General features: G+C 45.4%; 1 protein-coding gene and 1 long non-coding RNA gene across 3 annotated transcripts; one reads left to right on the top strand and one right to left on the bottom strand.

Moving 5' to 3' along the window:
- Nucleotides 1-12,437: 12,437 nt before the first annotated feature.
- WT1 (WT1 transcription factor) lies at nt 12,438-46,378 on the bottom strand. 2 transcript variants are annotated; one of them, XM_069016513.1, is made up of 9 exons: nt 45,647-46,378; nt 41,251-41,373; nt 40,947-41,049; nt 34,798-34,875; nt 25,845-25,947; nt 24,333-24,483; nt 18,016-18,105; nt 17,157-17,249; nt 12,438-13,812 (listed from the first exon to the last, which is right to left on the bottom strand). In XM_069016513.1, exons 1-9 carry the CDS (start codon nt 46,035-46,037, stop codon nt 13,691-13,693), a joined length of 1,254 nt encoding a protein of 417 aa, XP_068872614.1. In that variant the 5' UTR covers nt 46,038-46,378; the 3' UTR covers nt 12,438-13,690. The 2 variants fall into 2 exon arrangements, with proteins under 2 accessions (XP_068872614.1, XP_068872616.1); XM_069016515.1 differs by having other exon boundaries at nt 17,166-17,249; nt 45,647-46,377.
- Nucleotides 46,379-46,576: 198 nt separating this feature from the next.
- LOC138111190 (uncharacterized) lies at nt 46,577-48,438 on the top strand. The gene is made up of 3 exons (XR_011151268.1): nt 46,577-46,707; nt 47,240-47,966; nt 48,229-48,438. It is a non-coding gene; the product is annotated as an uncharacterized lncRNA (long non-coding RNA).
- The last annotated feature ends 23,282 nt before the right edge of the window (nt 48,439-71,720 follow it).

A 71,720-nucleotide genomic window follows, 5' to 3' on the forward strand; every position in this document is an offset into this window, starting at 1 on the left:
AACTGGAAAATAACAAAACATTATTCACCTGATGAATATTTTGGCCAAAAAGGACATTTTTGGGCTCAGGTAAGTAAGCTCACCTGGCCTAAGGCTTTTATTGCTGAACACATTCACCTTCCTTCTCTGTTAATATTTAAGTTTGGCCTCCAGCTCCATCTCTGTTCCATACTCCATATTTTATTGTCATGTTAAGAAGTGAAAATTGCTCATTGCATAATAAAAATTAAGCATATTTCTGTGAAGGTGAGTTTTCCCATCTACCAGCTCACAAATTTCTAGTGAAATGCTTCAGGAAACAAGCCCCTCTAAACTTATGTGTCCCTCTAGACTGAGATAAGTTGAACAACACTAGATGCATCTATACCTTGGGAATAGAGATCACTAAGTTCAACTCACAGAGAAATAGCCCCAGGGGACCTTGGGCTTGTTCAGGCTAGCCAAAGGCCACAGCCAGCACTGCAAAAATTCCAAAATTTGTCATATTTAAGCCATTAATTTGAATTGCCAAATAGTCGTTAGGCATACTGTTACAGAGCCCTGAAGTGGAATTGCTCATCGGTTAATTTTACTCATCAGCTGCATCGACACATGTTCAAGGAAGGCAGCAATGTTGTGCTATTCCTGCAACATTTTATTATTTCTTCCCTCAGAAAAAGCAATTGGCTTTGTATTTATTTTTAACAAAAACATTGTTTTTGTCATAGGCTTTGAAAACAAACAGAGCTATTACAGCACTCTATTGATTCACATGTCAATGGCACATAAAAAAATTGAAGGGGCTTACCAAAATGTTATCATTACAAAACCCAAATGAGGGAAAGTAATTTATTTTAATTACATATTTAGTAGTAACTGTGCACAAGCCATCAAAACCAGAGAGGGAAACTCCTAACATTGCTTTCCTAATCTGTTTCTGAAATGTTATCTAAGTTTCAGCATTTGTTAGCTAAGCACAAATTTGATAGCATTGAGGGGAAGCAATACACTCAAGAGATTACACAGACAAGAATATGCTGATACTAAAGGCAGTGAAAAAATATTTTGTATGCCAAGAAAGAAAAAACTTGGGGTATGACCTGGAAATTTGAACACTTGAAGAACAAGGGTTCAGCGTTTTTTGTTTTTCATTTTTGGCACAATCCATTCACTCCAATTTACTGCTCTTGTGTTTGGACACAGATTCAACTGTCTCCTGTATCCAAGGATAATGACCTAGGACTCCAGTGATTTAGCAAATCTCAACTCTGTGCAGCCATTCAATCAGTGATGGGCTAATCCCTTAATGGCCATTTGTGTCTTTCCAGTGCATCCTAAGGAGTTCTGCAACACTCTGATTCTGCTGCACAGAATTATGTGCACTTCTTCCACCCTCGTTATCTTATCAGGTAGCTAATTCCCACAAATGATCATGCAGTTTCAAGTTTAAGATGAAATTGCAATTGAATCGTAAATTTGTCACTCTCCAGACAGCTGCTAAGTCAGTAAAATCTTGATCAAGTGGGGATTAGTCCCTGGACTGAACAATTAAGACCTGTGAGTGCATCTGGCCCTCTGTCAGAGACATGTTTATTGATAAAAAAAAATAGTTTATGTAGAGGTTTAAAATGTTATTAATTCTTAAGTGGGGTATAATCCTTTGTCTAGTATATTGTGACACACAGCTAACTATCCCACTAACATCTTCTTCTGCTCAATTGACTATTTAAACAGAATTAATCTTTTGAAATAATGATGACTGTGAGCCTTAAACTACAAGAGAAGAGTGCAATGAGAGATGTCATTTACAAAAAATTGTTTTCTTCCATGACTTTTTTTCAAAAAACTTGTAAAAGGAAGTACCCTTTCGGATCATTCCCTAGTTTCTATTAAAATGTTGGTATACACTAAGCAATATATTTCCTAAATAAGAAAATTCTCTTTGCTGCAGAGAACTGTTGTATATGTACATCTCTGAGCCTTATTTTGGAAAAAAAATTGAGGCACAACGGGATACAGGAGAGCTATTTTGCACTGCTCATTACATAATGGAAACAAATAAAGGAGATAAGCACTTCCCTCAGTTTAGTGACCCCTATCCAAAGCTTTCTTTAGTAGATACTTCTCCCATTGTACCACGTAGCCATGTTTTACCAGAATCTAATTTTGTTAGTTTATTGTAGGAAATAGTAGGTCTCTGAAACGTGAAACGTGACGGTTCCATGGCTGTAAATTTTGCACCTCTTAAATTTTGAACATCAAGGCAGTTTCTTAGCTACAGGTATCTGTGGACTAAGATTCTGGTGACTTCTGTAGTTCAGTTACAGAGTTTTGACTGTGTTGTCAATCTGAACTCAATTTGCAGAACAAAGCACAGACTTAAAGTCTCATTTCAGGCATACTACAAAGAGCAGCAGGTTTTGTTCATCTCTGTGCTGACTGAGACCTCAAATAGTAAATCAAAAGTAAATGATTTGAGGTATGATTCACTAATGATACCATGAGTGTCTGCAGTCTTGTTACCTGACAGATTCAGTGCCTGCTAGGTCTGTAGTAGGTGGCCATTGACCAAGCTCTTCCAGCACCAGCAGTATCAGTTCTTCTGATTTATCTGGTGTAATGAAAAAACCCCAGCATTCCTGTATCTGTAGATAAAAATGTGATTTTCTTGCCTGGTGGAAATCTCCATGCTGTACTTGTTTGTTATGAAAATGACTCACTGGAATTGCACCAGAGAAAGGAGAAAATTGAGCTTGCACTTTCTGCAGCCCAAGTGCTCTCATTCCATATTTCTGAACACAAGACTTCTTTGTTAAGCAGATCTGTACCCTTCAATCCCTTTGCTTTTTTCTCAAGATACTGAAACAAAACATTCAGTTTGGGGTTTGAGAGAAACATTTTGTTCAACTTGACATAATGTTTTTCAGCATTTTATTTCTAAAAAATAAAAAAGCTCCCAAAAGATTGAATGTAAATTTGGCCCAATTAATTTGAAATTTGGGATGGATACCAAGGATTTGCTTTCCATCTGAAAAATTAATTCATACCCCTAATTAAATTAGCAGTGTGCTTCATACTGCAATGTTTCAGAGTTCATAGCCATACCAATACCACAACAATGCATTTATTCCACACCAGAAGCCAAAAGGAATTAATGTTATGGAGGAAATTAGTATCTCCTTATAGAAACATAGTGGTGATATTTTTCCTTGCATTTACACTGAGCAGCACTAAATGCAGTATCACATGCAAAAACCAATCACCATAATGTTTAGCTATGTGAAGCATTCACAGAGCTGGAAATAAAGGTTAAATCATAAAACACATGATTTTGTCAGTGCACAGTTACATTCTGTGTCTTCAAAACACTCTTTATCCACCACTTGTTACTTCATGACTGGTGCAGACCCTAAGTAAGGTGTAGAAATGAAACCAAGCATGGTTCAAAAGTTCTCAAGGAAGAGCTTAGTCAGGCAGGTACTTATACCTGCAGTGTAAATATTAGGTGGATTTAGCAGTGGGATATGGTGGAAAACTTCTTGTCTAAATTAACTCAAGGGTCCCAGCCATCTCACAGACAACATTTCTGCAGCCCATCTCACACAAGGAGGCCTCCAAAAGTCAGAATTACCACCTCAAAAGTAGCTTTTGCAGAATCCCTGGAGAGCTTAATTCCCACCCAACTACAGCACCAGGTGGGGAGTTTTAGTCTCTGTGTGGGCAAAGGTAACAACTGCCCTGGGCAGCAGAGGTGGCCATGCCCCTGGGGACTCTCCTCGTGGGGCTTTGCTCGGTGCAGCACCAGCTCTGGTGGCTGCCATGGGATCTTTGGGACTGAGCCACCTACACCTGCTCAGACTGGAATGTTTAAATCTGTACCCACCATGGCAAATGTTCCCCCAGTATCACACCCGATGTTTTTTGTCAAATCACAGCTGAAGGGGCCCTTGCTCAAGGAACGCAGCCCAAATTCTTCTGACAACCAGGTTGGATTAGGGTGATTCACTTCATGAATCAGGCAGAACATGCCCTATACCAGCCACTGCTTCTCCATGCTGCTCAGGAGGAGAATTTTATAAATACTCTGAAATCCTACACTCATGGGTCACAGTCATTTTATTTTGCCCTTGACTGGAGCTAATTAATGCAAATTAAATTTTGTGCCAGTCAGCTCAAGCAATCTGTGCAGTGTACAGAAATTCTGAGTCTCCAATAGCAGGCAAAATTTCTTTCACCAGTTATTAACATTTTCAGAAATTCTAAATGCACTGATATAAAAGAGATTAAAAAATTGAATCACAATAATCTTTGATTTAAAAGTACAGTTGAAAAATACACTTGGGTTACCTAAGTTTTTGGGGTGTTTTTAGTTTTGTATATGTCTTAATAAAAACATTTAAAATATAAAACAACAACCCTGCATCTAAAGATGGATCTCCACAAAAAGAGCCAGGAATGCATTAAGCTATTTCCAGCAAATGGCCAAGTTAAACAGTACAAATTGACAAAGTTTCCTCTGACTAAAAGCAATGTAATATTTCTCATGATTATTCACTACATCGGTTCTAAAGTGACTTCATGGTTTGGGACAGTAGGGGTCTGAAGATTAGTTCACCCCCATCTTCTAAAATTTAATACTCCTTCCAGGCAGAGAGGGGAGGTTTAAAAAAAACCAACAGAACAACAACAAAAGCAACAAAGAACCCGCTGTAGCTTTCTCTGTCACTTGAAATGTTATTCTACTTATATATCATTTACAAATCTTACCATGTTAGAGGCAGAAACACATACCAGAGGTACTGGAATGCAGCTGAACTATAAAATACACAGAATATAATTCCAGTACATAGACCTTCCTATAGTCTTGCTGCCTGTGTGACAGAGCATCCACTAACTGTCCACTTATGTGGAGTAACTAGGACACCTAATTTGGAATGATCACTGAGTTTTAAACCTAACCCACCAATTTTTTTCCTTGGGTGAAATAAATTCATGAACATGGAGCACGTCTAAGTAGGAGTCTGAGGTTGCAATTTCAGCAGAGGCTCATACTATTAGAAGTGCATTACATTATATTGCATTTATTAACAAGGGAGATTAATTTTTTAACTGGCTGGTCTCAAAATTCATGGTTAATTCAGGGTCTTTAGCATGTTTTTGTTCCCTATAGGACCCAGTTTCAATAAGTACTCCAGTGCTATTAGTAATTACATTGCACAAGTGTCTATAAAGTAAAATGTTTCAAGATGTAAACCCTTAAAAAGAGCAGTATATGTTTACTGAGGCTATCCCTCAAAAATTTATTTCAGTCACACAATTTATTTATATGATTTTGGATATCTAGTCCATACAAAACTTTTTGTAATCTAATTAGATAGAACAAAACAGCATGCCAAAGGAAGAAATGTGAAGTCTAGAGGCTCTTCACTAAGAAAAATGCACTTCCTTTACTTCTTTGAGATTATTTAATGAAGAGTTTTAGTTCTTTCTGAAATGTACAAGGAAATATTTGTTCCCTAGGCAAAATTTACCTGTGTATCTGTGAGGTTTTAAATGTTATGGCTCGACAGCAATTATCACTGAATATCTCAATAACATTGTTAAGTATCAGCTGCTTCATGTTTGTCATTGTGGATCTGGAATCTTCTCCTTTTAGCTGACTGCCTTTAATTTAGACCAAGCTCATGATAAAATATTTGGCTGGAGGACCAGTGGTTGCTGTGAAGGGAGCCTGGGACTACGTTTCAGCTTCTAGTGACTGTGTTCTCCATGTGTGCAGCCATGAAGCACAAAATCCAAAAACTGGGAGGGCAGGAAAGGCAGTCTGTTACCTCCCCACAGGGTGCAAGTCTAGGACTCTCCAACGTGGATCTGAAGTATGGTGGTAAATGCCTGAAGAGAAAATTACCTGGCTATTGCCTGTTCTGTGTGTTGGATAGCTAAAAGCAAGGTTCTGTCACTTGGGGCAGGAGTATTTCTCCATCAGTGCACTCATTCGTTTTTTGCCCTTAATAGTTAATGATTTGTTGAGGAGACAATGGAAATTTCTTCAGTGTTTGATTAAGCTTTAGAAAAAAACAGGGAAGTCCTGAAAGACTTGAGTATTATACCTGTGTGTGGTAGATGAGAACTAAAGGGTTAAAAGACAGCCATCAAGCAGCAGAGAGTAGCAAACACACTGGACACAAACAGGTGATAAAAGGCGATAAGAGAGATGACAAAATTAAGAAAATAAAGAACACTGTTATAAAGATTTATAGATCAGCTAAAGCAGAGCAAAATAAATGATAACAAACACTGATAAAAAATAAATGGGGCATCAGCCATATAAACACACAGGGAACTTCAATGCTTCTGTATAGTACTATGACACTGCTTTGTTTACACCAGCATTGACCTTTTGCTCCCAAAGAAGTTTATTAACCATCTTGGTCTTTCTTTGTGTTGCTTTACTCATCAAGAGAAAGTTGTACGGGGTTGATTCTGATGAATGGCTTTTTCAGAAAGTCAAGTTATCCTTGACTAGATGCAGATGGCCTAGTAAAAAATGAATGCTGCCAGCAGACATTGTCTTTATCAGTAGTAAAAGTTCAGCAGGGACTAGACTTCCTCATCTCTGGCCAGAGAAACCCAGCCTTCTGTTTCAGCACCATATCACATATTGTCCTAATGAATTCTTGTAACACACTGCAGCCCAGATAAATATGCTTATATTAATGTTTTTTGGCAGTCTGGGGCATGGTACAGAATTGACACAAGTGTTTGGATTCTGCCTGCAGCAGACACTAGGAATTTATACAGCTCAGAAATATTGGACTGTTGTTAGGTTGCTTGTCCCATGCGATGACCTTCAGAGTTGCAAACTGCAGCTCACCCTTCCCAGAGTGGCTACACAGAAGGGGAGCCTGGAGCAAGGTAGGCTGAAGTCCTGCAGCTCAGAGCTGGGGAGGGAGCAGCTCACTCAGGGCTTCATCCTCTCCACAACAGTACCAATGCCACGTGACCTTTCTTTGATTCTCGATAATTTTTCCTTCTAATAACAGAAGCACTTATCTCCACCGTTCTGAGGTGACAAGCAGTGAGTGGTTTAGAGCACACCACCCTTCAGAGCATGAAGCATTACCCTAGGCAGCCTCAAGGACAGCAGAGGCTTTGGCCTTTGAAGAACACCCCAGGCAATCAGATTTTTGAAATTCTCTAATTGTCAACAGCTACCCAGATTCACAGGGATAGAACCTGTGACTATAACAGCAGCACAATTGCACGTGTGGGCTCTGAACTACATTTGGAGTTGCATCATATGAGAATCTCTAGCTCTGACTGCTGCTTTGTGAGGGCTGTAACTTTCTGTTGCAAGTTTGGAAACTCCTCCAGCGGCAGCGGGGGTTTGGCGGCCCTGCTTTCCTGGGAAGGCAGCTGTCCCAAGAGCGAGCAATCCAACTGGGCTGGGCCATCTTGTGGCTGGGAGCAAAACCACCCTCCTGCTCTAAACGGAGCTCTGCTGGGCTGTGGTGATGGCCATACAGCTGATAAAAACCCCTTTACTTGCCTTTACGATGCACCTTTGCTGGGCAGCCACACCATAACTTAACCTCAAAGCCTCAGTGATGGAGTTAAAAATGTCAGAGACTTTCCTGTGAGGAAACACTAGGGAATGAACAGAGCACATCACATGAATGAGGACATGACATTTCCCAAGAAATTCTGGAGCAGGACTTTTCCGAGCAGTGAGGATACTTTTTTTTTTTTTTTTTTTTTTTTTTTTTTTTTTTTTTTTTGTGGTTACGTTTTTCAACATTTCATTCAAATGAATGGGAGTTCTGGGGCGTGACTCAGATGAGAAGGAGCCATAAAAAGAAACAGCCTGAGAACAGATATAGTTGTATTTCTCCCCTGCACCTCCATACTAAGGTGTCTTAGTGCCCTGTGTTTTCTTACAACTCCTTTTCATTAAAAAGACTTTTTTGATGCTAGGGAAGAACAGATAGTTTTATATTAGATTTATCTAGCCATTCAAGCCAGGATGGTCAGTCAGGTCTTTCTGTTACTGCTCAGCCTATTTTTGCAGATCAGGATCTTGATTCTGGCAGAGTTCATCAGAACACAGCAAGCCTATTTATCATTAAAACAACAGTGATGCAATTAAATTATATTTATACCTATGGGATAGTTATTTAGTCATCAGGAACAGGAAAGTCCTTCCTGCAACTAGATTTTCTCATTCAAGATTTTCCATGCCTTTAACCATTTGTCTTTTAAAGCCTTATCTGTGGCTTGCAGCCTCTTTAAGACAGAGTCTTCCTGCTACTCCATTCCTACAGCACCTAGCAAAGCTCTGTCCATGTTACTTGTGTCTTCTAGGAGAATACCATCTTTCAGACCATCCTCACTACTCAGAGCCCTTTGGAGAATCAGAGCTAACTTTTTTTAGCAGCAGAAGCTGGCATTTGTGTTTGGATTGCAATCTATACAGAAAACTGCATTTTGTTTGTTTGATGCTCTGGCTTACTTCCACTGGCTATGCTGGTCTTGGTTGTCCCTCCACCCTTGTTTAACCACCTTGCTGTGCTGGTGGAACCACACATGCTTGTCAGTGCAGAGATGGCCAAGCCAAGCACTTCAAGCCAGGCTTCATCATGCTGCTATGTGAAGCCACGGAAGTTCTGCCAGTTTTTTTTATGGGAATTGATCCAAGCTGTGCTGACAACATGAAAGTATGCAAAACTTTGTACAAGCAGAGAACATAAGCACTGTATATTTTGTCTTTGCCTCATTTGAATCATATTCTACTCAACTCTTTTCTTTCCTATGTTATAAGTAGACTTTAATGAAAAACAAAAAGAAAAAAAAAGGGGAGTTTTCTTCCTGGGATTTTTTTTTTTTTTGGCATCTCTTTCTGTGCTTTTCATTGGCAGCTTGCAACAAAACAAGCTGCTTGGGTAGGATTTCTTCAAAAATCTGCTTTTCAGCAAGTTTTTCAGGGAATCTCATTAGTGAAACCAAGGGCAGCCCTTAGGATCAGTGCATTGAGAGCACACCTATTGAGAGCACACCCATTGCTGTCTGCCAGGCTCACCTTCCTCTCAAACTGCTCTGGCAGTTCCCATTTACCACTCACAGGATGCTGCCAGAGCGCTGGTAAGTCTCCCTAGAATGCCAAGAGCTGCTCTACATCTCTGCTGAGCAACTGGGGCTCCGAGCACTCTCTGAGGCTATTGGCCCACCACTGTCCTCTGGGTTTATCTCAACTTTACCCCCAGTTTTGTCACTGTATCCTTCAATCCCCTCTCTCCCCATAAAAGTGTCTAGCTGTCTCTTAAACTCACTTTACCATTTGCTTCTTTGACCTCGCTTGGCAACTTATCCTTGTGTTTATTATTTGAGGTGGAATAGTTCTGGCTGCATTCCTGGTTTTACTCTTAATTGTCTAATTTTTAGAATGGTGTCAGTGGGGTTGGGGTTTTTTTAACTCATCACTCTTGTGACCAGGTCTTCTGTTTCATTAGGCTCCTTTGTGTCATCAGGACTTCCAATAACTCAGAGAATCCTAGTGAATCTTTTATTGGATCTTCCCAAATATTGCAGCTGGACTTTCTTGTCCATTAGTGCCATTCTGAACTGCATGCACTGCCTTTAATTACTTTTTTGTTAATTAGAGGGCAGAGAGGGGAATGAGGATCTTCCCCAAGCAAGGAAAAACTCAGTGGTTCTCCCTTTCCCTACTTGTCCCAGGGGGAAGTTACAAACAGGGCTCAAGCAGGGCTGAGCAGTAGAACTCTTCCATGTCCTCTGGCAGCAGGAGCTACCTGTGTCTGCTGGTGGCCTTTGTGTGCCCACCTCATGCTAGGAGGAGGACCTAAGGCCTTCCTGGAGGCCCTCAACCTGCTCCAGAGCTTTTTCTTGGGCTTTTAGACAAAGTGCAGGGAGCAGCTTGCTTACCACACTGGATTTGCTGTCAGGTCCCACTGATGACAAAACCAGGCTGCCCGTGACAGGAGTTTTTCAGAGCCTGTCTGGAGAATGGAAAGGAGGAAGAAACACTGGTTTAAGGCACCCACCTGCATCTTCAGGAACTGTTCCCAGCTGCTGTAAGGTTCGTTGTTGGAGCAGTGAAATGAATCCTACTGACATCCTGAAACAGATAGGCCTGGTTGGAGTGGCTTCTGAAATGAACAATTTGCTTGACCCACCATGGACAGAGAAGGAAAGAGCTACCTCTTACATATCCCCCCACTTCCCTTACAGGAACCATCACCTGTCTGAAGGATGGACTGCCTTCAGGTGGGCTGCCTAACTGAAGCAACCTTCTGTTTGGTCAGTACAGTCCACAGCCATGAAGACCTGCACCAGAAGCTGATCATGTGGCAACAATCCAGACATGTTAACTCTCATGCTTTTCTAAAGCAGACAGACATTTTGCTGGATTCACCTACCTTAGAAACATTTGTCCAAGTCAACTCCTGAATTCCAGCTGATACCATCAGAGAGGGAAGAAATCACATTCCCTTTCCTACTCAACATATTGTACCTCATGAAGGGGCAAGAAAAAAGGGGAGTGTTATCTCTAAAATTAACATTGCCCATTCGGGGGGGGGGGGGGGGGGGGGGGCTATGGAAGCCACAGGACAGGAATTGTGTGCCAACCCCACTAAGACATTAACCACCAGCCAAAATCACATCAGTCACCATTTTCAGTTTAAGAATAGAGGGCAGAGGCATAAAAGATTTGCTCAATTAATTGTGGGATTGAAAATTTTCCAGAGAGCTGAGGATACTTGTAAGATATAATAGAGTGCAGCCCCCTCATCTTTCATACAGAGGTCAAGCTCACAGAAACTCAGCCTGCTGATCAGTCTCTGCATGTCCCAAAATGAGGAGCTGCATGCTGCAAGAGCCAGAGTCTGGGTGCTGCTTCTGAAAAATTCATTCAGTAAAGCACTTCCATAAAGGTGGTTACCTTGCTGATAGAGTCTCAAAAACAGGGAAATGAAAAGCAAAGACATAAAATGCCTTTCATAACAAACACTGTAAAATAACAGGGAATAAAAATTTTTAAAATCTTGTAAACATTTACCATTGTCCTCTCTGTGCTTGGCAGGTTGGGGGATGTAATGATCATCAAACAGCAGAGTAGCAGTAAGTCTTCCACTGAAAAAGTGGTGACAGCAAAAGCAAAAGGACATGCTCTGTCACTCATCAGCCCGCGCTTCATTTTTTGTAGCCATCTACCATTATTATTTGGCATGTGATTCCCCAAGCAGCAAACCATGGCTGCAGTTATTTACAGGTCACTGGAAGTCTGGCCTACGCTGCAGTGGAGTTTTGGTTGTATTTCACAAAAGATAGTTTTATTTATGTTTGACTGATGCAGACAAAACGGGAGGCTGATTTTTCTTTTTTTGGCTTTCAGTGTAAACACTCGTGGCAGCTCTCTATTTTGGGTGCAGACTGAAAAACAGATTGTTTTGTAGTTGCAGAAGTCTGCTGGGTAAGTCAGAGGATATTGTTATTGCAGCTGAACTTTTCTTTCAACAAAGCAGGAGGAGTTGCTTTATTTTTTAATTCTGTGCAGTTTTATGTACACCATTCGCTCCAAATATTTGATGTTTGCCACACTTGTTATGAGTTTCTCCAGAGAGATGCTGTCTTTTGGCAGCGAAAGATAAAGTTGACTGATACAAATGAGTCACAGTACCCCAACAGTAATTAACAGTGATGCAATACCCAGGCGAAAAAGAGGACTTGAAGAATTAACTGTTGAGTTTTCTTGACGATGCAGCTGCACTTTAAGAGAGAAAGCTCAACCCATCATAGAACTCCATTGTGTACATTAGAGAAAAAAGCTTGGCAAGATACATTAAAGATTTTTGCTAAAGAGATACAAATATTTTGCAAGGGCAAAGGGCTCTGAGGCAGGCTGTACTTACTTCCAAAGAAAAGCAGGCAGCATGACAAAGAAACAGTAATATTTCTTTATCTTCGTTTTCACACTTCATCATCTACGAAAGACTGTCTTTTTCAACCTGCTGAACTGATTTAAGCCACCCCAACTCTAAATTAACTTTTACTTAAAAGTCAGTCTATGACATCCTAATCTAAGAAGTTATCTGTGCTTATGGTTTCAGCCCAGTTCCACAGAAGGCCAGTTCTGCTATTTATAAACGGGATTTTACTGTTCTATAAAGTTCTTACACAAATCTCACGGGTCGAAAGAGAAGGAATGGTTGGGTAAGAAGACGAACGACTGAAGCAACTGCTTTATAGCACAATATGAAACTTGACACTGTTTTCTGCTGCCAGTATGATTCCCAAGTGAGATGGATAAATTGTGGTCAAGACCTGGACAGGTTAACTAGTGGTCATCAGTGCTGGTGGTACCTTTATATACAAAAAAAAAAAAGGGATACTATTGGACAGGGCATTTGAAATTTAATACCAGACATGAAACAAGACATCTGTTGGACTCTCATTTGTTTCTCTTTGAATGGGCTTTAATTGAAAGCTCAGTGAAAAATGCAGGTTACATTCTTAGTGTTATCAATAGTTTGTAACAGCAACAACATCAGAACAGTGATGCTTCTAATCTTTATACATTTTCTAATTGGAGATGTCTAAGAGCAATACATTATCAGATATATATATATACACACAATCTCAAGCAATTAAAAGTAAATAATAAACCCCTCCTCCCAAAACCCTGAAATAATATATTTCCTTACACTAATAATGTCTTTTCCACATATACTTGACAAAGAGTCTTTTTTAAGTTACTTATCTTAAGAGTAATCTGTTAATGGAGATCCTGGACCAGCCCCATTAAAAGTTCAGTTTTAAGTTTATACAGCTTGCTAGCCACATAACCAGTGTGGCTTTACATTGTAAACAAATCCCAAATGTCTACAATGATTGGAATTAGTTTTGTGTAAAGGAGATCTATGCATCTCATGACAGAATAAGTTTAAACCAATACATTAAAAAGAGAGAACAAAAAGGAGATAGCTAATTGACAAACAAAACAGTTTTGAGGGTTCAATTATGCAATTATTTAAAAACCAAGTTAACTTAATGGTAAGATTCTTATTTTCTCCACAGAGAGGCTCTGGTTCATCTGGTTTTAGCTGCTCTAGAAAGACAACCTTTTAAAAAAGGTTTGATTTGTGAAATTCACAAGCAGAGCTTCCAACTCTAAAAGCCTGCCCTCTGGCAGTACGAGTACAAAGTTTACCAGAAGCGCCTCAGGTGACTGTTCCTTCCTTTTGTGAGGAAAGCTGCACTAGCATTCAGGAACCTCAGCATATGCAGGGATGATGTAAGTGTAGAGCTAACCTTCAACAGGGAGGAATCATCCTACCCACTGCAGGAATTAAAAAGGTACAGCAATCTGTACCTAGAAAAGCTCAGGTGAAAATAACACAAAAAAGCTGGAGACAGACATGAAAGCTAAGCACAGTTTATAGTAATCTTGAAACTGTGGCAATCTTGCTTACTTTTGTACAAAACCACAAGTAAAAATCTCTTGAACTTATTGAATAGGAACTTGTGTAGCTCCAAATGGAAGGCAAGGCTGAACAGAATCCTACAGTTTAGTTAACTTGTGTCAAATAGGATGCGAAGACAGCTGCAGCTCTCTGACAGAGGCGATCGAAGATGGCTGAGAAAGTTTGCAGTAGCTTATAATGTCCCATCTGGTTTTTTCACTTGTTTGAACTGTCTAAAGGGCCAACTGCAGTTTAGTCATGTTCCTCTGGTGCATGTTGTGATGACGAACTAATTCATCAGACCTGGCAAATTTTTTTTGACAGCTGGGCCACCGGCAGCTGAAAGGCTTTTCACCTGTTAACAAAACACCCTGTTATTAGCTGAGCACACAGCTCATCTGAGACACTGCTGTTTGTTTTCTTTCTGCAGGGTTGTGAGGAGCTGGCAGAGCCCTTGTCAGGAGGAAAGGAACCCTGGGCTGTCCTGAGAGGGCGTGGGAGTGCCCCCAACTCCTGCTCACATCAGCGCTCAGTGCTTTCCTACATCTGCTTCAGCTGATGTTTAACAACAGCCTTTTCAGATGGCGTAGAACACTTTGCAGTGGTTCATTCCTGAGGACGGGCCCTTGCTGAACACCGTGTTGCCATGACTATGCTACTCTTGGCTCTCAGATGACCAAGTTTCAAAGTCACTCTGGCATTCACACAAACTTCAGTCACACCTCGGGCAGTGGTGCAGACATACTGTTAGTCACTGTGGAAACTGTCAGTGACTATTTAGAGCTTGATCTCCAGTCAAGGGGAGTTTTTTCCAGCTAATTCAACGAGTTTTGGCTGAAGTTCTTTGAAACTGGTGAGTATAAGTGAATATGGTAGAAGCAAGAGAGTTCAGCATGAAGTCTGCTGAGCCAGACTCCAAGTTTTCCACTACCATCTAAATAAAGTGGATTTGCATCTATGGGAGATGTCAAATGCTCAAAATAGCATTTTTCTAGTATTTTCATGAGCATAATATTCAAATAACTCCAAGCAAAGCACATTCAAATTTAACAAGAAATGCCACCACTTTTTAACGGTTTAATCTGGTCTCTTGATTTCCTACAATGTTTAAGTGGAATTTCAGGCTGTGTTTCTGATTCCGCAGGAATGCTGATGGAATGCTTTCATTAGCTCAGAGCAGTGACTCATGCTTCTTTTTTTCATTTTCTTTTTTTCCTCCCTCAAAATAAATGTAATATTTTAAAGTAGGTTCAGCTCTGGGGCTGGGCTCTTCAATGCTGTCTACACCTCTCATCCTCTCCAACACCCTCCAGACACACCGGGGTGGTAGAACCTCACCAAGGAATCTTCTCTTCTTATTTACCTCACACTTTGGGCATTTCACAAACCAAATGCAAATTCAGGCAAAACGGGATTTGCACAAATGTGTATTTCTGTTTGCAAACTGCCATGCGAGATATTTTGGGTGGGAGGGGGTTGCCTAAAATCTACTTTATCCGTTTAGCATAGATGCTGTCAAAAGCATCAATTATCTCCCAACAGGGCATAAAACAGTGTGGGAAAAAATTGATCTGGTCAAAACCCACAGATTGTGTAAACTGGTCTTCTTTCATCAGCATTAGCAAAACCATCCTGTGAACTGAAGTGAGGTATCTATGACTGACCAGCTTCTCACAGATCTGCCACAGTAACAGCAGCAGAGTTTCACTGTTTCACAAGCAGTCCTGATTGTCCTCTCACAACAAGGGGGAAGCAATCTCTATTGGTTCTGTGCTCAGCATAAATTACTTTGCACATCTTCATGGTGCAGGTACCAGAAATCACTTTTCCATTGCTAAACATATCTATGGATGGATTAAATTTCCTTTGATTATTTTTTTTGCTTTCAACAACAAAGATTGGTGTCACAGTGAAAATTTTTGTGAAGAAAAAAACCCCTGAATCTTAACAAATAGTTTGGCAGTTGACTTAAAATTAAGATAGAATTGCATGGAAGCCACCTGTGCTTTGCTTCCTCGAGACTTAACATGGAACAAGTTAACTTGATCTAGGTGTTTTGTCACAAAGTTTAGGGGCTACAAGAAAGAAACAGGAATGAAGCTACAGGGCAATGTGGAGATGAAAGATCCCCACCCACCAGTTGTGCTCATTCCCCTCAGGAGCTGACACATCCAAAAGTGCTGTCAGGAGCAGCTCTGTACCACCAGCCCAGATCCTGTGCCAGTGGCAGGCAGCAAACCCACAGGAAGGTCTGTGCTGCCAGGCTGGGCTGCCTGTGCTCAGGGGCTCAGATCACAGGGAGCCACGGGGAACTAGGACAGGGAGAGGAGCTTCACTAGCAAAAAAGAGAGCAAGTTCTTCTCTGTAGCTAATCTGGGCTAAAAACATTACTGAATTCATGCAAGTTCTGAATTGACAGATCAGTTAGCAGTGAAATATGATGGGGAATGCAGTTTATCCCAGCTTGCCAGAGTGTTACAACCACTTGCCATTTTGCCTCTCCCAGAACATTACCTCTTGCTGGTTAAGAAAACATCTTTCTTCATGCAAATGCACAGAGACCCAGGCCCTGCAGCTCAGCAGGACCATGGGGAGAACCCAGGAACACAGCCGTGCCCTTTGCCATTTGCGATTGCAAGTGTAGATATGGCCCTTGGGTGAAGCATTTATTTGGCCAGTGCCACAGAAAATGCCATTGTTCTCAGGTGAATCATTTCCTTTATTAAAATTTCTCTTTTATTTTTGGAAGTCTGAAATATGTGTTTTTATAGTCCAGAAGAGAAAAAAGAGTTCTTAGCAGGGAGAAAAAGATTTTCAGGCTCCTTGTCCATCTGTACAGAGACTGAATTTAAAAGGTTAACACCAGTATGGAAAACACCGTGACATCCAACAACATGCCAAAGTGCTCAGTAGACAATTACTTGGTAAAAACACTGCATACATAGCAGAAGGAACAGCAAATGTCAGTACACAGGAATAATTCTAAAACTTAAAACTAAAATACAGAGGTTGCTGCAGTTGCTCCTTAATGGTGTTTACATTTATGTGAGGGTAGAGTAGACTAAAATGGCCTCCTTTTTTCCCCGCTGTATTTACATGAAATACTACAGTTTCTACAGAAAAAAAAAGGTCCTTGAATATTTGAGTAAGCTTTTACTTTAGTGTCTGTCAGTGTGAGTTTGCAAAAGGCATTGCTTTTATCTTCTGGAGAGATTACAGTACAAGCAGCAACAGCAAGAGCTTTGCCGTGCTATCCTGCATTAGGCTCAGCTGACACTTGGGAGAAGCATGAGTAGGCACGAATACTTTAGATTACAGACCTTTGGCTAAAGCTAGAATTAAATTTTCTATCTTGTAGGGTTTTTTCAGTAAAGGCAGTAGATCAGCTTGACATTTGTGGGCTGAGACCATGAGTCTCGTTTCATAATAGCTGACAAAATTTATTTTGCCAAGCTGAAATTTCTTTAAACATTAAGGAAGAAAGCATAGTTTCTAAAATCACCTAAATCCCTTTGTGAAAAGTGACTATCATGCTTTGGGAATACAGCCACACTGAAAAATCAGCACACTCTGAAATTCTTTCTGCTGTTTTGAATATTTAACTCCTGGTTAAGACACTTTCTAATCACATAATTTACAACAACATTGATTTAAAATTTAAAAATAAAGAAATATAAATGTGAAGAAAAGTTTACGCACTTGTTTTACCTGTATGAGTCCTGGTATGAGTCTTCAGATGATCAGATCTGGAGAACTTTCTCTGACAGGTTTTACACTGAAAGGGCTTCACACCTAAGAGACAAAAGAAAAGAAATCTATTCTTATGTCCCAACACTTTTTGGAAGGGTAAATGAAATCAGATATTTCTGAAGTTTCAAAAGTCTGGATTTTTTTTTGTTCTAGTTACTGTAACTGCTCCTCCCAGCTCTGTGCCTACACATTACAGAAAGTTAGTCATTAATGAGGCCAGCATCCCCTTGTAACCTCCTCTTCCAGTGTCTGGGTCTGAAGCATCTGAACAGCCCCATCATAAACAAACTCCAACTTAAACCATTGCACCAAGGAGGATCTGCAAACATTGTTAATCCTGGTCCTCTGGCTTGGCCCTGTGGGTATCGTGAAGGAGCAAATAGGATAGAAGAAAAATCAAGGTGCAGAAATCTATTTTCATGTGCTCCCAATAGGTTTAACTTACTTCACACTACTACTTTAAACATGACACATAGTTCTTGGGAAAATCTTACACATTGGCAAATTTTTCTTGCAGAACTGTTTAGTTTTAAACAGAATATTCCCAATACTGGGCATACAGTATAGAGGAAACAGTTTCATTAAGAGAGTTGTTTCAAATGGTGGTGTCAGGATGTAAAAGTCACCTAAAAAATCACAGTAGGCCAATTAAAAAACCTAGTCACGGCCTTCTCCTAAAATTAACTTCAAGAATTCAGTGTTATGAGCAGACAACATCAGAAAAATGGAAGTTCAGGAGTATACTCCAGGCATCACAACTCATGTATAAAGATGAACTCAAATTAGTAGGCAAGTCTTGTCCACAAACCTGTGTGTCGTCTTTGGTGCCGTTTGAGTTGGTCTGAACGAGAAAATCTTCGTTCACAGTCTTTAAAATCACACTGATAAGGTTTTTCACCTGGAGAGGAAAAACAGTTTATCAGAAGATGTGCCTAAATGAGAGAACACCTCAACTAGAATCAGAAGAGGAAACATGTTGGTCTGAAAGACTCCTCTCAGTCTGAAGCAGTCTAGTGGCACACCAGGACAGATTTGACATAAAGCCATACAACTCTGCTGGAAAGGCTGGCATAATTCTACTGCATTGACACTGATACTAAATCTGCTCATTCTGAGAAAATAGTTTATTAGGTTAAAGCTGCAAAATAATTCAGGTTGAGTGAATTTTTATTTTTTCTGCCGGAAAAGAACAGGAATGTCTTGGTTCATATTGTTCTAAAAACCCCATTAAACCCTTTCCACCTGTTTCAGTAACACATGATTCATACAAAGGAACAACTTGCAGTTTGAGCTAAATTGGATTTAAGGCAAAAGCTAAATAAGTTCCATCCACATAGGTGGCAATTTTAACCACATTAAATTAATTAGAAAAAACTGAGCAAAATTCAACCTCAGAAAAAGACATATTCTTCCCCAAAGCACAAATTAAGTTTCTTCCACAAAGGGCCATTAAACAGAACTTCTCACATAGCTGCACAGCTCCCACTGGCAAGGCCATGAATTATTGCAAAGCCTCATCTAAATATAAACTCTTCCCCTCCTCCCATGCAGTTCTGCAGAGATCCTCAGGGTGGGATTTCTCTGGGATGAAAAGTGAGACTGAGGTTTTTGGAAAAAGAAATTCCTACAAGCAAGGTCTCAAAAGGATTTCAATGCAAAGGTCTTCACCAGCCATATAAACATGCAAAAAGAAATGCAGCAGTTGGGGACTCTCAGGAAAAAGGGGAATAGTGCCAGTGGGTAGCAGAGCACAGAAGTGGTGAAATTTGGCCAAGACAAGCCAAAACAATGCTTATGCTGTTACAGGAGGAACTCTATGATCTTCCAGATCTGACTTAATCTAAACTAAGGTCCCTTTGCACAACAGTGGAATCCTGCTGCAGCCTCAGATATAATGACATTTATACCCACATAAAGTCTGATTCCAGTGCCACAACACAGAGGCTTCAGCACGAGCAGGAATGAAACATTTCTCACTGCAAAGCTGGGAGGATCCTGGGCTTTATCTGGGACACACACACAGGAGCAGCTGGGACCTGCTCTGTCTGCTGTGGGAAGCTGAGATGTAAACCAAAGGTCCTGTGGGAAGGACCTACAGGAAAACATCAGCTGGAGGGGGCAGTGGGTTTGATTTCTCTCTGTTTGATTTTAAAAACATATCACTTTGATAAACCTTCATTGCATGTGTCTGCATTTCTGATTCTGCTATGATGAGGAAATGTATTCTGGTTGCACTGGTATTCTGAGACACCAAAGCAAACCAGTTTGGTTTAAAGCAGATGCCTTTTGATCCAGGTGACAGAGAATAAGCAGCACATTAAGGAGAGCATTCCAAATTCATCCTGGTGTAGCTAAAATAAAAATTTTACAGAAGCAACTAAATCGGCAAGAATAAGCTAACTTCCTGTGACAGTCACCCCAAGGAGTTTACTGATTCTCAAACCTAGGTGTGGACAATTTCTATGTCTGCTGTGCTTAATTTATTAGCATAAGAGATTAAAGTTGCCACAGGTGTTTGAAATAGTTCCATACACTTTGACCGCAAGGACTCCCTGGGGGGTGCCTGCTTTTCAGAAACCACTTACTTCCAAGGAATTCAACCCTTTGGCAGATTTAAGAGGGGGAATGTCAGCAGAGCAGAATGCAGTGACAGGATGATTGTCTGCTAATTGCAATATAAACTTAGAAGATGGTTAAGGAGGCATTGGAATAAAAGAGCATAGAGGGTCTGATGGCATGCACATGAAAGTATTTTTTTAAATACTTTGGAAAATAATCTTGATTAAATTAAAGACACGTTTAACTCATGCATATACTAAGGGAATCAATCTAAAATGTTTACATAGGGATCTGGTGACACTGGGAAGAAAACAAAAAGCAAATAAACAAAAAGAGGCACAACATTTGGACAGAAATCCTAATTCCGCTTTCCTTCTACATCTTCCACGTCAGCTGCCAAAGCTGCCTGTCACATGCCTGTGAGCTCCCATAAATTTCATCAGAACAGGACAACAGAAACATCCCAGATTAGAAAAAGTCTATTAGTACCCCATTAAATTCCCACAGTGAGAGTGTCTCATTTCCCCAGGCCTTGTCAAAGCCTCTCCAGTAAAAGACTAAAATCTCTTTATGTATGAAAATATCCAGGAATGCTGTCACCTCCTTATGTGAACATGTACAGTCTCAAAACAAAACAGGAGATGCAGATGGAGCTTCACCAGCCCTTCTACCTGAGACATGATTACCCACACTACTGAAAGAGGACACACAAAAGAAAGGCTGAACTTAGTGCATTATGAAATAGTAAAGATGAGAGGGAATGGCATATCTTTAATATTTAGGAAAATGATTTTTAAGGAAAAGCTCAACAGTTGTAAGACAAGCGTGAATCTGCCTTTGCACATATTGCAATAAATGCTTCTAATAAATAAACTTATTTTGTAAAAAATAGCTAACTTAAACTAAGGGAAGTGGGCACATTTTCTCAGGAGCAAATTCATTTGCTCAGATGCATGGGAAAATAGAATATTCTACTGCTGTAGCAGTTGCACAAAATATTCACAGTCATTGCTTTTAATGAAGGAGTTCTGCAAGAGTAAAAGCCTGTCTTTAACTAGAACAGATGAGAAAAGGAGGCTCATCTTGAAAGCAGAGACTGCAAGTGTGAATGGGAATCTGAAGGCTGATCTGCATTCCCCTCACCAATTTAGACCCCTTTTCTTAAATAAGTACCCACTTAATCAAACGAGTCCCATGGGCACAACTTTGCCTTGCCAATATTGCATTTTTTATTCAATATAATTTGCTTTAGCAAACTCACACAAAAAACATGTTTATTTATACTTAACATGTTTATTTATACTTAACATCTTCTGTCATCTTCACACCACAGTTCAGCTGTGACATGTCCTTACTATTCTGAAACTAATCTTGTATTTTAGATTCATAAGTATTTTTATTTTATGCTGTAGAAATATCAGCCTGAAGGGATACAGCTACCCTACCATAAAGGACAACCTTCCTGATCTACACATTCTCATCCTCCATTGCAGATCATACCTGCAGCTGAGCCTATTTAGACTAAAGACTATCCCTAGCAAACAGGCAGAGGATATTCTCTCTGCAAACCTGTTCAGGTTTCCCAATGAGTGGCACTGAACCCAAAGGTTCTCTGGCAAGAATACTGGTGCTTCCACCAGAAGTTAAATTTATGGAGATCTAGACAGCAATTTGTTTCTGCAAGGAAGTGCCTGAAATCTGCCACAGAATGACAACTCACATTATTCGCTGTAAAGTTGAACAGTTAGACATATTTCTGCATTTCCTTTCAGAGGCCTATCTGCTGCAGCAAAATACACCAAGATAAGAAAAAAGCTTTTTTGGCTGTACATGTTTCAATAAAGGCATTGTTAAGAACAGATAAGCAGCCTCAGGGGGTACAAAGTGTTAACATATTTTCAGCTAAGGCTATTTGAAACATTGGTAAAAACTGACTAAAGAATCCATCTTTGTGTTTCAGGGCCTTGCTTGGTTTTGCAATACTGCAGCTGGTGAAGAAGAATGGAAGATCTGATGAGCCAGTCCTTTGTATGTATCTATTATAGAAAAAAATATATAATCTAGAGGCAACAATATTCTGCAAAGACACAATCTGTTGGTTTAATATCAGATATATGTAACAGCTTGTTTTCAAATCATGTGTTCATCATTTTAAAAATTGACCTACCACTACACTAAGATAGTGTAAGGTGGAAGAGCTCCAAGCCATGAGTGAGTCCAGAACCTTACAGGAAGACTAATAAAAGTTTTGTTTGATGAGAAGAGGTGTACCAAACACAACCACACTATTTTTGGAGAAAATTGGTTTCCAAATTTTGCTTTTGACATGCAAGAGAAACAAATCAGGGTCAGACAAAGACATGAAGTTGCAAAGGAGACTGGAAATGGATCTGCATCACAACAGTGGGTTTGACTGCCCCGGGCTCCTGAAGAACATGGTAGTGGAAGACCTTTATGGCCACTAAGTCCAGACTGTCCACACATCCAGCAGCCAAGAAAATATGATAATTGGGAAGTTATCCCCTCCAGATGCTCCCACAGGTCACCAAGCAGTCCCAAAAACTAGGGCTGACAGACCACAGGAGGAGAGGAAATGAAGAGCATCATATTCTAAGCCTCCACAGCAGCTGGGAATTTGGTAAGTAGAATTCCCAGATGATGATAATAATAGGAAATGTCTAGTACCCATTCAAGAGGCTGAGGACAAAACCCTGTCAGCTGATAAAGGGGAAAGCTCCCTTCTGATCCTAAAGCTGAATGCATCAGCCAGGCAGGCTACCCAAGCAATTTTGATTCCAGCAGTGAATCATGCCTTGCTTTCTCTCTTCAGCTGCAAGAATCCTTGAAAGCTTACATGGCAATGTTGTTATCAGGCAACACAAGCTTTGGGAAACAAGCTGGCCTCTTATGAAAAGAAACTTGGAAAGATTTGAGAGATAAATAATTTTTGCTGTCAACATATCAAAATGTATGGGCAGAAAAATCTGCACCCACTTGTACAGAAAAGATGTTTAAGGGGAAAAAATAGTTTTTCCTCTACCCAGTTCCACTGCAGCATGAACCAGAGGAGGGGCATGTATGACCTCAAAGACAATGGGAGAAGCCTCTCTGGGGGTGTTAGACAGACACAGGCCTATCCCCTACTTCTTTTGGAGGTTTTCTGACTCTAAAAACCTACATTATATATGATATTAAAAATCTTCTACAGCTAAGGAAAAAAAATTAAATGTGTAAGTTGAAGTCCTTGTGATTCATTCAGAAATAACACTGGGAAAGCCAAGCAATGAAATGGAATAAAATACAGGACCAGAACAAACAAATAATGACTGCTAAAACACAGAGTAAATCAGTTTAGGAATGAAGGAAATAGTGATTATGAGAAAAAAATCAAATGTGTTTAGGCATCATGGAGAAAAAGAATGAATTTAATGGCCTTCAAAAGATTTCCAAATTTTCTTGTTTCCAATTTATTTACAGAAAATAGAAGAGCATTCCTGTAGACCTTCCTTTCTAAAGATGAACTTGCACTTACAGTCTAAAGTATCTTAACTTTTTAATTTCAGCAGCTCTGAAGATAGCTGTCTCAATATTTTCTGACTTGCCCATTCATTAAATAAAAGTGCTTTGTGTACGTTTCTCACAATTTCACACAATTAACTAACTGAATGGTCTCCAAAAGGAGAAGATTGCAACTATCTTTTATGAAATGTTAGACAATCTGCTAGGTCACCCAGCCTGGGCTGCCTTCCTGTTTCTCTTCCATCCCTTTGATCTTCTGTCTTATCAGTGGTTAACTGAATATCCATATCTACAGATTTCATCCACAGACTTCTAGGTAAGCACAGAAGGAACTGCCTAAATAAAAATATGGCTGGCAATCAAAAAAATTCCCCAAAAATCCTAAAAACCCATAAGAAACATATCTGAATATATATCATAATTTTACACGTCCAACACCATAAATCTCCCAATACAGGAAGTAATTCTGTTTACTCTTTGACAAGGTGCAGCAGAGCATTTGATTTCCACATTTTGAGATTTTATTTCCTGAACTCAGGCAGAATCCAGACATTAGCCTCCAACTGACTGGCTTCAGGCTCAATCCTTCATGGAAAGATCCCACAGCAGGGAACATATTTACCACCCCCTGCCTCCACCCCCAACCAGAAAAGGCTTACACAGGAGAACCAGAGGATGCTAAATGTCTAGGTTCCTCTTGCAGAGGAAACTTCTTAATAATTAACATTAGATGAGATTTGGAGTGAGATTCAGTGGTCCCAAATGAGGGGGGAAAGCAGAAAAAAAATTAAAAGAGAGAACAACTCACAGCCCTGTAACAGTAAGAGAGAGAGAGAGGTGATCTACTTGCTGTCAATGCTGCTGTGTGGTTTTCTTTGCTAGATCCAGAGAGCCTTCTGCTCCAAAAGAGGAGTTGTCCAGCTGACAGAGCACACACTCGCTCATCTGATGGATTCTCCCGCTCCCTGAGCTGGCAGAGCGCTTCTTGCCCCTTGTGCTATCCTAAACCCCCCCTGCCCACTCTGCTGTGCAGTGATTTATACCCACCAGTGTGCTTTCTGCTGTGCATCTGCAAGTGGGACAGCTTGAAGTATCTCTTGTTGCAGCCAGGGTAGGCACACATGAAGGGGCGCTTCTCGTTTGTCTCACTCGCCGACCGCACAATGGTGGGAGCCACTCCGGGCACGCGCCGGACGTCCTGCAACGACAGACACCTGCTAATGCCACATGTGTGCTCTCAGCTTTGACTTCACACATTCAGCCACTCAACACTTCCCCAGGACAAAGAGATACTTAAGTAGCTCGCACTGGGAACAGGCGATTTTATGTCATTCTACATCAACAACCTTCGTATGTCTTAATGTGCTCTCCGCAGAGTGTTAAAATTATTCAAAGGTGAAGCGCAGTGAACTCTGCTCAGTGAATTCTCTCACTGATGTTTGTATATGAGATTAAATGGCCCACACTCTGACCTCATGTATAACCACACAATCCTGGCAGAACTCTCATTGCCACATAAAATAGTTCTAAGTTTATACCAGTGCAAGAGGTAAGAGTATGAGCCAGAGGAGTATCGTCCTTTTTATTTCAAGTACTCATATGAAGTTAAAGGACAAGGAAATGGATGACTTGGATTAACACACACTGATTAACAACAAAACAAAAACAACTGTCTAGGTGGAGCTGGTGAATAGTTCAGCCTTAATGCATTTTGGCCACTGTCACAATGTTCCACCAAAGATGATCTCCTCCTTCTGGAATAATTAACTTCCTTGAACAATGTCAACCACTTACTTTTATTCACTCAACAAAAGCTGGCTCAGGAGCCTGTTTCTGAGAGTTTGCCACTGAAAAATGACCTGCTATACTACACACAAAAGGAAAAGGAGAAAAGATGCTATCTAAAAACACTGATGTATGTTGACAACACAGAGAAACACAGAAAAGACAGATACTCTGTAATGACTTTGCCATCAGTTTTAACATGGTATATCTTTTACAGGGGTATTTAATAATGATATGACTGTCTCAGAAAGGGAGGAAATTAACTCCCATGGATGGTAAGCTCCTCCCAAATATTCACTAATTACTTAGTTATGAGGAAACAATCCCATATTTTGTTCTAAGGAAATACATTTGAATTAGTAACGTTTCAGAAACACATAAAAGCAAAATGTCATCTAAAACTTTCATATATGTAGTTATTAGATATAGTCCATCATAACCACAGAAGCTTCACATGGCCAGAGTGATTGGAGCTAGAATTTGGAAACTGGATCACGTCTTTTAGATGATCCTGAGAAGCTGGTAAGGAATATTGCCTTGCAGACACATTTCAGAAGAAGAAATAAACCATTTCAAGTGACTGTGTCAGAAAGCAATGTTATGTTAGAGTTCAATGGCTTCAGTGAAGCCAGGACACTTACGTAAAGCATTTCTTGACAACGCAGGGAAGACACAAATCAAGGATGGATTTATAAACACCAGTGAAGTAGTGAATGAACACTGTAAACAGGCAGCAGTTTTACTTCCCCATGAAGAACGCCCCACAACACTTACCTGTATGCCTCTAAAGACTCCATGGGTGTGTATTCTGTACTGGGCCCCACAGCTGTATAACATGGGAGCGCTGTGGTTCTCATTTTCATATCCCGCTGTATGTCTGTAAGTGAAGATGGGAATAATGAAAAAATTAAATCTTTTTCAGTATTCAGCTCCATGTGAGGTTTCTTTTCTTAAGTCAGTGGTAACATATGCAGAGTTTGCTTTTACAGCCATGATATCCAAGTTCAAGCAAAATTCACCAGTGGAAACCTGCTCTGCCTTCACATGGATCTGCTCCTGCTGGCACAATGCACTGACTCCATACAAACATCTATTAGTATCCATTAAGGCATCCAGGGAAAAAAAAAAAAAAAGAAAAGAAATTGTCATGATTTGAACTCTGATGTATTTCCACAAAGATTTTAGGTAAGAGGAAGAAATTCACATAGCACAACGGTGTCATGTGCACATGTTCACGTTATTTATCAGTCAAACGTGGGGCTGGCTATTGCTAATATCTTCTGGAATGAGCAAAATGCCTCAAGTTTCACATTAAGTGCAGTGGATTTTTGTCAACACCTCATGACTCAGATATTACCCGATACTACCAAGCAAGTGATGACATTTATAAGAATAGCAGTCATGTACTCATAAACAGAGATTACAAATCAGTGTCTAAACTATTTATCCCACATATCAGCTTGCAGGATGTGCTACAAATTTATCCTTTATAATTTTTTTTTTTTTTTAAAAAAAACCAGCCTATCCCTACTAGGTATAAATTTCCAAGATTTCTCATGCAGCACATTAATTTTAAGAATATTTAACTTTTGGTGTGTTTTGGGGTTGCCACAGCCATATGTTTTGTCTAATTATGTTCTTCAGAATCCTGTGTTCTCATGTCCTGAATGTTGGAACATTGCTGTGTCTCCTGTTTGCAGCCTTTTTAATGTCAAAATCACGTAGATACGTCTTAGGTTTAATTTTTGAATGAGCATGTTACATTATCACTTGTAGAAGTATACATTGGCAATGGCAAGTGTGCATGTTTTACACAACACCAGAAATTAGAAAGCCCAGAACAAAACCCCAGGGCACACAGCTAGGGACAAAGATGGATATGTAGGATGTTATCCCAGTCTTTGCCAAATGCTTGCAACAGCAATTTGAAGGGGTCCCTGAGGTCCAGACTCTCATTTTACTGGTCCTTTCTCTTCACTCAAAGTTCATGTGCAGAGTAGAATTACAAGGAAGTTTTAAAGCTCTTAAGTGATTTGCAGAACAGGCAGTGGAACTGGAATGTGGGACATGTCTAAAGGGTTTGTGAACCTGGCTGTAGAGGAGGGGAGCAGTGTCTGTGAGCAGCTCTCCCTGCAGAGGGTGGGCTGCATTCCCCACCATTCGCCCCCATAGTGACTGGCAGGCTGCTACCTGGCAGATGTGCTCTCTGAGGTCAGTCCTTTCACTGCTCTACAGTGCTAATTTCAAATCCTGGCTCCACCTGATTATTCAAATCAAAGGCTACATGTTTTGAGAAGGTATGCTCTGCTTATTTCAATTTTAAGGTGATAGTAATGAAATAAGTTATGGAGGGGTGGTCAATAAGTATCTCTGTTCTGTAGTAATATCTGTAATAATAGACAAATACCATCAGCTGATTTAAATAGATTAAACTATTCTGTAGATATGTACAATGTCCAAATAAATAGGGTCTCCTCTCTGCCCAGGGCCCAGAAGTGGACTTTTGCAGCCTAATCCAAGTAACAAATTACCATTTGCTATCACCATTTGATCAGCACAGGTTCCTCACCAGCATCAAATTTTCCTCTCTGTTTAAAGGCAGCAAGTCTGTACATGCCAAAATAAAAAAAACAAAAGAAAAAGCTGGGGAGAGCTGAAATCCCCCAACCCATGGTGATACCCATGTTGGTCACAAATTACACAGTGCATTTTAAAACAGAAATGGAGCAAGAAGGACCACTGATAAGGAGGAAGCTCTGCAGTGGAAGCTGTTGCTGACCTGTAGCACAGCAGTAAATCAAGGGTAAATGTGAACTTCAGCACTGGTCACCCTGAGTGTAACCTCCCTTTCACGCCTGTCCTAACAACCTTAAACACTACAATAAACAACAGACACAAAGGCAGATAAAAATTCCCAGGACAGAAACTTTAGAAGGAGAAGCTGGAATATGTAGTAAAATCTTATACTACAAAACACAGCTGCACTTTCCCTCCAAATTCTCATGGTTTTCATCTTTCCATGATAACGTTTTTTGTAAAGACCAGTCAGTTCTGAAATAATTCCTCCAGGAATAAGAAGCAGAACAAAGACCCTGTCTGTGCCCTAAGGAATGGCTCTATGAATGAGAGGTATCCTCCAGATGATCTCCATCTCAATTTTTATTCCACTGTTGGGAAGCCTTCCTCAACATCCAGCCTTTTTCATATTTCTTCCCCTTATTTCTAGTTATACTTTGCTAAAACACACAACTGCAAAGCCATGAAGATTAAAACCTGTTTTCTGAGCCCCTTGACCCATAATATACTAAGTCCTTAACCAGCTCCCTAGGAGAGATGCTTTAATAATCAGGAGCCCTATTTCCCATTTTACACTGGGCACATTTCCATCAGCATTGGCTGGTACTCAGCATGGCCATATGGTGATGACAGCAAAATGGATCATGAGAGATTTCTTGGTTAAAACACTATTTATTCATTATGGAGCACTGTGGAATAATCTGACCTTTGGGGAGATAGAAATTAACAGGTGGATATTCCTTCCAGATCTTTTTCTTCCAGTCTCTTTGCTCCATGCACCCATGATTTATGCCACAAAGTGTACATCACAGTTGGCACAGTTGGCTTGTTTCATATGGCTGCAGTTTATATACTATAATAAAAGCAGGGGTAGAAGAACAGATACAAATCTAAATCCATTATTAAACTCAAACACCTGCTTTATTGCTTGCAAGAGATAATGAGCAGATGCAAGGCCACATACACAAGGAATGCAAGTAACTGATGAATTTATACCTGCAGTACATTAACTAAATGGAAATCTCCAGAGGGTAGGACAGTCCTTAACTTTCATCTTTTCTAGTCAGGCACTTTGTGTTTAACTAGGCAAAGAGACAACGCTTTATAAGCTCAGGGCACCAAATCTATACATATAATAATGAAAAATTATCCCGATGGACTCTCAGGACTAGATGACAGCCTAGGCCTCCACCAAAGCACATGTTCTCTCTCAGCAGGACAGGCTGCTCAGACAACACCACAGCAGCCTGGAGAAGTGCCAAGGGACCCACTCACTGCCCTGTTGCAAGTGCACTCTGAGTGGGCTGCAAGCCCATCCACAGCTCCTACACTGGGCCTTCCCCTGCTCCAAGGGCTCAGCAGCCCCAGCAGAAATCCAGCTAAAACCAGTGGGATAATCAGGGAGCAAACAGCTGAATTAACCAAAGAAGAAGAAAAATCCAGAAAAATCCCCAGTGAGGCCCAGAGTCACACTTAGGAGAGACACTAGACTGATCTCTCTATAGCTCCTAAAAGAACTCAAAACTAAGTGAGACCAGATGCAGCCAAACTGGCCTGCCAGGATCCAACACAAATTTTTGTTTCAGCAAGGACTGAAGGATTTGGCCTCACAGTCCAGCTCTGTTTTTATTTGTAAATATCCAACTCCCTTTAACTTCAATCGGAACTGCTCAAAGGCAGAAATGGACTACAAATATTTAGAGTTTGGGTTAGTTGGTGAAAAAAGGACTCAGTGTATTTTGTTCTCTGGATCTAGACAGCCAGACCTGGAAACACAGCCATAAAATGTAATTCTAGATAACTGGGAAACAAAGGCTGATACTTACAAAGGAAGAGCTCTGTGCTGTAGAGTATTTAGGAGCGCTTGCGTTTACCATTAGCCCAGCAAATCCTTAACACTCGCAGAGTAGCTCTTTTAAAATGATTAATCTCAGAGTTGTACAGATTGTACAGAGATTAATAAAAATGAAGGGTTTACAGATGAGAATGTGTGATGAAAAACAGAGCAGCCTTAGAGAGTTGTATCAATCTAAGTGGTTATAAAGAAAAAACTCATAAAAGATGACATTCTAATCTGAATATTTTTTAAAAATAATCAAGCTGCAATTTCTCTCTCACACCATTTTTACTTTGTAAAACTGAAATCGCCTGTCTAATGTATAAAGCAGTTACAACTTAATCTGAAGAGTTAAGCTTTTTATTATTATTTCATAAACCAAAAAAGGGAAGCTTTAGGGCACACTGAGGAGAGCTAGAAAATTTCAGATGAAACGTGAATACACATTGATTCATGTGATTCAGACTTGGAAGAATAAAAAAAGCCAGAAAGCAAGATTACATAAAACAGGCACCACATTAAGCTTCAATCTAATTGTGTTTCAATGCAGGAACAGGAATTTTAGGGTTTAGAAACAGAGCCAAAAATGAGGCAAAGTGAGGGTGTGGGCTAGTCCTGTTGATAACAGAACATAAAGGAAGAGAAGTAGAGTTAATTCCCTCTGCTAAAATATTTACCATCCTAGCACCCTGGGAAAAATATGTCTGGAGACAGCAAAAAGATCCTGATTAGTTATATAGAAGATCCTGTTTCTGCCTGTTTTTTGTCTAATACTATTATGGAGGGTGGAGTATGAAGCTGCATTTTTATCTGTCCTTTCCAAGGCAAAGGAATACTTAAAAATGTGATTTCACAGATTTGAGTCCTTCTGCCATCCTCAGTGAGAGAATCAGCTGGTTGATGAGAGGAAGGCTCTAGATCTTCATGGGACCTCTGTGTTTCTGACTTCAATAGTCCATCTTTGGTTTGGGATTTTTTTACCATTGACCTGAGTGGAATCAGGATTTCACCAAACCCTTCCCTTCAAAACGAGACCATCAGTTATCGGTGGGAAAGGATAAACTCCGTATCAGAGACAGTAGGTTATTGTTAATTTCCACCTCATCTTGATTGCAGAACTGAACCCAAGTAGGAAGTTTTGCACCCCCAAATTTTACTAAAAAAACACAAAAGCTAAACAGAAAAACCTTTACAAACCACTCCTAAACAAGAAAGGTTTTCACTGCCTTGTTTTAGATGTTTTAATAGTGTTCTACAGAGATCATACCTAATATTCCTTACAGTAAGCCTGACAAAACAGCAATAAATACCAATTTCCATGGAACATGCTGAATGTTTAACATCCAAGCAAAACCAAAAGAGGAAAACCAAAATGCTGTCTGGTTCTACGCCGGATTTCAGATGACTGCCAGAAATACGGATCAAAGCTTTTTACTCAAGGAGCTGAAGAGACAATTACATTGAGTCTTGCTGTGGGCAGTGTAGCCACACTTCTTGTCTACCATGCTGTATCATTTCCTGCTTGGTATCAGTTATTTCTGTGCCACTTTTACACTTAACTCATCAAAATATAAAGGAGGGTTTTATCGTCCTGAGAGCTACCTCTAGAACTGCTGTGAAAGGAGGCAGTGTTTTTCATACTGGACAGATGAAAAAGCAACACAAAAATATGAAGGACAGAAACCAATGGCAAAAGTGTCCACTAATGTAGAACATGCATTTTGAGATGCCTGGGACCCACTGAGTTTCCTGCAACAGAATAAATCTGATCCCAGCAGCTCCAAACAAAATACCACAAAATGAAGAGCAAATCATCCGCAAACAGTCTGAGGAGATAAAATCCAGTCCCACAGTGAGGTTCACTGCCTTAACAGTGAAGCTTTCCTTTCAGATTCTAGAAGCTGCCAGTTTGTGTGACAGCTCGTAGACAAGCCAGCCCTCCCTCTGGTCCACCCAAAGTTCAGAAGGTGACAGAGAGGGGCCCCTGGACAAACAAGCAACACAATTAACACACACGAGCTCACAAGGCACTGCTCTTCCCTCACGCGTGTTGCAAGAACAACTTGAGCTCAATCAGAGCTCAATCAATTTGGAATTGAACCCAAGTGAAAATCTAAAATGCAAATTCAGGCACTTGGACTGTATGGTAGCAGTAATGGGTTGTCTTCTCCAGGGACAACTCTTGGCAGAGGGAAGCACATCTTGGGCCATCAGACATCCTTTTGATTTGCCAGCAAGTAGAAACATCTAGAACTCATGGCTGCAGCTTTTTCTCTCTGCTTCCTTGTTAACACCTCTCTCCCCTTCCCCTACCAGTCCATCACAGTGCTGTACTCTGGCAGAAGACATTTCAGTTCGCTTCAGATGTCTCTCTTCACCATTTAGCAATGGCTGGCCAGGATCTCTGTTCCATACCTTTTACTGCCTGCCCACCTCTGCCTGTCTCTCAGGCCATGCCTTCCACAGATTCCTGAAGCTTACACCTACTGACAGCACTCAGAGACCAAACTCCACTGATATGCAGAAACTTCTTGCCCCCAGTTCCAATATCCAATATTGAACTATCCATTAAGGAAAAAGCATTCAGGAAAAACAGTCTTCCATGGCCTTAAAGCCATGGGCTGAAGAAGGCTCTGAGCAGATAAAATCATTGAAGAGTTTAGATGCCAGGCTCTTGCTGCTGATGACACACAAAGAGGGCTATTCATAAGCTTGCAACTCAACAGGAAAGATTTTCACAATGACTGAAAAGGACACAGCTTTGGCCACCTGACAGTATCCCTTGCCCAATTTCAAACTTTTAATCTGGTTTGAGGAGATTCTGGAGCAGATCACTCAAATATTGGCAAGACTGTAAAGAGCTAGAACCAGAATGCTCTCAGATAAACTGCCAGACAACTTCAGCACAGAAACTGCCAACTAACTCTACCTAAATTGCACTGCAAAAGCTTCATTTCAGCATGAACCCAGAAAAGCAAGCTACTGACCTGGTCTGCTGTCAAGTATAAAGTGTATGACCTGTAAGTTTTATGTAACTGTAGAGTTCTCTAACTATTTGCAGAACTTACTGGCAACGTTTTCTTCCTTCTTATAATGTGCAAAAGTCTCACTGAAGCCAAGAAGAAGTGCTGGGAAGAACTGAAGGCAAGGAGCTAAACAGGGACAGTCATCATTGGATAGAATCTAGAAGCTCCATATTTCAACAGGGAGATGGACTCCAAAATTCTTAAATTACAGCTACGAGATTGAGAAAAGCATCTGAAACACTAAATGCCTGGGAATCACTTATGAACAGTTCATATATTTTAAAGATGTAAATCTTGGGAAGAATACCTTATGTTCATGGCAACTGAGATTGGAGGTACTGTGTATTGTAACTCTCAGCCAGAAAAGACAGATAACTATTTTGGCTCATATTACTAGTGATGAGGCTATGTCTAGCACTGATTTTCCACAGATTCTACAATCTTGGCCTATACCAAAACTTTCAGCTTTGTTTTACCATAGATCATTCATCTTGATTTTTCCTCTTTTCATGCATCCTAGGTCACATACTTTACACTGCTAACAGTCTGACTCCTGGACAAGTAAGAAACCATTTATTTTGTTCAGTGCTCTTTTAATATTTCTATTGTGACTTTTTTTTTTTTTCACTGAGTTCCCCAAAGAATAACCTCTTCCTTGCTTTAATAACTTGGACTTCAGTCAAGGTTGATGTGTTTCTCCATTTTGCAGGATATTTTCTTCAGAAGAGACAAAACAGTGTCTAATATTGCAATGACTGATCTTTAAAGGGTACGGTTTAAAGAGGAAATCAAAAAGACTTATGAAAGAAAAGTAGGAAATAGCCTTTAAAAAGAGGAGATCGGGAGCAAAGACAGTGAACTGTATACAACTGTAGGATTTTGGGATCTTCTCTACCCAGAAGAAAGCTCCTTGACGGATTTCTTCAGGCTCAATTCTCTCATTCACTTCACTACAAATAGTTTACTATGCTACTATCTTCTCCCTCTAACCTTCAAACACCATTTGTGAATGAGCTACAAAGAGACCCATAATATTTTTTTTCCTTTATCGCAGTACAGCCCTGTACAAAAAGTCCACCTTCAACAAGATTTTCACATCTGTGGACAACTACATGAAAGCACAGATCTGTGCAGGCTTTTATCAGCCTCTCCTGCTGTTCCCTTGAGACTGCACACGCTTAGACACTGAGAACATCTCAAAGTTGGCAATACTTGCCTTCGGTGGGGGAGTTTTCAGAGCCAATTATCTCCTCAGAGCAGTGAATCATCTGCTCTGAGCAGAGCGGGCAATCTGTGGCTTTCCCTTGGCTGAGATCAAAAGGTGGCTCTGTCGCTCATGGCAGCGGCCGTGGATGAACCGAGGAGAGGATGCGGCAGCGCTGCATCCCCTCCGGCCTCCGGGCGCACGGGAGGATCCCCAGTCCTGGCAGAACCGATGGGGGCACAGAGGGTGTGGAGAGGGAGGCGGCGGCACGGGAGCGCTGCCCGCCCTGCAGCGGCCGCCACCCCGGCGGGGCCCCGCGGCGCCTCGGAGCCTTCCTGCCCGCCCGGCCGCAGGAAGCCCCGCGGGGGAGGCGGGCCGGAGCCTCTTCCCGGCAGGTGGGAGGGCGACAATGGCCGGGAGGAAGGAAGCCGGGAGGCGGCCCGGCCGGGACACAGGACGCAGGGCCTGGCGAAGGCAGGGAAAGGGAAGAGGGATGGTAGGAAGGGGAGACAGCTCAAGGAGGAGAGAACGAAGGGGCCGCGGCTGCCCCTCCAGGAGAGGCCCAGGCACCGGGACTGGGCACGGGCCAGCCCTGCCCTGCCCGGTGCCACCGGAGCCCCTGACACAGCCAGCGCTGGGCTCCGTAGGCACGGCCAGTCAGCACCCCGACCCTCAGCCCAGGCCGGGGCAAGGATCGTCAAAAACACGGCAAACTACAGCCAGGTGATGAGGCACTCTCGGGAGCGGACAGTATTTTTTTTTTTGTGCAAGTAACCGCATTCTAGTCATAAAATCCAAGATAAAGTTAGCTCAGTAATGCAGCTGCAGTAGGGCCACAATTTAGAAGAGAACAAAGCTCCTTACCCTTTCAGTGTGGATCCCAAGTTCATTTGGTTCCATGTCATGCATTCAAGCTGTGAGGTCATTTGGTATAAATTGTCACTGTTGTGAAAAGATGTAGAATTAGAACTCAAATTACAGCTATCACATAAAAACCAAAACATCAGAATATCAACAATTTCTTTGTCATTTGTTTTATATATATAACAGTAGAAAGTGAATTTATTTCATATAATCCATTTTATCGACACATTATGAATTTTTAAAAATAAAAGGAAATAAAAGAAAATAAAATCAGTGGATCGAAAAGTCACTTTGAATCTGCAAGCCTGACGATTTGTAAAGAGCTGGAAATGAAAACATAAGACTTTTTCCTTCCCGAAAAATAATATTCGATATTGACACATTGAAATGAATGAAACGAATATAAGCAGCCCGGCGGGGTAACGCAAAGGATTGCTTGTTTTAAAAAGTCAAATCTGTTAACTGTTTTAACCAGGAGTGTGAGAGACCACGTGGGTAATGGAGTGAAACAGCTATCGTGACTCGTGATGGATGTTGCTACATAGAGGGGCTTGACAAGCAGGAGAAAAATTGAGTGGCTGGGCGATAAAGGAAGCTCACCGCTGGAGCAGGCTCTTTCCCCGCCGGTGCACACCGAAGGCAGCCCGGCGGCGGCTGCAGCCGCGGCTTCCCCGGCTCCGCTCGGAGCGCCAAACCCGGGCAGCGCGGCCGCGGTGAGGGGCAGCGGGAGGCGGGCACGGAGCCCCACGGAGCCCCGGGAGCGCTCTCCCGGCAGGGCAGGTCCCCACGGGGCCCAGGAGGCTCCCCCGCCCCGGGGTCTCCCCGCAGCGCGGCTCCCGCCGCCCTGGCGAGCGCGGGAGGGGGGGCGAGGCGGGAGCCCCCGACTCTTCAGCAGGGCGCTGTGATTGATGCCGGGGAACCGCCGCTCACAATAAACGCAAATCTCCCCGCTGATTAATTACACCTAAACTCGCTGGATTTACGCGGTAAATTTATACCATTTTGTTATTAGAAGAGGGTATTTTTTTCTTCTTTTTTCTTTTTTTTTTTTTCCACTTCGTGGCAGGTAGAAGAGACCTAAAAAAGCCAGATTCCAGTGGGAAGCTTTTGCATATAAAAACAAATTAAGTGACTTCAATCTCGAAGTATGCGTAATATCATTTGTCAGTATCACTGGACACTATTATTCATTAGTGTGTCTGAAGTGCTATTATGCTACTACAATGTCCTGCATATCAGCTCAGGAATTGTTAAACTCTCCTGCAGTTTCCCCATTTGCAATAGCAGTCCGTGCTGGTCTGTGCCAACTACGTTTTGCAATTCCACGAATTCTTCCTGTAATGCTGCTGTAATTAATTCCTCCAGGACCCTGATTTTTATTAGAAGTGCCCGCCCGATGCATTTACAGCAGGAGATTTCCCTTTAACTTTCTTTCGCTTGACAGTTCATTTATAAGAGCCTCCCCCACAATATCCACTTTTTCCCCTCCTTTGCTTTTTCATAAAGCAATACACTTATTCATCTTGTCACAGCTCGCAGCCACTGTATTCCCTGCCGCCCTTGGGTGACAGTGTCCAAGACAAGGCGCCCCGGGAGCAGCGCGGTGCCCGCGCCCCGGCGCCGCCGCCGCTCTCCCGGTGCCCGCCCGGCCGCAGCTCCCGCTGCGCTCCCCGCGGTCCGGCCGCGCCCCGCTCCGGGCTCTGCAGCGCCGGCAGCGGCTCAACGCCGGAGCCCGAGCTGGCTTCAGCCTCCGAAGGGAGCCCCGAGCGGCTTTCGGGCAGGCTGGGCGTCGTGGAAAGTACTGGGAGAGGGCTGGGAGCGGAACTCCGCTACTTGCGCTAAACCCCGCTCTGCCCCGTTTGGTGTCTCCTGAGCGCGGCCCCCCAGGAGAGACCCTCAGCCCTCGCCTCCCCCCTTGTCCTCCTGCTGCGGGGGGCTGGAGCCGGGGAATGACTGTGGGGGGAGCAGGTGCGCGGCCTCGGACCCCACACCAGCCCGGCCTCGGGACCCCGCACCAGCCCGGCCTCGGACCCCGCACCAGCCCGGGCCGCCCTCCGGCGCCAAAGCCGAGCGGGGCCGCGTTTCGGACTCTCGGCACGCCCCGGGTGGGCCATACCCGGGCACCGGGATGCCCACGGAGCGGCACCCGCACCCCCTCCCACGGGCTGTTAGGTGGGGTGTGCGCGATCTCTGCGGCCGGCAGCGGCCAAGGGGAGACATTTCTTTTCTGTGCTGAGCCACGGAGCTGCGAGGTTTTCATCTCGAAAAAGCCACGATTGCCGGAGCTTTGGGTAAATCGGCCCTGGGCGGGAGGCGGGTGGGCACCGCCGGGCTTCGCGCCCCTTAAGCCCGAAGATAAGAACGGCCTGGCCGTCCCCCGCTTTCCCGGGGGCCACCGGGCACGGGCTCGGATTGAACATCTTGCATCTGACATGTGACAGAGAACAGGACGTCCCTAACGCCATTGACGCCTCGCCGTGGTTTATTATTGACAGTACAGTGAGATGATCTCATGGAATCAACAACTCCGCTCAAAATCTCGGCTTTGGATGGGGTTTGAAATGAGGAGGAGGAAAGCGAGGTCTCCAGGGATATGCCTGCGCTGATTCCAATCTGAATCCTTGGCCCTTCGAGCGGCCACAAAGAAGACACTAAAAATAACTTATTTTCATTACAAAGATGCTTTTTAAGAGAAACGAGAGGAAGGGGGGGAAACATTTCTACAACGGGGATTAATGTAAGTTGGAGTGGAATAAAAGGAAGTCAACGCTGAGCAAAAAGGGAACTTAAAAGGAAACCAGTAGTAGATCATATAGAGTTTGTTTTGGCCTGCACTGCAGTATTACCGAGTTCTTGACCTCTGCACAGAAAGAGCTATAATCTGAACCGAGACTCCTCCACTTTTAAAGTCTTTGTAAGTGTGACTCACAGTAAATTTTCAACATCGAGCATGTTTACTACGTTAAACAGCACGAGTTAGAAAAGTTCTCATCACCATTTTAATGGACCCACAAACGCACGCTTACGGTCTGCGCGGGTTTGCCATCCGTGTCCCGCTACCAGCCACAGGCGCGCGGCTCCTTGGCAGTGCAGCGGGCCACGCTCTAAACAGAGAGCAAGTAGCGGCCGAGGCGAGAGATTTCAGAGATAGTTTTGCTTTCGGCCTAAGAATTACGATCTTTCAACTATTTCTTTCTTCCCGACTTTGCCTCGGTACGGGAGAGAAGACTCTTGAGCCCTGAGTGCCTCCGCACTGTAGACGGGCTGGAAGCAGCCGGGCCGGGAGCTGTCCTGGCGGAGGGACCCTCCTGCCCATGCTCACTCGCGACCCGGCCCGGCTCCCCGCGGGCAGCGGGGGAGCCGGGAGGGTCCCTCGCACCCAGCTGAAGAGATGGAGGGGGAAGTGAGAGCATCAGGTGGAGGTGACTCCCTCTGCATCCTTTCCCTCTGCCCTCTCGCTCCACCTCCGCCCGCCGAAGCATCACCCCTCGGGTCCTGTTGGACGCGGCGGATCCGGGACGAAGGTGACGGCGGGATAGCCGTCCCTGTAAGGTGCTGCAAGGTGGAGCCTCGGCTGGGGTGAGGGACCACAAACGAGCGCTGCTCGGGCGTCCCGGGACACGCAGAGAGAAGGCGGTGCAGGGAAACACCGGCCACCGCATCCCGCCGGGGACAGAGGCGACAAACACCTCCCGTTCCCGAACTCGTCTCCTCCGCCACAACCCCCCCTCCACTGCTAAAGGCGAACGGGAGCGCCCGCTGTCCCCGGCCAGGGGGAAGAACGGCAAACCCCCCATTCCAGGGCTGAGCACCATCCCCGGAGCGCTTGTTGCGCACTCCGCGCAACGGGCGCCATGTGCGCAGGGAGGCGCGCCGCAGGCTTGGGCAGGGTCACCAGCCCCAGCACTCGGATGCGGCGACCGAGCAATCACTTGACAAAGCAGAGCTGTCGAACCTAGCCTGAACTGCGAAAACCAAAATAAATCTTCGAGAAGAAGGAGCGGAATAAAGACGGTCTTGGCGGGAAAAAAAATATCACGATTTTGCCAAATCAAGATAAATATGGATAAGGACAGTGAGGTCGTTTTCAGGGCGTTGGCGATGTGGCAAATGAGTCCCGCCCGTTTCTGTACTGCAACGACTCACCCACTTTTTTGACCACACTTTCCAGGCGGTTTTGAACGTGTTCGGTAGGATACAAGGCGAGGCCGCGCCGAGCTCAGCCACCTGTGCGGGCCTCGATGCGGGAGCAGGCTTTGTGCAGCTGGGGCTGCCCTCGGCGGGGAGCAAGCTCTGCCTCACTTACACCCCCACACATCAGCATTGGCTCCTGTGAGGTTTAAAGGCTTAAATCCTTATCTTACTGGAGTAAGCCGTAAACCTCCCAGGGAGCAGGGCAGGATCGGGAGGAAGGTCGGGAGGAAATCGGTCCCCGTGGCGCACGCAGCGCTGCCCACTCGCGGGTCCCGAAGCGCTGGGCGGGAGGTGGCCGCGTTAGGCCGGTGACCTCTGTGCTCACCCCCTGCCCGACGCTGCCTCGTGGAGGCACATGGAAGATAGAGCTCTCGACACTATCAGTATTCTCCTACCGGAATCACACCTCCAGGTGCTGCCGCTTCCAGGAGCGGGGCGAGGACGAGCCCCGGGGCGACTGGGGAAGGCGGCGGCTGCCCGCGGCCGCTCGGAGCTGCCCTCCCCAAGCCTCCTCCAAACCATATTTATAGATTTCCCTGCGCGGCGAGCAATCTCTGTCACTTCAGAGCAGGAGTTCGCCCCGCCAATTATTCTGCAAGCTAATCTCTCTGGATAGGCTTCTTTCCTTCCTTCATTACCTCATTCCCTCCTTCCCTTGACGTCAACTCACGTTCATTAGCGAAGTGGCTTCTGGAAGTGACAGAATTTTGTTGTCTCACGTCCAGTGTCGATTAATCTGAGATGATATAACCGGCCTACAAGAGGAGCCGCTCGCGGCTTCCTTTGCAGAGGCATATTGTTTTGTGTGCGAGAGTTACTTAGCAACTCCGAGATACGGGACTGGCTCCAAGTTCACAAAAAGTTGAAGAATAAATTTTGGGGAACTTTTTTTACTCACTAAACACGTTGTAAAACTCCAACGCCCAGCCCCCATGCCAGACTGAAAAAAAAAAAAAAAAACAAACCGTGAAGCTGCGCTTGCCACGGGCCGGTCTGTTGGCAAAAGGATTTCGTTGCTTGCAGCAAAGCTCCAGACGCACCTTTCTCCCAGCAAGGAAATCCGATAGGTTTATTGCCCCGATTTCAATAAATAACCTCCCTGCAGGCCAGTTCCCATCACTCCTGGGAGTCATCGGAACGGCTCTTGGCCTGCAAGACGAAGCCCTTGGACGGAGCTGAGTTTTAATTGCCTGTACCGCGCTCTGCCCATCGCCGCTGCTCACCAGCCAGCGCTCCCACACCTTCCCGGCCTCGAGGAAGAGCTCCGGGGCTGCGGGGACTCTCAGAGCCGGGACCGGAGTGGAGGCGCGGGGCCCTGCAGCCTGGAGCCCTGCAGCCTGGGGCTCAGCTGGGCTGCCCCGAGCACTTCCTCCCGCTGCAGTTAAGAGCAAACCCCAAATTCGGTGCACCGGTGGGCTACGGGACAGGCCCAAGGAGTGCGGGCAGCTCGGCTCCCTTTTCCCAGAGGCGGCCGGCACCTGCTGCCGGAGCACGGCTCCCCCGAGCCGGCCGCGCCGTGCCCGATCCTGCCGGGATGCTCTGCCGGAGCCGAGCGCTGCCGCCACCGCCGCCAACCCCGGCTCGGGAGGGCGAGCCGGCCCGGGAAACCTCCGAGACACAGCGGAACCCGAGACGGAAGGCGCGGCGTCTTTTTTTCGTTTTGTGGGGTTTGGGGATGTTGTTTTGTTTGGGTTGTTTTTTTGTTGTTGGTGGTTTCTTTGTTTTTTGGGGGGGTTTGTTTGTTTGTTTGGGAAAATTTGGGGGTTTCGCCTTGGTTTGGTTTTTACTAGTGATTTTTTTTTTTTTTTTTTTTTTTTTTTTTGAGAAGGGAAAGAATAAATCTGTTTCTTTGCAAAGAGGAGAAGCGGTTTGAACGGCATGCGGGGGAGAGACCGCGTCCCAGCAACAACCCGCGCACAAGGAGGGCAGGCGAAGCTCCCTGCCGGCGGAGGTACCTGTTGTAGGGCGTCCGGAGGAGCAGAGCCTGACTGCCCGTGCAGCTGTCGGTCGGGGTGTGACAGCCGTACACCGGGGGAGGCACCGAGTACTGCTGGTCCCCTGCGGAGAGAGCAGCACAGAGTTAACCCTTGGGGCGAGCGGCCACCCCTCCACTTGCCCTGAGCTGAACGGGAGCTCCAGGGCCCCGTCCGGGCAGCCCCAGCTCTGTGCCAGGCCTGCGGGGGCTCGGGGCGGGTCCCTGCGGATTGCCAGCCGCCCGAAAGAGCCCTTCGATGCGGGCCCCGCCGGGGCAGAAATTACCTAGGGAGGGCTGCTGGCTGATGGGGTCCTCGTGTTTGAAGGAGTGGTTGGTGAACTGAGTGGCGGGGTGGGACGGCGTGTGGCCGTAGCTGGGGGTCCCGTCAAAGGCCACGGTGCTGTAACCTGCCGGAGAGAGCACAGCGGGATCAGCAGGAGCCTCCTCTACGCCCCTCAGAGCGGACAGCGAGCGAGGGGGACCCACGGCCACGCACCGCCCAGGGCTCGAAACGCTTGGTGTTTGTCGCACCTCGCTGATCCCCCGCGGGGCGGCTGCCCACGCTGAGGAAAAGAACAGGGCCAGACTCCCTGAGCCCCTCCGTCCCCTCTGCCACCGCCCCCCTTGGCACTCGCACATCGCAAGGCTGCGGGAGCAGCGCTCTGCGGGGAGAGCCGAGCCCAGCCCGGGCCGAGGGGCGGAAAGTCGGAAGTCTTGTTCGTGTTTAAGGAGAGCAGATCGGCTTCGGTAATAAAAAGAATGTTTTCATTAATTGTTGCTCATATTAAAAGAGGAAGATTCCCATCTGCTCAGTGTACTCATCTGGCGTTTCCAATTTAGAATTACTCTTTAATCTTGCGCTTTTTTTTATTTTGTTAGGAGCAGCTTTCTGAAGAGTCTGCAATAAAGAGGCGGAATGTTACGTGCAAAAATAAAACTCCTCCTTTCAGCGAAAATTGCTCTCCAAAATAATAAACAGCCTATTTTGTTTCCTACACCGAGCAGATTCAGATGGAAAGAGACCACCTCTGCTGACCCCGGGCCAGCACGGAATCGTAAATCAGGTGCTTGGACACCAACTTTCATTAATGACTTGGAGCTGGCTAAACAACTTCAGCTAAAAAAGTAATTACAAAGTAATATTATCTCAGAGGCTTCTCGGCTCATCAGCATTTACCCCGAGAACCAAGCTCCTCCGAGAGTCACTCTTAAAAAAAACCAAAACCAAACAAAACAAAAAACCCCAACCAAAACAAAAACCCAACAAAACAAAACAAAAAGTCCGACGCGGGCTGGGGAGAGAAACCAAAGGCACTACGAGCGCTTCCTCCCTCACACTCCTCTCCCTTAACCCGCTTATTCCAGCACGGGCATCCCTCAAAGACCCGTCTGGATGGGGCTTGTGGCTGGAGAGTGATTTTGTCAGTCGAGAGGGAGCACTCGGGGCTGTTTTCAGGCGCCTGTCTCAGTTCCCGTTCGGTGCCGGGTGCTCGGCGCTGGGCAGGTCTCTGCTTCACCAACGATCCGTAATCACAGCGGGTTTCAGAGAGAATAAAATGGAGAGGCAGCAAAGGGATTCGAATGTTGCTTCTCCGTTTTATTCTCTCTGCAGACAGGCTGGGTCCAGTGACATGACAGGACTTCATTAACCTGCGCGGCTGAGCGGGAGAAACGGAGGGAACGACGGGAGGAGTGAAAATATTCTAGAAAACTTTAAAACCTTCACCTTCGCAGTGATTTTAAGTCGGCCCTGAGACTGAGTGGCTTGGATAGGAGTGGGACTGGCTTGTTCCCGGCCAAATCTCCCTCACATCCCCCTGACCTACGAGCAGAGCTCCTTTCGCGGCGACGCGAGCAGCGTTGACAGGCCGGTACCTTACGGGCTCCCATCCCACAGCTGTTTCTCGCTCCTTATCTCCTCCCTCAGTCCTCAGGGTAGAAGCTCAACCTATAACTCCCTTTTCTCCGTTTCCCTCTGTCTCTTTTTTAACTTTCAAAAAACACTGACACTTTCTACGTTACTTTTGGCCCGACACAGAGTTTCGGTGACCTTCAAAACTCAGCACGGAGCAGGACGAGGTTTTGGCCGCATTTTCCGGTGTTGCCTGACCCAAAGCTTCAGGAATGTGATAAGAAAGTTGAGTTCTGAATCGAGCTGCCGATAGTGAGGTCTCTTTAATTAGGGCGTTATCAGAACTAGGCCTGATTAAAATGTGCTGAAAATAATTGAAAGTTGTGCATCTGCTGGAAAACGGGGCCTGCTGGAGGCATCCAGTTGTTGGAGGAGCCCAGCTGGATGAAAGAGGCAGGCAGACGAGAAGAGGAAAATTGGGCAGAGGTTTCAAAGCCTTAGTTTCCTACCCCCCACCCCATCCCAGACTTGGCAGAAATGTCATCGCAGAGCCAAGGTAGCGTCTTTCCCACGGTCGGAGGAACCGTCTAAAAAAAAAAAAAAAAGGAGTTCAACCTTGAAGAGAGCCAAATCAAGAACATTTTATCCATACACACACACAAACACACACACACACACAAAAAAAAAAAAAAAAAAAAAAAAAAAAAAAAAAAAAAAAAAAAAAAAGCAAACACCCTTTGCCGAATTCCTCCTTGGCGAAGGAGTCCTCTCTCTGCCTGTCACCGAAAATAGCTGTGGCTAAGCCCCAGTCCTACACGTGCTGGGAGGCAGCCCCGAGCCGAAGGGACCCCCCCCCACCCCGCGGCGAGGCAGCCCGGCCTGCCGGAGCGCGGGAGGGAGCCGGGACACGGTCCCTGCTCCCTGCCACGGCGCCGTCCCCAGGCTCCTGCAGGGCCTCGTCCTCGGGGATGTGCGCAGGGGTCAGTGCGCTGGCCCCGGCTCTCGGGCCCGCACAGGTGCGGGTGTGTGCGGGTGTGTGCTGCCCTGGGGGTGCCGCAGGCCGAGCGCGGCCCGCGGGGCGCCGGGCCCGAGGAAAGCCCAGCCTGGGCTCCGAGTGTTGGGGCTTTAAAGGCTCCGTTCCTCTTCGGGGTGGTTAAACAGGGACGTCAGGATGGCGCGGGGTCGCAGCTATTTTGTCCCTCGCTAACTCAGGGCAGGATTTATTTCCCTCACCCTTCCCTCCACTTTCTCGTCGCTATTTCCGCTCAGCGATTATAAATCCCCTCCGATGTCTAAAATCCTTTCAGATGTTTTTCACAGGTCCCCGTCAGAGTCCCTGTCTCTGCGGGCTCTGGGCCTCTCCCGTCCCGCAGCTGGAGCTGGGGCCCCGCGGGGCACGCAGCGGCTCCGGGGCTTCGGCGCGGCCGAGCCTCTTCCCCAGCTCCAGGGATGCTGCCCACTTTCCCAGCCGGAATCGGCAGCAGGTCCCTGGCGCCCCGCTCTGCGGTTTCAGACGTCGGAGACCGGCGTCGGGCGGAGCTCGGGGCAGGGGCCGGGGGTCGAAGGCAGCAGCCCGGTGGCAGCGGGACCGCGACCCGGCACTGCCCGGGGGAGGTCCGTGTGCGGCCGCGCTGCTGAACGACCCCTGCCTCTCTCTGCAAACATCGCCCGGGCCTCGGGCCACCCCTCGGCGGCCTCTGCTCTGCCCCTCGCCCTGCAGCCCGAATCGCCCGGGCCCTCCCGGGACGGTCGGTCCCAGCCCCTCTGTGGGTACGCGATTGCCCCCGCGGGGCACAGCAATGCCGAGCCGCGGGCTGGGCGCGGGGAAAGCCATGCTGAAAGCAGAGACCCCGGCCACTCAACCCGCTCCGGCCGGGCCACGCACCCTCTGCCGATCCCCCGTCCCCCGAGTCGCGGGGTCTTGGCTGCCCGACTCCCCTCCGTCAAACTCCCCCGGCGCCTCGCCCGGGGCCGGGCAGTGCGGAGCAAACCACGACACACCGCCACTCCGGGGCCAGCTGAAGGAGGGGGAACAAGACCGAGGGGTCTCATACAAGTTCTCCGCACGCTGGCCCCTTTTCCCTTCTTCCCCGCGTTTGCACCCGCAAATGTTTATACTGCGGGCACTGGGAGAAAAAGGGTTCGATGCTGATCCCCGTGTCACACGCGGATGACCCTGCCATTCAACCTTCGGGAGCTTCTCAGCGCCATGAGAACACCGGGGACCGCAGGGAGTCACAGCGCAGCCGGTCCTGGCCACGGAGATGCCGTCAAGAAACGACAAGGCGCCCCTGTTTGTGCGCTCCAGCGCGGGGGTATTCAGCCCTCCCGGGGTTAATTTGACAAGGGGCTTGAAAACACTAACGTGCGGACAACGATTTTCGGATCCAGGAGGAACTTTGGAGGTTCAACCCCGCCACCACCCCATCACCCCCGAGTTATGAAGAGGGAATTGTCTCGGGCCACGGGCCCCACCTCCATTCCAGGACTTGTGCCGTCTCCGGCCCGAACAAACCTTTGCGAAGGCGAGAGGCTGCTCCAACCCGGGGAGGGGGCCGGGGGCTCCAGCCCGCCTGGCAGAGCCGCCCGCTGCATCCGCTGCCCCACAGGAGGGGTGGGGGCGAGCAACTCGTGGCTCCTAAAACTCCCGGGAGCGACGTGGCTGCCGCACAGGGAGGGAAGGGAGGACTGGCTCGCCTAACCCGGCTCGGCTGCCGCGGAGAGAGACTGGGCTTTGGTGTTTACATCAGGCGCGGCCCTGCCGGGCTGAGCGGGCGCCTCCGGGGGCCGCCCCCCGAGCCCGAGGCGCCCGGCAGCGCGACCCTTACCCTGGTTGCGGATCGCTTGCTGGCTCTCCAAGCAGTTGGGCAGGTAGGGCCCATTGGGGAACATCCGAGCCTGGCCCGAGGGCGGCTGGCTGGGCGGCGGGGCTCCGAAGGGCCCGTAGCGGCAAGCCCCGGCCGTGCCCGTGAACTGGCCGGAGAAGTGGACGGTGAAGGCGCTCAGGTATTGCTCCTCGTGCGGGTCCGATCCGTTCCAGCTCGGCTCTTGCTTGATGAAGGAGTGCGGCCCCAACGAGCCGTAGGAGGCCCCCGGGGGAAAGTCCAGGACGGGCGCCCACTGCGCCGCGGTGCTCACCGGCATGGTGCAGTTGCTGTTGCCCGGCAGGGAGGGCACGGAGGGCAGCAGCGCGTTGAGGTCTCGGACGTCGGAGCCCATCTGCTCGCAGACCTTCTGCCTGCCGCCGGGCAGCCAGTCTCCCCCCGGGCCGCACTTGTTCCAAGACACCTGGCCCCTGCCCGCCAAGCCGGAGGCCGGCTCCGGCTGCAGGCACCAGGCTGGCGAGCTCAGCCCTTTGGGGGAAGTTTGCTCCGCGACGCAGCTCCCCGGGTCCAGCCCTGCGGGAGCAGGCAACAGCGACAGGGAAAGGTTGTTCTCCAGGATCGCCTCCGGGCTTGCACCCGCTCACAGCGCAGGGCAGGGTGCGGTGGGCGTGTGTAGACCTCTGTCTGTACGAATGCCCGAGCTAGGGGGGCACAGCCGCCGCGCACGCCTCACCTCGGATGCCTGCTCACCCTCAACTTTGCAAAGCTCAAATAGAGGCGCTTGCCGGGGAGGAGGAGTCAGCCACGCCGATCCTCCATTCACACAACCTCCGCCGAGGGGCTGCCCCCAGCCCGCTCTGCTGAACCCAGCCGGACCAGACGCGCGGGGGGAGGGGAGAGACAGGAGAGCCGGGGATGGAGGGGGAGAGGTGACTGTGGGAGAATATATCTCCCCTACACATCACTCCCACCCTTCTTCTGGTGCAAGCGCCACTAAATCTAACCCTAACGTTCCTCCGCTTTAGGAGAGACTTGCAGGACTGTGAGAGGGATCCAGGTGGCCAGTAAGTACGTGCTGGCCGACTTCCCCCGCCAGCTCCGTGCATGTCCGTGGGGATTCCCGAGGGCGGCGGGGTCGCAGGCCCTGGGGACGCGCGGAGAAACCTCCGCCCTTGCAGGAATCAGGGGAAGTGACACGACCAGGGGCGGGCGGACCCCGTTCCTGAGAGGGGAAACTATCTTTCCAGGTGCCTCTCCCGCTACGGGAGGAACCTGCGTCTCCACGAGCTCCCGCGGGGTGCGGGCTGCCTGCCCGGGGCCCCGCCCCGCACCCCGGGAGCTCCCTGTCCCTGGAGGCGCAGGGCCAGGGCACGTCCCTCAGGGCTGGCCGGGCCGGGGTACCGAGGGCTCCGCCGGCGAGGGGAGGGGTGGGCGCCCTTTGCAAGGGGCCCGGGGCCGGCGTGTCCCGGCCCTAGACCTGTCCCTCCGACCTGCCTGTGTGTGAGGGGGAAGGAAGCGGCTGGGCGGGCGGGGGAGGATAGCAGCGCTGCGAGTAACCTGCTTTTGAGAGATTCACCTGGCACTGCTCCCGGGAAGCCCCGGAGTCTCTCTTTCCTTTTCAGCCCCCTGGACAGCGGTTCCTCAGCGTCCATCGCGGGCACGGCGGCCGGAGGGCCCCCGAGGGCACTTTTCACGTTATCCCCGAGCGGTCCTTCCTCCCAGGAGACACGGCAGGGTTCGGGTCGCCCCTGGCAGCGAGGGGTGCCGTGATTCTGGCAGTGCGGGAGCTCACTTAGACCGACTGTCCAGGCAGGAAGCGGCGGGGCGGGCGGCAGAGACCCGCGAGACGTGGCGGTACCTGCGGCGGGCAGGACACGCTCTCACCAAAGGCAAGCAGGGGGATCCTGCCGCCTTCCTGCAGAACTACTAATGAATAATCACCCGGGGGTGGGGGGTGTTTGTTGCTTCTACGAGCAGGCGTGGGGCAGCCGCCGGCTCAGGGTACTCGCGGAGTACGCGGGGTCGCGCTGGCCCGGCCGCCTTGTCCCTTGCGCGTTGTCACCGGGCGCTGTTGGAACCGTGGCACCGCAAGCGCCGCCGGGGCCACCACCCGGCGACACCCCCGCGGCGCTCAGCCCGCACACTCACCCCCTCTGCAGCGACAACAGTGACAGAGGCGCCGCGAAGGTTCACCTGCCGCAGGACACGCCGAGCCCCCTGGCTTCCCGGTGACTATGCACACTTCGGGATTTCCTTTCCTCCGCGGCATCAAAGGTTACCGCAAGCATCGCCAGCCGTGAAGAGATGTTTTAAGATTCAAAGGGTAAATGCTCCAACAAAAGAAATTAAAATATGTCCTTACTGATGTAACCAAGTAGAATTTAATTTTCTCTTAAAACTAATTAGTCATAACAGTCGGATTTTGTTATTAGTGGAATTACTTAATTTTTCACAAACTATTTTCAGGTAATTCCCTTTTAAAATATCTCTTTTGGTGCGTACAGCTATTTATTGCAAAAATCTACGTCTAATGTAAGTACGAATGATGTGTTTATTATCTTTGCCGACATTAAACATCCTCTAAGTTTACAGGATGTGCCACTTCAGAGTCCACGGCAAACTAAAGCACCCTCGGATGGCACTTGCGAAGGCAGCCCGTGCCCGTGCGGGGGGATCGCGCTGACCTTGCTGACACCGCGGGCTCCGGCGCTTGCTCCCGCTCTGCCTCCCGCTGTGGCCGCACCGCGGCTCCCGCACACCGCGGTCTCCCCCTGCCCCGGACCCACAGGGGCCCCGCGGGGAGGTGCGGGATCGGGAGAGGGGCTGCTGCTGGCTTTGCGCGTTTCGGTGATGGACCGACACATGAGGTTGGTTGAACTCGGTACCTTAAAGGTCTTTCACAACCTAAACGGTATTATGATTGATTCTATGATCTCCGGCTCTACGATGGACACCGTACATACAGGAATGGAAGTCTTTGGCCAGCCTAGGCGGGGTATTTAATTTCCCATGAAAACTAGAGGTCTCTAGGAGCAAACAGAAAATGCGTTTCCCATAGTGGGCTGTTTTTCGAGCTAGCATGGGAGTTTTCTCTTTTCTTGAAATAACCTAGCTTGATAAATCATCTTGAAAGGGAAAAATGTTTTCTTGATCACTTAGCTCTGCATTATTCCACCTGGGAGGAAGAACTGCCGAAGTCCTTCCAAATCTTCGCCTCTCGCACTTTCCAGCAGTGAAACAAGACGACCCCTTGGCCATTAGCGCATCCTTCCTCCCCGCGGCTGCCAGAAACCCCGGCGAGGCTGGTGGGGGACTCTGGGGCTGCCAGCTCAGCTCAGCTCAGCTCAGCTCAGCCCTCAGCTGAGCGCCGGCACCTGCGCCATCCCGGGCCACCTCAGCCCGGAAGAGGCTCCGGGAACACGGAGCGCGCCCGCCGCGAACGCATTCCGGGGGCGTCCCGGGAGAAATCCTCAGCGGTGGAGCCTGAGGAGGGGGAGGAAAGCCCGGACCGTTCTATCTCGGGATGGGCTGAGGACTTTTGGGAAACGGCCAGGGCCGCTTTCTGCAGCCATTCCCGTCTAGCCAGCGTCAGGGAGAGAGAAGAATCTCCCGCCCCGCTGCACTCCTCTAGCACAAGCCGGGAGCGCTGGCAGCAGCTCCCCTCGGGGGCGCCCGGCATGCCGAGAGGAGCTGCTCCCTCCGTGCAGGAGGCATTTGCCTGCCTCTTCCCCGGACATCCCGACCCCGATTCCAGTCATACTCCGGCGTAAATCGCTCCAGGTCTCGCACACCGGGCGCCCGCGTCCGGGCTTGGGTACCCAGTTGAAAGCGATGGGCAGGGAGATGGCGGTTCAGAGAGAGCATCTCCTTTGTCAGTGTCCAGACCGAGGCGGTTCGGAACATTTTGCCCTGTCCCCTCCAAACACGGCCCGATCCAAATCTCTGAGGCTTCATTGCCCGCTGTTACATAGCTGCGGTAATTTCTGATAATGCTCAATCTTCGATTGTGCTCAAAGGCATAAGATTAAACAATAGCTGGAGGAGGATGATTCTACTGAGAGTCGCACTCGATCCCGAGAAAAACGGGCTCGGGAACCTGCTTCAACCTGAGCACCGCTACGGCACCTCCCCAGCCGACGTTTTCCCGTTGCGCTCCCCTCTGCCTTGCTAACTAATTAAGGGACCGGTAGTTCTTACTAAACCCCTAAATGATCCCCCCGCGGTTCGGAGGTGGGCGAAACAGACAGAAACAGCGATAAATCCCCAACCCTTCCCCTCCTGCTCACGCCGCTCGCAGCACGCAGGGGGATCTGTCTCCTTTCACTCAGGTAACTGATCAGAGTTTGATTATTTAAGTGCCAAGAGCAGCAGAAACAAAGCTGCGAAGCATCTCCAGGAGCGCGGGGAGCAGAGGGGCAGGAACTCATCACGGCGGGCCCAATCCCGCATCCTGCCGAGCGCTGCGGGCACCACGGGAGCCGGGAGCCGCCGGCAAGGCGGGACCAGTCTTCCCTGTCCGGGCTGACGGGGGCACTGGAACGCTTTCGAGCTGCGTAGAGGATATTTTGTTTATCCTTTGAGGTAAAAGAGGGGGTTTTTGATGCACAGAGAAGCAAAGGTGCGTGACCTCTCCCTGTCTCTCCGCTGACGGGAGCGGGGCACTGCTGGGTCGGGCGCTGCGGTCCCTCCGAGGCGGGGACCCCGCGGGGATGGCGAACAGCCATCGATGGCGAGCAGCCGCACCGGGGCTGCGCGGCGGGGAGCCCCAACCCCCGCGGGGTCCTGTAAATCTCCCTTCGCCCCGGCTCTTCCCCCGCTCCGCCGGGGCAGCGCGGCTCGGGGCAGCCTCCGCAGCGCCTCGACCGCCGTGCAGCGGCGGCGGGCCGGGGCCGGCCGGCGGGGCTCGGGCCATTATTGTACCGTAAATCTTGGAAACGCTGGAACTAATTACGGAGAGGATATGTCTCAATTTGTTCCGCATTAGTGCCGCGCCGGGACGCAGGCACCGAGCACGGGAAATTGATGGGCCCGGCCCGGCCCAGCCCCGCCGGAACGGCGGCCCTGACCCCGCGTTCAACCCGGGGGGCGGCCCCGCTCCGCCTCCCGCACCTGCGGGGCCCCGAGGCCGCCGCCGTGCCCAGCCCGCCCCCGGGCGATGCCCGCTGCAGCGCCGAGGCTGCGACCGGGGCTGCGGCCAGGAACGAGGTACCACGCGGGCTCCGGGAAATTTATTAGCGCGCTGCTAGGACGAGGCTCGGTATAAATCACCGAGCTGTATAGGGCCATAAAGCATCCCTGTGTGTCCCGCCCTCGCCGGGGTTCTGGTGAATAGGAGTTCATGGAAAGCTGGGTATCAGTAACATCTTCCAGATCTGGAGTATGTGACGTTTTTAAAGTCTTAGCTATACAGTGGGATATACTTACGGAGCAGCTAAAACTATTACAAGGGGGTTTTTATAGGTACTTACCTACAAAAGAAATTTGGGGGAAAAAAGCTCTTAGGTAATATGGTCCGTTCTTGGCATTTCCACTAATGGCTTTGAAAGTATTAAATTATTCTTTTGGCAGGACAAAATAAAAATATTCTAAAATGTCATACATTGTAAATGGGTGTAAGGTAACTGAGATCTAAGGAATTCATTTCTCTCAGGTCATAGAATGCAGATCCCACTGTAAAGGCACACTGAACTCTAAATGTAATAATACAGAAACACAACAGTAACACTACCTGGCATCAACACCAATTCAAAGAATTCTTTGAGCCACCTGGGACACCATCTTTGATTATGGGTACACACTGGAAATGTAAACAAAACATTTCTACATTCAAAAGAATTAGAAAGGCTCCAGCTGAAGAGGACACACTGCAGAATCCCTGGTACCTCATGGGTAAGGAAAAACACCCACAGCCTCAGGTCTCACTAACTCTTGGGTATTACAGGACAGGGACAGAAGACGAATTGTCCTCTACCAGTTTCTTCAGCAGATTGGCCTTAGCATGTTTTCTGAAACACCAACCATCCATGCCTTTTATCCATCAACTTAATTCTTTAACAAACACACTTTAACAACACAAGCAAAGTCCAAACCTCCCTTTTGCAGCCCTATGCATAGATCCACTCTTCACCAGTTGTCCTCAGTGGAAAACAAGAGGGCTCCAGCAGCTGCTCTGTCTTAGCTGGGGATCTAAACCCCTTTTCACTGGGTTTTGTTCTCATCCTACACACCTTAGAGTAATTAATCCATGTAAGCCCTTGACTAAAAATGCTGTTGAGCAAGTGTTCCCACTGAAATCAGTGCCTGAGGATGTCAGTCCACCAGGACTTGCACCACGCAGTGGGGAAGGCCAAGCACATCCCCTGCCTGAAGATGTCTGGTGAGTGTAGGAGACAAGCAGTGGAGGCAATGTGCCTAGTGCCTAAAGCAGAAGAAAAAGCAAAAAGCTTCTGGGTTCTGTTCAGTACCTTCTGCACACCCCAGAGGAATGGAAGAGGTGACAGCAGTTTTGCCAGAACAACGGGGGACTCCGGCAGTATTTGTGGAGTGCTTGGAGACCTTGGGTAAGCCAAGGCAGATGGTTGCATTTTGCAGCACAGCTCTGTGTGATGTGTCAGTGCTGTGACCTATGAGGGGGTGGCAGGGCTGGAGCTGGAGAGCTGTTGCAACACGGTGAGTCCCTCCTCCCAGCCCCAGCAGCACAGCACAGCCAACACCCATGGTTCCTTCACAGCCTGGGCAGACATTCCACTGCCCCCAGCCCCCCAGCACAGCCCTCTGGCTTCCTTAGAAACTGAGCAAACCCAGTCCTTCATAACCACAGCTACATGAAGGTGTGTGTGTCTCCTCTCTCTGGACTGCATGTACTGATACGTGTGGATTGCAGCAATACACGCAAGGCAGAGAAGCTCATTTTACTCATCTACATGGCTGGAAGCAGCAGGCAGCAAAAATGTACCCCCAGCTGAAACAAGAGGTTTCCCAGTTCTCAATTCCGAGGCCTCCCACTCAGTGTGGCTTTTGGTCAAACCCAAAGCTTTACAGGCAGTCTCTCCCTTGTGTGGGTATGGGACATCTGATCTGGACATGAGTGTGAAAGGCCATCTGAAAAGTCCATGGCTTTAGGGCATCAGCCCAAGAGAGATCTGCTGCAAGCAGGGTCAGAAGCCACAGAATCAAGTGGAATTCAGATGGGCTGCAGCTGTCACTGTTCTCACATTTGTGACTGTCACTGTCCAGCTGCAGCCTCTGCTGACCCCACTGCCACTGTCCCACAAAGCTCATGCTGAGATGAGCTATGCAGGGACAGTTACAGACGAAGCTTGCAGGGAGAGGTGGGGGAAGAAAGGAGAGGAGGGAGGGAACCCACGTGTTGAACTTGCCTTAGAAGTCAAATTTCTTCTTCATGAGATGCAGGACATTCCTTTCCCTTCAGATTTTATGTATGTTTGATTGCACTAAATTCATCTGAGTACTGCTATGACACAGGAATTAAAAGCACCAAGAGTTTGCTGTAGTTGTTGAGTCATGGGCACAGACTGATCAAATCTACTGCTTGTTTTTCTTCCTATTACATGAAAGCAGAGTTCAATAAAGTTCAGATCGGAACTAAGACCTACTTTGTGATGTCTTGACAAACCTTTCCTGATATATTTATCACATATTAGTCAGAAAGAAAGAAGCACAAAGGAACCTTGTCAACTTGTTATTTATGTTTTTTAAATCAAATAGTGAAAGGAATGAGCAAGTAAGTGTGATTCCTTTCTCTAGATTGCAGTATCATAGATTAATAGCTCTATGAACAGATTTGCAAGTAGCACCATCATGCTAGTCAAGACATTAAAAAAGTTTATGAGCAGTTGCTTAGGAAAAACAAGATAAAGCCTATGGAAATCTGATACTGGTCAATGGTGCATTTATTCAAAACATAATACTCACTTCAAGTCCCCATAAATCCTTTGCAAATGAAACTTCCATTGTGATCACTGTTCCAGATCTAAATGATTTTTTTTTTTTTTCCTTTGGTAGACATTAGATAGATCTCAGAATGTAGAAGTTATGTACCTACTGATACAGAGTTAGTTATGCACCCATGAGATAATAAATATTAAATTCATATAAGAAGATATTTCAAAGAAGGACTATCTTCACAAGAATTTCTTTTTAACATTTATCTGTGGATTAACTTGCATGAAAAATCTCACATTTCTGTGTGATTTGTTTCAAAATTCAGGGCTTCTACAGTTCCAAATTGTGAAAGTTCTTGGGAGAAAAGCAGACATTAGATTGTGTGCAGTTTGAAAGCTGAGTTCTTAGCAATATTTAGAATTAAAGAATGCTTTGGGTTGGAAATGGCTACAAAGATCATCTTGTTCCAACCCCCATGGTGTGGGCAGGGACACCTTCCACTACACCAGATTACTCCAAAACCCATCCAGTCTGACCTTGAACACTTCCTGGAATGAGGCATCCACAGCTTCTCTGGGCAGCCTGTGCCAGGGCCTCACCACCCTCACAGTAAAGAATTTCTTTCAAATATCAAATCTAACCCTGCCCTCTGTCAGTGTGCAGCCATTCCCCTGTGTCCTGCTTCTCCATGCCCTTGTGAAAAGTGCCTCTCCAACTCTCTTGTAGCCCCTTTAGGCACTGGAAAGCTGTGGTCCCTCTAGAGTCTTCTTTTCTCCAGGCTGAACAACCCCAATTCTCAGCCTGTCTTCACAGGAGAGGTGCTCCAGCCCTCTGAGCATCTTCGTGGCCTCCTCTGGACTTGCTCCAACAGGTTCATGTCCTTGTGTTTGGGTGTCCCAGAGCTGGATGCAGTGCTCCAGGTGGGATCTCACCAGAGCAGAGCAGAGGGGCAGGATCCCCTCCCTTGACCTGCTGCCCATGGTGCTCTGGATGCCCTGCAGCCCAGGGTACATTTGGCTTTCTGGGCTGTGAGTGCACATTCCAGGTCCTGTTGAGCTTTTGGCCAACCACCACCCCCAAGTCCTTCTCCTCAGGGCTGTTCTCAATCCATTCTCTGCCCAGCCTGTGTTTGTGCTGGGGATTGCCCCAGCCCATGTGCAGGACCTTGCTCTTGGCCCTGCTGAACTCCACGAGGTTCTCCTGAGCCTCTCCAGCCTGTCAGTGTCCCTCTGGCTGGCATCCCTTCCCTCCAGCATGCCAACTGCAGCACACAGCTTGGTGTTTTTAGCCAACTTGCTGAGGGTGCCCTCCATCCCACTGTCCCTGTCACTGACAGAGAAGTTGAACAGCACTGATCCCAGTTTATCTCAGTTTCACCCTGAGCAGCACTAGCCTTTGCAGTTCCTATGTGCTTTTGAGGAAATGGGTCCTATTGCTCCGAGAAGCTGCCTGAAAACAAGGAATGTACTGAAAGGCTAAGCAGAAGAGATTCACCAGGAGAGCAGCCTGTCAACCCATTTTTCTGACTTCATGATCTGAGCTCCCCAGTTTATAGAAGCCGTGTGGTCTTCACTGCCTCTGGGTTTTTGAATGCTTCTTTCCTAATTGCTCAAACCCAAATGGACTCTCAGTTATAAACTTACTCTCAGAACCTCTGGGCAGAAGTCAAAATAAGTTCAGCAAATTGGTTGGATATCAGCTAAAAACACACTTAATTTTTCATCCGATAAACTTCTCTCAGAGGAACTACTGGAGTCAGCTTTAGCCAGACACCAGATCTATAATGAAATAATTCTATGGTTGGGTAACATGAACACCCCGTCATAGCTACATCTGCTTTATCACGGAATGAAAGCTCTTGAACAAGTTGGATAAGTTCTCTGGCCAAATAAGGATTTCAGAGTATTTAACACTTGCAACATGCTCCACTCCAACACTGTGTATCAGCAATATCAATCCAGATATTGTAAAGGGTTGGGCTCAGAGTTACGAGGACATACACAAAGCCATCTGCAGTTGCCACCTAATGCATCTTCAGAGCTTGTGTCACTTTGGACAGTTCAACCCAACCTTGCAGTCTCCTGCCCTCAGCATCAGACAACCAGGATCAACCCCCACAGCCTCGGAGGAGGTAGATTCGCATGCACAAGCTCAGAGGAGGTAGATTTTCTTCAAGATCTGTAATATTATTTAGCAAGCCTAACTGAAAGAGAAACCAGAGGCCAGCCAGCACACAAGAGATGTTCTGAGCTGCCCAGCAAATCCAAGGGATCCAAGGAACCTCAAACACAGTTAAAAGAGGGAAGCACTATCCACTCCTGGATGCCACGTTATTAGGTGACTAAGAGCTGTGCATTGTGAGGCTCTGAACAGTCTTGTACAACTTTTCCCAAATCACAGAAGTCCCCTGGGAAATCTCAGTAATCAAACAAGATCTTGCGGTCAGGAAGCTTTTCTTCATCCAGCCGATTTTATTTCCCCTTCATCATCCCATCTATTACTCATTACATCCTCCTGCCAAACTCGACATAGTTCTTCTGTCTCTCTCTCATGCTTCCATGTTTCAGCTACATATAGACCATTATAGCCTTTCATACAAGCTTTTCCTATCTCTTTTTCACGCTGCACATATTTAGTCCTTTCTATTTTTCCTGCTGTCCTCCTAACAGCACCTCTGCTGAATAGAAGCACTCCAAACTGAACAGATATTCTACAAACAATTATATTTGGCAGTCTCTAAATGTAGAGACATGCAATCCAATGATTAAATCACCTTGAACAACTGAGTGAGAGTTCAAAGCCATAAAATTGTCAAATCGGGACAGGGAACTTTGGATGACACTGAAAGATCAACTTCACAGGAAGCCCTCAAGTAATGATGTATTTAAAAAAAAGCCCAAGTTTGCTTTACAGTCTTTGTCTCAAGGAATGTGTTGTTAGGTACATATCTGCAGTGATTTTTATGCACAAAATATTTTAGAAGTGTTCTGCCACTGTGACATCAGGCAGATAGTGGTAAGTGCATACTACCCTTACAGTCTTATAATATATTCTTGAGCTACAATATAATTATTGTTCCAAGATGTATACTGAAGTTCATGTAAAGGCAACTTTTTACCCAATTAAATCACTTATTGTTGAGAAACTTGTGCTTAAGACATTAGAACATCACTGTGTTACATAGTTACAGTAATTTGCTCCTATCATCATATCCTGCTCAAAGATACAGCTTCCACAGCTTTCCCTGCTAGAAACTGCTAGAATGTGGGTTTTATCCATAAACAAGGCAAGGTCATTCCACAAACCAGAGCATTTTTCAAATCATACTTCATCTACATGACTTAAAATTTTAGTTTGAAAGACTTCAAGTTTAGTCATCTGAAGACGATGAATATAGTAATTTATCTCTTTGAAACCTGGGAGCACTATTTATTTGGAGTTGGGTTTACATCCAGTTAGCAAGTACAATTATCTAGACACCCATTTTTGCTAAACTTTATGAGCTTTATGATGACACATGGATAATGGGGTGTGTTTGTGTAAGGTCCATTTGGGATCACTGAAAGTTTCACCACACCTGGGAGAAGGGTGATGGCTACAGAAATAAGACAGCTACTATGTGACCTGTGGGAGTTCTCAACACCTGAGCAAGAAACATCTGGGAAGCTTTCAAAATGAAAAGGGCAACTGGCAGATTTAAAGGATCATGAATATCCAACAGGAAGAGACATCCTAGTGAAGCACCTGCATCTACCTGCTAAGCCTGGACCTCTGTGGAGCACAAATGGTACATAATGTGCATTTCCCAAGCCAAGCCCAAATATTTTTACTAGAATTACATTTTTTTCAGGATGGTTTCTGTCTTTCCATAAAGCTTTCCCTCTTTCCTCAACTTCTGTGCTTGTTCTCCCTCACCCTGAGTGCATTCTTGTCATAAAAAAGAAGGATGCACACCATTCCAGTCTTTCCTAGGTAACGGAAAGGGGCTGCACAGCACAGAACATTTGCCGATCATTTTTATTCCAAAGACACAAGGTGCTCTGATTCCCTGGCATGCATTTACCAGGAAAAAAGGGGGTGAAGACAGTCTTATCCCTCCTGTCCTCACCATGGGCTGCTGCAGCACCTGGCTGTGCCTCACCTCCTGCAGGATTCTCGGCTGTTCTCTGACTTCTCCCACTGTGAAATGGGGTCACGTTCTCTCCTGACTGTGGCCAGAAAAAAAATAGATGGCACAAGGTATGCAAGGTATCACACCCATGACCACTGACAAATCTTTAAGTACTTCTGTGGATTATGTTGGGAGCATATTCCTGGAGATACTGTTAGTGTTTATAAAGTCTTCTGGGGTGAACATTGCTCAATGGAAAAGCAGCGCAGAAATTTAACAAAAGCTACGCTGCAAAACGCAAAAAAGTAACTCTCCCACAGGAACTGAAAGGCATTTCATACATGTCCAATGAGACATTAAAAATAATTATGTGGAAGAGTAATAGCTCCCTTGGTTGTTTTAATATATTTTTGTCTACAAACAAGAAACGTTCTCTAAACTGCTGCCTTGGCTTGGCTTGAAAGGTCTCTCAAACAAAAGCCCTTCAAGTGACCCTTAGATTATTAAAGCTCAGTAACAATGAATGTGGATCTCAGTTCAAACAAAGACTGTAAAAATAAAAAGACAGCAGTTTTGGTCTTGGAAATGAGTGTGCCTCACTAAACTGGAAACACACAGAATGTATTTTTGATCAATAGTCATCCCTCCACTGAACAAACCTGAAACCTTTTGTCTAAAGATTTCAACACTGGGTTTCTCTTAAACAGTAACTGCAAATAGTCTCACTTCTAGTATAAATGGAAAGGTTGGATTCTGCTTCTGAATTTAAACTTCCCAGAACTCATTCAGAGAGCACTTCAGATCAACAAGGGACTTTTTTATTTTATTCTTAATGATTTTTCTTCCTCCAAAACTTGCTGAAATATCATTAGGATCATCAGAAATATTTGTGGTGAACAAAAATGCCAGCAATGCCAAATTACAAAGCTTAAACACTCTGATCTGTGTCTCCCATGAGAAAGATACAAAGGTTGAGATGTTCAATGACAGACATTAATGTCAAATGCTAAAGCAGGAAAAGCAAACATAGGAGTGGGGAGAGATATACAGACCCTATAGAATATCTTGTTTTGAAAATCATATGTCATTTAAATGGCTTTTATAACTGAAGAAGTTAATTTAAAATATATTTTGGTGTAGTTTTCTGGCAGAACAAACACGGCTGCCAATTGATAGAGTCAGTTTTGCCCTTGTCAACTGGAGGCACAACATTTATGTATCCCCTTCATTGCTGTGAGCACCAATGGCTGTGCACAGCACTCCCTCTGCACATAAGCCAAAAAGGATGCTGTTAAAGCAAGTGGGACAAAATGCCAAAATCATCTCAGTTTCATTTCCTTTGCATCTATCAAACTTGCTCTTGCAACCAGTGGAAGAACTGGAGAAGTAGGTATTATAGCTACAGCTGGGAGAAGGGGACAATCTCCCTAAAGAACAGTGGTCCTCTCTCCAGCCCACCAGGAGCTTACCAGCCCCTCACCAACTGCTCTGGCTTTCCATGTGTGCCCTGGTCTTTATTGTCTCAATATAGACCTTCATTCTGCTCTCACTCCCTTTCCTTCAGAAGCAGCAGCCGAGCTCTCTCCCATCTCTGTGGCTCACCCATCACATTTTTACTGGGAGCTCCATTTGCTATTATCAGCACAGTGGCATCCAGCAGACACAAGTGTTCAGCCATGACTTAGCTGGGGAGACCAGGACATACTAAAACTCTCTGATGTTTTCATGGTGGAAGTTCACCACCACTGGGAGAAACTGCAGAGCTGAGCAGGTGGATAAAATTGCAACACATTTTCCCTAAACCAGCATCTTCTATACATTAACAAGGGCACGTAATGGATGTATAGAATTATTCCATGGCCAAACTTTGTCTCTTCCTCGTCAAATTTCAGAACAGAAAATGCAAATGGGCTTGATATTTGTAATAGAGAAAATGCAAACAAAACTGTGGGTCTGCTTTAACACCTTGTAAGCCGTAAGATCACTTCTCTGCACGGGGATGCTTAATGACTGGAACTGGATTAGAAACCCTTGCTGACCAAAGCTTTCTATTCAGCCTATTTCTATTCAGAGCAGTAAATTAGCTACCTTTGTGCTATGCCTGATTCCTGCCCAGGGGGTTAGGGAGATGTTTGTTCTGCATAACCATGGCAACAAAGTTGGCAATTAGCATCAAGTTTGGCTATTCCCCTGAGCAGGATTTACCCTGTGAACTTCATTTACCAGACACCAAGCAGCCAGCAGTGGGACAATGATGCATTTAACACAGTCAAGACTGGACTTGAATACAGTTATAATAAAAGACACTATAACCTACTAATCTACATTTGGATTTCCTTCTGAGCTGCCTCAATAATCATCTCTTTGCTCTTCCCTTGCAAAGATTAATGCACTAAAACTCACTTGCAGTGGAGTGATCACATAGTTATCTCGAAGTATAACTTTTTTAGTACATTTGCATTAAATTAAATGCAGGACAAAAATTAAATATATATGCAGGAGTAAAATGTTTCTGAATGAGATCTGAAAATGAATACAGATGAAAACACAAAATATAGTTTACTGAATAGAGTAATAGTTAATAGTGTCATCACTGATGGATTTCAAAGCACTGACTTATTTTATGAGAATTCACAATCCTTAAATGCAAGAATCTTCACTTTGTTCTGTGTTTACAGTGTGTTTAGAACAGTATGGAACAGGTCTGCCACCAGGGTTCCTAGGTCTTTCACTGGTACAAATGAAAAACAGCAGCAGATGAAAAGTGATTATTAGAAAAATATTAATTCCTAACAGCTTAGCTTAGCTTCTGGTACTATGAAATTAGGGCCTGAATTTCAGCACAGTTTTGAGTTACTGATCAATTTTGCCAGTTTCACTCTTTTTATCATTTGCACAACTCTTCTTACTCTAAAGTAAGATAGATTATGATAGCATTGATGGCCCTCTGAAGTTATCTTTTTATTATTTTTCTTTCTATACAGCAGCACAGAACTCCTTGGTCAGAAAAGAAACCCTAATTGTGTTGTGTCTCTGTATTTAATGCCCTGTAGTGAGTGCAATACAAAATGATGGTCAAAACTGTAGAATGAGTTAGGAAAAGGAAGATAAACATTTGAGATTAAATGGGTCTAGTGAATGAAATATGAATTTAAGAGCCATCTTTTTTTTAATGAGGGTGAGCAATCCGTTAACATTGATGGCTGCTATGCTCATAAAGAGGAAAACTAAATACCTTTATCATGAAATGTGACATGGTAATATATGCCAAAAGACTCTATCCCAGTATTCATTTGTGTCTGTCCAGAGTGTCTGGACATGATGCCTGTTCAAGGAAACGGCAAACTAGGGCTTGTCATTTCTAAAGTTTACTAACACTTCAGGTGTACTTAGCCATCTCCTTATAATATTTGATCTTCTGGATTAAGTAAAGCTGAAACCTGAAATCATGCTAAGGTGAGGAGAAAAATACCTTTGGACTAATACAATAACCTTTTAAGAAGACAGCAAGTGCTCAAAGACAGGGTGTATTTCTCCCATAAAGACAGCAATGTCTGGGTAATGCATCAAATGCAGAGGAAAAGAAGAGGCATATAAAATACATAGCATCATGACACCAAAAGTTATGTGAAGCCAGCATAAACTAGGCAGGACTAGCTGTGCCATGTTTTGCTTGTGAAATATGTAAATAAATCCACTGCTATTTAAAAAAAAAATCATATCATGACAGAAGAGTACTTACATGCTTACAGTATCATTTAATATACATATTTAGTTTAATCCAAGCAGTTAGCAAGTCTTGGAAAACAAAGCAGGAACACTTTATCTTGGTTCAAGCAAAGCATTTGAAGGCAGGTTCCCCTAGGAAATGAGGCTTGTGTGATTGCACTGCCAGTCCATCTGTCTCTCAAATAACTTCTCAACCTCAGACCTATTTCAGCCAAATTCTGTACAGACATGACATTCCCAGCAAAGCTGAGTGAGCACAAAGTTCAAGGAACTGGCAGCTCAATAGAAACAAAGGGACCTACACCAGTGCCCCCACTAGAGAAGCTCTGCCGAGTGAGCTCAGCAGTTCTTTGCAGTTTGCTCCCCCTGGCCAGTTACTCATCAGAGCAAACTCCAACCCATGCTACCATTGCCCAGCTGTTATCTGGGGAGAAGTAAGGGAAGCAAAGGTAGCTGGAAGGGAGGGAATCACAGGGGAGATGGAGGGAGCAGGGGTTGAGGGGTGGGCAAAGAGCTGAGAGGCAAGGATTCAAATCCAGGCAGCCAGGATTCATTAGTTCCACGGTCACAGAACAACTTGTTTCTCAGTATTACAGTTCAGCCAAGAAACCACTAAAAGGAGTTATTTGCACAGCTCAGTTGATACTGCATTTTCAAAACCTTTATTTGCTGGCATTTCCCATCCTGTCTCCACCCATGGAGGCTTGTGCAGGGAGAAGATTTGATCCATCCTCAGCAAGCCAAACTGAACATTTACATGGATGGGGGAAGGAAAAGATACATAATAACATCACTCTAGAGGTGCAAACATCAGGTTGCTTTAAATGTGCTAGTGGAGAACTTGTATCCTTCCAAAGGGGGATATTTTCTGTTTCTTTTCATCTGCACCATTGTCTCCTACATTTTATTCTGCTTGGGAATAGTAGAACGTGTGAGTAAGGACAGAGTTTACTAAACGTTGAATTAGTTGGGATTGATTTAACCATTTAGGCTTCTACTTGTGCTTAGGGAAATGTGCTGAACTTTGAAGAAGTTGTTTGATGCCATTTTTTCTAAGTGGGATGTAAACTGATTCTCCTCCTTTTCCTATAAAGGATCCCATTAAAAAGTTGTCCTGTGACATACGCAAATGGACACCACAAAAAAAAGCCCAGTTGACAGAAACCACCCCAGACAGATGTATTTGTGAGCTATATATCAATCCCTTGCTCTGTCAAAAACTGACTAGATGATATAAAAGTACCCAGATCACTCTAGAATATTCAGTCCTACAAAGACAATTTCCCAGTTTCTCCCATGTGACAAGACCTGTGACACCAGCTCCATTATCATGGTACTCTTCATTCCCAAACGTCATTAAGCATGAGTGATAGCCAAAATCAGCTTCAGTTTTGCCTAAGGTAGGGCAGAGACCCAGCCACTAATAGGGCTTGACAAGGACAGAAGCAGAATTATCACCAGTGAGTTCTTGTGTCTATCAGATCAGCAAAATTAAAACACCAGCTGTTATTTCTTTTAAAAAAACATCCCTAAAGGAGTGGTACAAATTCCTGGAAAGACTTTTCTGCTTACAATTTTTTTTTTTTTTTTAAGTGCAGAAATTTAACTTCCCCATAGTTTGCTCCTAATACCAGTAGTGGCTGAGGTTCCCAAAGAGCAAGTTCAATACTCAAGGGAGGGAGAAATTTGGACCATTCTCCAATGCCTTGCCAGCTACAGGGTGGGACTAGGATCACCTGGGGCTAAATCATCCTGATAAATTTTTACCTCCCAGTGACTGTGTCTGTCTAAACCATCTGAAAGTATTGCCTACATCTTGTCCTGAAGACCTGGCCCTGAGTTACCATGTGGCTTCCAGTGGATCGCTGGGGGGTCCTTCTTAATTGCAATTGAGATGTGGGAATAGAACAGAACAAAAAACATCAGTATGTGCCCAGTTCTTTCTCAGAGTAAGTGGCCCAAGCACATGGCATTGCAGAGAGGAAAAGGGCCTTGATCATTGAATTCAGATGTAACATGCAGCACCTTTATAGAGAGAAAAGCAGCAGAATTTGCCCACGAGCAGTTTTATCACCTGGGTTTCAATGTTCTGTAGAGGTAAGAGGAAAGATAAGATGCAGGAACCAGAAAGGACCATGCAAACTCACTCATGGAGCTGACCTGGAGGTCTCACAGTGCAGCCAAAAGTCTTTGCTGGAGAGAAGCAGAGTGGTTTCAGGAGTGTGGAGGTGTGCAAAGAAGTCTGGGGGGAAGTTAAAGATGGTTGTGGCAGATGACTGCACTCACTCTCCTGCCATCATCTCCTGCCCAGAGTATGCCAGACATATCTCTGTTCTCCAGGTGCCACCTAATGGGTGGTGTAAGGAAAAAAAGATAAAAGCATAAGGTGGTCATGGTGGTGAGGAATGACCTTTCACACCAGAGGATCCACAGCTGCTTTGTTGGTAGTGGAAGCTGGATGCAATTCTTTCCCATTGCTGGCCTTCCATCTGAGCAGCCACATTCACAGACCTACAACTGACCATGGGTGAGCTGTAGGACCAACAAGGCCCAGACCATTTTCTGTTGTCTCCATTCATCTGGCACTTGTGTTCTTAGATTTCCCATAGTCCAGACAAGGACTCTGACAGGGCTAAACAACTCCATAGCCAGCAAATAAATTCAGAGTATATCAGTGTCTTGTATGTCAGTGTCTCATGTAATGCACCACTGACTTCCTATACGTTCAGAATTGAGGAAAGAAGAGACACCAGCTGTGAAAATCCCCACCTGAGCTAAAGAATCCCTTGTTTAGGAAACAAGCAGGATTACACAGGGGTGTGCTTCAGCAGCAGACCTTCCTCTATGCAGCAGCACCTAGGGCTGCATGAAAGAAAAAGGGGGATTACAAGGCATTTGAAATGTTACTCTTTTTCTGCTGAACAAGTCTTGCATGAATCCTAACTCAGAACAGCTCACAACTGAAGTGCATTTAGTATTTACCTTCTCTTCATCAGATGACAAGGAGAAGTGGAATTTTGCTGTGCTTCACCAAGGGAATGATGCCATGGCTTTCTGCACAGCGACTGTAACCAAAAGTTCCCAAGATCCAAATTGGTTCTGACACAAATCCTTCCATGAACCTGTCACTGGCCTTCAGCATCTTTGTTTTCCTACTGATGCGAAGCAGGATGTGAGTGACAGTGCTGGGACCAGCACACAGCAAAGCAGAGATCATCCTGCAGCTCTCTGGACCTTCTGTGGTAGCATCAGGTAATTTCCTTAGAAATAAAGCTTTAATTGAACTTGAGTGACTAATATGTTCAAACCAGAAACTTTCCTGTGGGTTTTAAAAATTTAATTATATTCCATCCCCAAATTTTCCTAGTGCTACTCATTGAAAATACACAGCTGCACTGGTAAAGCTGTCAGTGAAAGGAAGCAAGAGGTTTTGGCAGCTGCACAGAGGGGAAGAGGTGAGGCCCTGGACTCATGAGAAGGCGTTGGAGACAGTTTAGGCTTGGAGATCTCTGGAGTCTGATGACATTTTTGGCGATCTGAAGAAAACTCATTTCATCCCCACCCTTTTGTGAATAAGGCAGAGGTGAGTAGGTTACCAGGCAGCAGGTCTTGGTCCCAGCTCTTGCAGCCACATATCGTATGACCACAGTCAAAGTGTGCTTGGGTCCCTCCATCATCTGCAGGAAGGAGGACATGCACTTTCCATCATGAGCATCCAGATCTGAGGCAGTCTGGGAGGAGAATTTTTAGCACTATGAAACAGATGCATTTGAGCCCCAAAGTGCTCAAGGTACATGCTGATGTTTCCAGCATGGTTTTCAGCTCAGGAGCATTGCACACACAGTTCTGAGCTAGTGGATCTTCTCAGCAAAGAACATGTTCATCCATGCAAGTCACTCTGAAAGAGCAAAAGAACAGCCTTCCTGGTATTTGTCCTCCTTTGCACATCACAGAAATATATTTTCTCTCTGTCTAAAGCACTTTCTCCTACATTTATGCAGCCCCTATCACTGGAGAGGGAGTCAGCAGCGTGGGTCCAAGGCACTGGCACAAAATAAAACACAAATAATCATTATTTAGGCAATTTATTTTCAACCTATATTTTAGTAATTTAAAATGTAACAGAGAAGAGTAAAACCCCAAAGACATACCAATAGTCTAATAAACACTTGGGACTGTGAAATACCATAGTGGAAAAATAAATCACCACCTTCAGAAAAAGTCTGCCTGAAAAAAAAAGACGTTCCTGTGCAAGAGATGCTATTTCAGTACTGTGGGCAAAAAGTGCTATATAAGTATTAATTAGTATTGATTTTTACTGCTGTTGTTTCAGCTGCCTACACTAAATATGGTAGAAATATCTCCTTCCCAGCCATGCAGTACAGCAAGACATTTTTAACATAGGAAAGACAGCTTTCAAAGCCTAACTTCTAAGGGGTTCAATACCTAAGTCACAGAGTATTACACCTTCACTGACATTAGTATCAGCCTGGAAGAGAATTGCAGTTTATATGAATGTTTTGTTCCTGAACTAACTTAATTTAAAATATGTGAACAGCGTATATTCATAGAGTTTCCCTTATTCAGAGCTTCTGTCCCACCACCTTACTGCAGTAAAGCCTTACTAATGCCATTTCTGAAGCACTCTGCCTTACACACACCTCATGGATGATGATGAGCTGGTGATATCTAAGGTGCTGTTAATCACCTTCTTCAGAGGAAAGAAAAGTAGCCCATGACACTGTGTGAACCCCTCCTGCCCATTCTGCAGCACTGGCCCCTCCAGCTCTCCTTGATGTGGTAATGCAAGAGCAGACCAAAAAGAAACGTGCAACTCTCGGCAGCGTACATCAATGAGGAAACCAAAATAGGTTTATCAAAGAAAAATGTGACTCTGACCCATCCTTGGAACCAAATCAAAGAGTATCTAATGGCAGCAGTAGGTCTCCAAGAAGAAAACAAAGCTAAACTAGTTTAAAATAGATCCAAAGAAGAATACATGGGTTTTTTTGTTGTGGTCATTGCCAGCCAGATTATGATTGGTTACAAATGTTAAGGGCCCTTGAGTTGCTTGAGTCCTTAATCCATCAAATTGGTCATCGCTATGTGCCAAGCAATGACCTCAGTCAAAAGCCATAAATCACTGCTCAGTTAAAGAACCAAGCCTGCAAGCTCCCTCAAGTATCACTTCTCTCAGCACTTGTGTGTGGGGAAGGCAGGCTGCCCAGGGTTTGGGATTAGGTGATTTACGTGGAGGAAGACAAAAGAGCTCTCAACCCCGAGTACCAAATTTTGCATTAACAGAAGGTGGCATGGTGCACACTGAATAAAAAAAGAACAATAAAAGCCAGGGTGTGTTTGCTTCACATGTGGGTTAACAGCTGAAAGATCTGCTTCCTTACAGTGTGGTCCCAGTAAAAGATTTAAAGCAGCATGTAAGAAGTTGTATCAGAATTTGTATCTACTGCCCCTCTAATCATCTAATTGCTAATCCTCTTCAGGGCATCACCAGCCACCTTGCAGTTACTACACTTTGTAAAGAGTGCCAAAGACATGTGCTGTTCATCAATATCATTGCAAATTCTCAGAAAGTTCACTCTCCATTCTGAAGCCTAGGAATTTCTAGCTGTGTTCTATTTGGCATCAATACCAAAGATGATGAAGCCTTTTTTTAAGTATGAAAGTTAGCTCATCTTTACACACATAAAACAGGTGTTCAACTAGAAAGCTTTCTACAGTAGGAACTGTATGATCAAAGTAACCTTAAGAAACCCTGCTGTTATAAGGATTTTGAGGATCCAGGAGAATGTAGGGGGAGGAGGGAGAAAGGAATATTTTAAACAGTAGAGAATAAGTGTGGTTACATTTTTCACCACTGAGCACTTTAGACCAAACTGTTTCCTGTGGTAGGACAGCTTTCATGAAGCCTTTCACCATCTCTCTCTATTCCAGTGATTTCTAGTCTTTTTTCAAATATTTATCTGCTTGTGTTTCCATACATATATCTATGAGATATATATATATATTTAAAACACAATAAGTAACAACATCATAGGTTACAGTAAAAATACACGTTGACGTGCTGTACCATTAAATGCAAATATTTCCAAGGCAGTTTGGAGCTGAAGGCTGTGTCTGCATTAATAATACCCTCCAAAAGGTTTTAATCTCACAAGCTTTCTGCACATCCCAAATTAGGCTGTAGCAATTACAGCAGAGGCCACTCATATTATTCATTCAAATTTAAATACAAGAGTCAGTCCTTGAAGGAACAGACTGTATTTTGGCAACGAAATCTTACCTCTCATAGTCCAAAGTAGTATTTTAAATGAAAATTCATCAAAATTAAAAGTATTGGCAAAGTAAGTGTCTTGGGCTTTCATACAATCTTATTTTTAAATGCTTTTGGCAGCTAACTCCATCTTTAAAATTCCATTACAATTATGTGGAATTGCCTTCTATGCTGAAAGGACATAAAACAATGAGAATAGATTTACCTCCTTTCTGTTTCCGTTTCAAGAACTCCTGAGGAATAAAACCTGACACAGAGGGGATGAAGTAACTTGGCTTTCATGGCAGGATTACACAAACCACAGGAGGACAGAACCACTCTACCCACCGCAGTCCTTCATACCTTGAGATCCTGGCTCCAGGAAAGGGAATTCCAGGGGAATCTTGCCAGTGTGCCTAACCTAGTCATGACTGCAGCCTACTGTTGCAAAAGGCACTGTGAATGGAAACAACAGGCTTTTCTCCATACACCTGCCCCACCAGCTCCTTTTCAAACTTGTGTGCCTCCTGACATTTAGGAAACCGAGAAGTGCAATCCTGCTGTGTGTGGGAATCATCACCTAAAGTAATCCAGTGCCCCAAGATTCACAGTGGAGCTGCAGTCAGCAACATGCTGGACATCCACTGGCTGCAGAAAGCCTGGGGTTTGACCCGAGAAGCTCAACAGAGAAAGCAACTTAAAATATACAACTGCCAATGCAACATGGTGTCTTTTTTGGCAGAGAAGATAAAAATAGCAAAGAAATGACAGCTCTGTTCTTTTTATGAAAGCCTGGCAGTTTTCCAGTAGAGACTTAAGTACTTTTTGTACTTTGGGGGAAAAAAAAAGGTGATGGGATGTGGTCCAAGACTGGTCATACAAACCTGAGAACTATGGAATAAGAGGCTGGGCTGAAGCAGCCAAAGTGGTACCACCAGCTGCAGCCCCATTAATTAATGCTCTGTGGTATGTAGCTGTAAGAATGACCCTGATAATTGTTGAATACAAGCAGATAACTTCTACAGAACAGCTCTGCTTTTCTTACTGTGGTGTACTTACCCGAGGAGTACCTCGCACATTTCCCCATCTCACAGGGCAGTAAATTAGTTCTAATTGCAGAGGTATGTAGTAAAAGCTGTGCTCAGCTTTCTGCAGCATTTGAAGATTTATTTTACAGTTTTAGGTTTTCTCTGGATGCCTCAAATTGTGGGGAAAGGGACATGAGAGAAAATGCAGATTTTATAGATCTATAAAATTACCTCAGTTTAGACAAATAAGTGTTTCTCTGCAACTCAAACAATGTAATTGAAAACTACAGTTCTGCGGGGGACAGCACAGTGCACTAGAATAGAGATTTCTTATTTTTTGCAGTTCTTTTAATTTGAAAAGAATGATAACTTTATCTGCTTAAAGGGGAAAATATGACAGTGCAATAAACTATTTTTAACATATCCTAACTCTAGTTTTATGAATAATTTTGAAAAAAAAAATTGCCAGTAGTGGATACAGAGCAAAATTCTACAGCTCCACGGAGAGCACTGACTCGTGCAAACAGCAGCAACTGCCTGAACGAGCTACCAGAGCCACTGGGTGCAATCCTCCAGCAGAAAGAGCCCAGTATTTCAGATCCTTGTGCTATGCCTTTAGTCTCTGTGTGGCACTCAGCCACGCTCTAAATCCTCTTTTACAAATATTTTCTTTGTCCTTTTTGTCTCCTATACATTGCTGTTCCCCTGTCCCTGTTACAGGTAAGCCTCCACACTAAAATCCATCAGGGAACAGCAGCTGCCCACAGCAGCTCCTCACTCCTTCCAGAGCCAGATCCTTCTGGTACTTGTGAACTTAACAAACAGCCTGAGGATTTTATCTCAAAACAAAGCTGTTGGGTTGATCCAAGGAAACAATGTTTATCTCAGACTGCAGAATACAACTTGCAGGTCCTGCGCAGAGGCAAGGATACTTAACATGTGTTGCTTTTAGCTGTGAGCTACCTGTTCCTGTCAGGAATCTGACATGCAGGGGAAATGCTGTTTTCTTGTTTCTCAGTAAGTGCCAGCGAGGAGCTATTTCCTCTGACCAAACCCCAGCACCTACATGCATGACAATAGATATGTAGTCTTGCAAATGAAATCCACAAACAAAAAGTAGTCACCCAACTCAAGGCCAAACAAAAGATGAAAAGACAGGAGAAGGTTTTTGGACTGGCTGGTTCTTCCGGGAACGCAGCTGTGCATTCCAGCAGGCAGCAAGAATGTGGGTTTTTCCACTTACACCGATCACAAGCTTTGCAACATTCTAGGCAAAAGCATTCATCCCCCATGGATGTGGTTCAACTAGATAGATTCACAGAATAACACTACTCTGCATCAAAGAAGAGAAATTAAACAAAGATTCTATAAAAGGCTTCTAATGTCAGCCAGCATCATAGGGCAGAAAAATTAAGTCACTATTAGGAACACACATTTCTTTTTCTGGCTGTGCAAGCCTGACTATACTGGGCATATCTGACATGCAACTTGATGTTGTCTCAAGACTTCTCCTCCCACAGCCAAGTGTAGCAGAATCCAGAAGTTTTGCCAAATTTATCACATGCAGTTCTATTACTTGTAGTTCTTTATACCAATTTAGTATGATCAGTAATGATCAGCTAAAAAGCTTCCTCAAGTCCTTGTGTTACTGTGTTTTCTTCTGTCTCTCCAAGGGGTCACAAAGCATTGACTTCTCTTGTGCCCCCACTTTTGGCTGGAACCTGCTTGTGCCATGAACAAAGGGATGCCAACAACAAAGGAACTTCTGATGAAGACTCCCCCTGAGCTGCTACCAGTGGTGATTGTTAGAGATACAACTAATCCTACAGCTAATAACTGAACTACTGCAAAAGATCCTTGGAACTCATTCCTACTGCCAAACAGCACAAAGCTTAAATAGCATCGCTATCTGCCTCAAGTGTGCTGAGTTAAAAACAGATCCTCCCTTACCCAGCTTGTAATGACATGACAAAAATGACTGGTGAGGGGAGAAGAGTCACAAGACAATGTGATCTTCAGTGTGTGGGTTTGTTGAATTCAAAAGTGAGTTCATCACTATGAAAATGCCCAATCTCCAATGGAGTTTCATTCAATTCTTCATATTTTCTAGCAATGTTCTAATGTGGAGACAGGCAAAAATTGTGATGAATGTCCTGAGATGACCATCATTTATTGATATTTGCTTAAAGCTCTACCTCCCCTCAGAGCAAGTACCTACCTGCTGCACCAGTAGACGGCCCCTTAGCAGGACACATTTTAAAGTTAGATGTTTGTCTCCACTGAAAAGAAAGCATTTCATTTCTTAAACATCTATGAAAGTCTCTTTGTACTTGTTCTGGCTCTCATTAATTTTAAGGGGAGTTGGAAAAAGCATCAGTAGAGCTTATAAAAATAAAAAACAATGAGAAAGAATGGGATATAAAAACAAAATTCATTGCCTCCAAATCTGCCCCATTCTCTTTTTTACCTTTCAGTAATGATTACATGTGTCTTCTGCACATTCAAGCATCAGAAAAACATATAAACCATTTTTATGGCATAGAGCAAAAATTTATCTATATATTTCAGCTTAGATCTGCAAGAATACACTTAAATTTTAGAAGTGGAGTGAGAAAACAAAGACAGTTTTATTCCATGCACAGCAATTACTCCAGCTGTCAGCACAAGTCACTTTTACTGCTAAAGCAAAATTGTGAAGCATCAAGTGGATCCCACAAAAACAATGCAAGTTTATTTTAGAAGACCACACCTTCTGTTCTGTAGGCCCTTAAGTTAGGCACAAGTAAGAGCAAATTACCAAGCAGAATTAAAAGGAATGAAAATGTCACGCATTCAAGGGAGAAACTAATTTTTTCCTTAGCACTGAAGAGAACCAAAGTTAGTATTGAGTTTCAAAAACATTTACAGATCTTCTGCAACTCTCCCATGCTTTGGTGTACAGAGAAATTCTGCAGCTAGTGTAGACAACAGGAGTTCTGCTATCAACTTCAGTGGAAGCCAGAACTGTACCCTCTTTTATTATCAAAGCCCACA

Source organism: Aphelocoma coerulescens, chromosome 5 (assembly GCF_041296385.1).
Source record: "Aphelocoma coerulescens isolate FSJ_1873_10779 chromosome 5, UR_Acoe_1.0, whole genome shotgun sequence".
NCBI lineage: Eukaryota > Metazoa > Chordata > Aves > Passeriformes > Corvidae > Aphelocoma > Aphelocoma coerulescens.

Bases quoted from the DNA above. Each gene is read 5' to 3' on its own strand.
- WT1 (XM_069016513.1), bottom strand. From the start codon at position 46,037: ATGGGCTCCGACGTCCGAGACCTCAACGCGCTGCTGCCCTCCGTGCCC. The intron at 41,374-45,646 runs GTAAGGGTCGCG...TCTCTCCGGCAG, and splicing joins GCAAGCGATCCGCAACCAGG to GTTACAGCACCGTGGCCTTT. The intron at 24,484-25,844 runs GTAAGTGTTGTG...CTGTCGTTGCAG, and splicing joins GAGTCTTTAGAGGCATACAG to GACGTCCGGCGCGTGCCCGG.